Here is a 66,643-nt window from a genome sequence, read left to right on the forward strand (position 1 = left end):
CAGCTATAGTAGTAGGAAATGTGGCTCATTCCATTAACCATCCACTTCCCCCAGAAAAATCAAGCTGCTCCCAAAACTTAAATAAAAAAGTGATCTGAGTAGTAGGCCTAAGGAATATTGGACACTATGATATGCCATCCAGGTCCATCTTCAGGACTGAAGGGCTTCTTGCCTCTAGCTACATTGAGTATTGCTGCCAAACAACCCTTAGTTACCAGCCCTTTTCAGGAATTTTCCCTCAGATGATAGAGCTTACTCACCCAAGGGAACACCTTCCTATCTGGGGACAGCAAGTTTATGATGATTGACAAGCTAGCATATAAAGGCCTGGTCTCCCCACCCCAATTCTGGACAATTCAAAAGGCCATCCCAGCCTCAGAACTTTGGGGAGTCAGCTAAGGTCTTTGTGGAGATGACTTTCCACCCTACCTTCTCCCTGTGACCAAGACTACTTCCTTCCCTTCCTCCATAGGTGTTGAACATGAGAGCACCCTAAATACCTTACATGCTAATCTTCACCTCTCAGTCTGCTGCCCAGGGAACCCAGCTTGAAAAAGACTCTCATCAAGCTCAAAGTGCTATGAGCACTGCATACTCCCCCTCCAGCTGCTTTTCTCGGATATCCCTTAGCAGATGTCCTTGCCCTCTTACCTGACCTTCCTTACGCAGGCTCTAGGTCCTACACTGGACATCATCTCCCAATTTGGGGATCTGATGAAATTAGGAAGCACCCATATATGGACTTAGCAACATATGTAAAAATCATTTCTCAGGCATTACACCTGAGGATAGGTATTCCCCAGAAAGTTAAATGGGCCCACCATGAGTTAATTAGGCTTTGATGCCCATGCCTTGGCCCCTTTTCCCCAAGTACTTGAAAAGTAAGTTGTCTGAGTCTGTTGCAAACCCTGGATGCCAACTGTCAAGCCAAGAGGTAGCAGTAATTGCCTATAACCCAAAGCTCTGTTCATCTGTTATTCATTTTTAATTTTTTTTAATTTTTATTTATTTATGATAGTCACAGAGAGAGAGAGAGAGAGAGAGAGGCAGAGGGAGAAGCAGGCTCCATGCACCGGGAGCCTGATGTGGGATTCGATCCCGGGTCTCCAGGATCGCGCCCTGGGCCAAAGGCAAGCGCCAAACCACTGCGCCACCCAGGGATCCCTCATCTGTTATTCAGAATGGAAAGTGTTAACAACATTCATCCTTATACTCATCCACATTTGCAATCTTTTCCTAGCAGGCAACTTCCCCTCATTCACAACCTAGAATAATTCATGAAAGCATCTGTTTTTGTCATCAAGGATAGGGTTCTATATGAAACCACCAGGCCAAAAACATTTCAGGTCAAACTCTTCCAGAACCACAGCAAAATCCTTTGGATAAAAGAGACATCCCAGTCCTTAAACAAGAGATTAGTGTGAGCCTAGGGTTGCTGTTGGCCATCTTCACTACCTTTGGGGAGAGACTGCCTGAGCTCATGAGCAGAACAACACGCACACACACAAAGATGATGTCTTGACATCATCATCTGAGCACCTGGATCCAGCCAAGTCATCTTTTCAGTTATGGGAAACAATAAATTCTACTTAAGATAGTTCTGTGTTAAGAGCTCTGTATCCTACAGCTTTAAGTATTCGGACAATACCTTTGCATTCTGGGACCTCAGGGGCTGGGTCCATCCACCTTATCACTCCCTTCCAGTGGGTTATCGCCACTGCTCAAAACACTAACTTGTTCCCCAAAGCCTGTCTCTTTCTTTCCTGCTTTCACACTCATTATTCTCTCATGACAGCCTACTCATTCTTTAAGTCTCTTCCCCTTCATGAAGCCTTCCTAGACCATTATAGTCTCAAGGGGCATCAAGTACCCTTCTCAGGTCTCTGCCTTAAAGATCTCCTCTTTCCTGACAGCTGGACTGGAAGGCCCTCAAGGCAAGGATTGTATATGTTAATAAATTTGCATCCTTCAAAAGCACATTGTGTTCATTGTATTTGGTGAGTGAACACTGCATAAAAAAAAATATGACCCCCTGGCCCTAATAAATTTATAATGTAAAAAACAAGACAAAGCCTGTCTACATAATAGTGGGTTCAAGTGAACATATGCACAAATTTCTCTCACCACTCTACTAGAGCACAACGCAGCAAACTGGTGGGAAAGAATCAATCAGGGACAGCCTTCCCCTTTTTTAAAACAAAACCACTCACCACCCCAAGGTTATTTCAGAAGGAAACTCCCTGCCAATAATGATGGCACTAGAAATCCAGGTGGGAGAACCCCAAGAGGATGGTAAAACCAACATGAAGGGCTGAGCTAGTGTCTAGTCAGACCTAACCATGAAGGGAAGGTCTTTTACAGGGATAGCTGCCATTTTTGCTACAGAGACAAAAAGAACAGGAAGCTTCCAAACAGGGCTGCCCGTAGGCCCTGTGCCTTCAGCCCCATTCTCAGAGCCATGCAACCCCTTAAAAAAGATGGAACCACAGATGTCTCTAAAGGTTTTTCATTACCAAACCTAGACATATGGTTTGGATGAGGGGCTTTTTTTTTTTTTTTTAAGATTTTTTATTATTTTTTCATGAGAGACAGAGAGAGAGAGAGAGAGAGAGAGAGAGAGAAAGAGAGGCAGAGACACAGGCAGAGGGAGAAGCAGGCTCCATGCAGGGAGCCCGATGTGGGACTCGATCCCAGGTCTCCAGGATCATGCCCTGGGCCAAAGGCAGGCGCTAAACTGCTTAGCCACCCAGGATCCCAGGTGAGGGGCTTCTATCTCTCGAACCCATCTTACGAAGCCCCTCACCATCCGCTGTGTGTTTTCCCACTTAGCTGAGTGGGCAGAACAGGCCAACATAAATCCTTCAGCTTTGAGACCACTGAAATCTCTCACAAGGAACCTGCCTCCTCCTCCTGGCCACAGCAGCAAAGCCAAACATTTTCCCCAAAGTGAGGAACTGCTATCTTAATTCTCCAAGTATGTTCCTAACAAAGTGCCTTTACTTTAGGTACACCATTCAAAGAGGAGACATTCACTCCCTTCCCATCGCCCATTAAAATGCCACTCCCATAAAAAAAAAAAAAAATGCAGGGGAGAAGATTGTAGGGTTTTTGAAACCAAGGACCAAAATGTTTATTAGTTCTTTGTCTCCCCCACGGAACCTTGAGACCTGTGAATTTAGTGGTTGATGGAGTGGACATCTGTGGGTAAGAGGTCAGCTGAAGATTGTCTAGTTATTTTAAGAAAATAACTTGCTCTTCCCCAAGATGCAACCACCTCTTCCTCCGTTCCCCAGCATTCTCTCCATGCTGCTCTTCACACCCTGCATCTTCTCATCCTGATGTCATGAGACATCAGGCCTGGTGGGGCCAAAAGGGACTGCTCTCTTCTTCCCCTTCTGCCAGCTTCCAGGCCTCCACACCACTTCCCGTTTCCCATACCCGCAGACTCTTCCACTTAGCGTGAGGCTGAGCCTTCTTCACACTGTCAGCAGTCTTTAATCCTGGGTCCCTTTCTCTTCTCAAAACCCCATCCGGGATTCCCCACTAATAGTGCCTTAAAAGGGCCCCTTTCACCTTTCTAACCTCTTCTCTCACGACAATCTGGCCTCCAGTTGTGCTGCTGTAGCTATTCCTTCAGGGTGAGTTCTCCACACCCTACCTCCAAACTCTCACAATAAGCCTGGCTCAATGCTTCCTCCTCCGTGAAGCCTTTCATAATCACTCAGGTCACAGCCAGCCTCCCCTCTGGGCACCGCACTTTCCCCGACTGTTCATTAGACCACTTACTTCACTGCCTTTTTGTGAACAAGTCCATCTCCTGAACTAAGAATATAAAATCCTTGGAGACAGGGCCGCTGGTCATCACGTTTCTTCTCGTGGTGCCTAATGGTACCTTATGTACAACTCAAGGCGCCATTCGTAAATGTCTGAAATGAAATGAAAGAACACATTCCTAGCTCTCAAGAAAGATGTATTCTCTTCCAAAGAAAAAAAGAACACCTGAATGGGCTGCTCTTCAAAGGGAGCCCTAAGCTCTTTTATTGTGCTATCTGGGGCCCAGTGTGTCGGCTGAGTGAAGGGAAAGTAGGTGACCATGTGAGGCATGGATGCTCAAGAGCTCTTCTATAACTTACAGTGTCCACTCACATTCCTCTCCCTGTGAGTAAGTAATCATTCTCTGGGGTTTCAAAGAAAGTATAGCTCCTTCTACAGGTCCTAGCTCTGAAGAAGTCTATTTCTTCTCATACAATGGCTGGAGTTCAGAAGCAGCTTTCTCTCCACAACTAACCAGCAGCTGCAGAGAAGAGCTCAGGGTTTGAAGTCAGGGACTTGGGCTGGAGGCATCTACTGCTCCTAGCCTTGGGACCCTGGTGTGGAAGTTGTCAGGATTGGGAGGGTCTTAGAGGTGAAAATGCCTTGGGTGGAATAAGCACATGCAAAGTCCCTCCCCCCCTTTTAAAATTACACACTTCATCAATTTCTCCTGCTTCTCTAAAAGGAAGGGAATAAACCAAATCAGGGAGATTGTGACAGAAAAATGACAGGGAGCCGTTGGCATTTACATTCTTATTTGTAATTTGTTTTGCTTTTTAATTTTTTTTCTAGAAAAAAGAAAAACACAACCAGGGGAATTTATGTGACAAACTATCAGTGTCAGGATGGCAGGGGAAAGAGGAAGGCCAGAGGTATGGGGAGCTAATAAAAAGTGGGTTCTGAATCACGAGGAACAGTCCACAGGGTCATGTCTGAGATGACTGGTCACTTTGGCATGCGTGTTTGGTGCCCAGTCTCTTGGTCTGCCTACTTAGATACCCATGGTCAGAGAGAGCTGGCCATACCCTGGAGATCTGCCAAAGGCAAATTTGGATTTTACAGAAAGACATAAGACTTAATTTAGCTCCTTGGCTTTGTGCTCAGGTATCATACTTCAGTCTTTCTTGCCTAATAGAAGAGTCTGGAATAGTGTGAGAGTCACCCTGGGACACACTTTGGCATCACAGTGAACTCCAAGCAGCCGCTCACTCAGGCACAGACATGGTCTTCACCTCCCACACAGGCCATCTGTCCAGACATCCCAGGCAGACTAGCTGAAGAAGGATGAGGGACAAGACAGTCCCTTTCTAGCCACAATTCCAGAGTGGTCTCCATTCTCCAGTCTTGCTCTGTCTATTGCCTGTGAAAGGAAACTGGGATCCAATCTGCTTTTTAGTTCAGCACTGGACACTGATTCCAAAGAAGCTTGGCCATCTCGATCCACACTGAAGGTCTCTCAAGTTTCTCCCACTTTGTGCCCCAGATCTTGGGGCAGAGCATTCAGCCAGGCCCAGAGCCATGTGTGGCAAATGGGATAGCCAGTGATGGCTGGGCAAGAAAGAGCCAGTAGCACATGGCAACACCAGAGTACATTCAAGAAGAGAAGAGGAGCATGCGGCAAGCTGCTGCCCCAAGTCACAGTCTAGGGGACACACTGAGCCTGAAGGACATGGCCAGGTCTGCTAGTCTGACAGGGTGGTTCTAACACCTCACGCAATGGGACCCCACTGGTTACTGTTCCTATGTGGAGAGTGGTGAGTTTCCTGCCTGCTGTGGCCCCTGTTCCTGCACGGAGGCCAGGTTATATCTCAGTGCCACAGTCCTGAGGAGCACCACGCTGGCCAGCCAGCCAGGCCACAGACCTCAGCCCCTCAGGGCTGACAGGGCTCTGGGTTCCACAGGAAGGGCTCAGGGAGCGGGGTCACTGTGGGGAAGGGAGCAAGGGAAGAGGCTGCATTCTGCAGGGATACGTTCAGGGAGGAGCTGCTTGGGGGGAGGTATGACCCAAAACGCTGCTGAGCCAAAAGGAATGGGTTAAGTGTCTGAAAAAAACTGACAACAGTCTTGTCACTAGTTTAAAAAGAGTATTGTTGCTGTTGGTTGGTTTTGCTTTTTCCTTTTAAAACCACTCACATTTTAAAAGGTGAAGGGGCTAGGGAGACTTGCCCCACCCCCTCAACGCTGATCCCTTATGGGCACCATGGGGCCTCAGGCCCATGCCAGCTGCTGCTCTCCTGGCCTGGGCTGCAGCCACCCAAGCGAGGGCAGGGCGGGGAGAGCACTGGCTCTGCTTTCCCACAGCAGTTCCTTCTTCTGGTAAAACCAGAACACACGTGATGGGAAGTCCAAAGACTAAAGTGCAGAGAATTCCATGGAGCGGGCAGCCCATTGCTGTGGCGCTCCAAGAAGGAATGGGGGGTGGGGATCAGGCCGGGGCTACAGCGGGGGGACAAACGCTGGCTGTTATGAAGTGAGCCTACAGGGCACGGTCCCCTTTCCCTTTGGATCTGCTGATGCTTCTTCTGTCTGGGAGTGCCCGCTGTCAGCAGCTCCCCAGGGAAAGTCCAAGTTTCAAAGCTATGGCCCATGAAGGGAGAAAACTTCTATGACCATCCCTGGTTGGTAACGACTAGTGACCGCAAAGGGACAGGAAGGTGACAAGAGGGAAAACAGTGCATTATATAAAATCAGTGAATCCCAGGTTTCGAGAGTAGGGATACATGAACAACCCTACACGCAGAGTCTTTCCTGGGAAGGTTTGGTGAAATGGTCAGGATCCTACCAGTGAGGCCTGCTGGGGAGAGGAGCTCCTCTGGGTGTGAGAGGCGCTGCAGAGTGGGGAGGGGCTGCTGCAGAAGAGTACCCTTGGCTGGTATTAGGGTGTGTAGGCCGGGGGCGGCTGGAATTGGTTGATGACCTCATACTCTGCTGGATAGGGCTCATTCTCCTCCATCTCTGAGAGCAGCTCCAGGGCCTGCTCCTCTTCCTCCGTGGGGTAGTGGCGCAGAAGGTTGGCTGCTGTGGCCAGGATGGAAGCTCCACCAGCTCCTGCCACCAGGTAGAAACTGACAGCAAAGGTGACATAGACCTGGGAACCGTGGTACTTCTTATGTTGCTGCTGCTGGGCCAGGATGAGTTCAGAAGCCCAGTAAGAAAAGCCGATGACGGTGGCACACTGCAGGACTGGGGGACAGAGAGATAGCACAGAAGGGGAGTAAGTAGGCACCCTGCAGCCAGGATGCTTAAAGAACCAACTGTAGTCTATCTCCCCAAACCCCATTCTCAGAGAACTTGCCTGGCCCCAGACTCTGTGATAGGGAGCTCTCCTGGCCGTGAGATTCTTGGGCCAGGGCCAGGGCCAGATGCCTGAGTCCTTCTGAGCCAGTCAGAGTCTTTCTGTCTCAAGAATTTGGAATTGAGATACCAGGCTGCTAGAAGTCACTGGGTACTTTGAAATGGATAGACCAGGTCACACAGTGTGGAGGCTGGAGTCAGTACCACCACAAGTCAAATCATCATACCAGTCCAGTCATGAGGGAGGGGAGAAGCTGCATCTAAGCACAGAAAGGTGGTGTGCGGGGAAGCAGGAAGGAGAATCCGATGAGACCATGCGTTCCAGGGGAGACATAGTGAACACCCTGGCTCCTTCCCTGCTCATTCTGGGCCCCCTGAGCCCAGCTGAGCTTCAACTCCAGTTCTTAGAGAGCACCAAGATTTCTTATGGAATACTAACAACATTCCCTGTCTACAGCTGGGCTGAGTGGGTTTGTGGTCCTGGCAGGCATACATGCAAACAAAAGAAGCAAGCTGCTCTCGCAGTCCATTGGGCTAGAGCTGAAATGAGCATCTAGAATGTGTCTGCTCACAGCAACCCCTTCATCCCCATCTGCAACTCCAGACAGGATGCCTTGGCCCTGTGGCCATTTCTTCCCCACAGTGAGCAGGCCCAAGCGTACCTGTGAGGATGTGGGCGAAGGCATAGCGACGGGTAATCTTCAGAGCGGGATGCTTGGGCCCAAAGACATCTAGGAGGAACGCAGAGAGGCTGCACAGGATGCCCAGGAAGCAGAAGGCGGCGATGACCCGCAGAAGCAGTACTGTCTGGGGATTCATGCAGAAGTCTGTAGGGGAAGAACCAAATCTTCAGGACCCCAAGCGACACCCTGGTACAGGAAGTCCTCCTGCTGAGAAGAGTTTGTCCCTCTCCACCACAGTACCGGGGAGCAGGAGGAGTATTAGAGGGAGCAGTCTCAGCTCCTGCTCCCAGCCAGCCTACAGAGGAGGTGAACTGCAGAAAGGCTCCCATGTGTTTGAAGTCTTTCTTCCCTTTCCAATAAAATCATTCTAAGGACTCCATTTCCTTGGACTTGCCACACTCTGCTGACCACTTGTAAAGACCCTGACAATGAGCCTGACGTGTTAACACATTCTGCTAAAGCGTGCTTTAGGCTGGCAGGAAATGCCCACTGACTTTTGAGCCAAGACAGCCACAGAGAATTAAAACTGCTAAATAAATTAGGAAAGATGGTAGACTAGACCTTCACATTGATGTTTGCTCCCTCCCTGCAAACTACTAAAACAAAAGAAAAAAAAAATAAGGCATGGATCTGCACAAAGAGGAAAGGGGCAAAACAAAATTCTGGACACTGGAAATTAAAAGGAGTGAGACTTCCTCGGAATGGACTTAGCAGACTAGATAAGCCCAAGTGTAAGCCAGAAGGAGAAAAAAACCTAAGAAGCAACTAGTTTATACCACAAAAGCCTGACAGACTTGGAAACTGACAGCCCCCAATACCTCCTAGAATGAGGGTGAAGCCATCGAGGAGTACCTGCTCTACCAAAATGAGGAAGTAAATCAAGAAAAAGGAAGATGCTCAAACAGGAGACCCGACATTCAGAGTCCCCAGGGTCGTGGATAAGGGAGGACCCCCGATGACAACTGTACATCAGACATATAGAGCCAACTTCTAAGACTTTAACACTTTCTTCTTTAAAACAACAACAACAAAAAAAATCATCTAGACAACACTGTGAGTCTCGTTTTATATCTATGTAAACCTTTTTTTTTTTTTTTTTTTTTTTTATGATAGTCACAGAGAGAGAGAGAGAGAGAGAGAGAGAGAGAGGCAGAGACACAGGCAGAGGGAGAAGCAGGCTCCATGCACCGGGAGCCTGACATGGGATTCGATCCCGGGTCTCCAGGATCGCGCCCTGGGCCAAAGGCAGGCGCCAAACCGCTGCGCCACCCAGGGATCCCTATATCTATGTAAACTACCAGAGCTCCCAGAGATACACAGACAGAATAAAGGCTGATCCAAAAAGAAACCATTTTAAGCTTTGATAAAAAGAAATGGGCCTTAACTTTCTCTCCTTCGTCTATTCAAGCCATGAGCAAGTTCTTCTTTCATTTAGGTCATGGGTTGCCAACTGATTTAGGAAAATTTGGAAAGGGCTGGGAGTTCTTAGACTATAGGCTCCTTTCCAGAGTCCTGATCTCAGGCTGAGAGGCTGTAGGGTCATGGCCATCACTCTAGGGTGCATGGAAATCACAGGGGTGCTGACTGAGAGCATGTGCTCCGGCCCCAGAGATTCTGAGCTCTCGGCCTGGAGCAGGGCCTCGGAATCTGGATTTTAGCAAGCAGGCCAGGTGAATTCCCATGCAGGTGGGCCAAGCCTTCTATTCCAAGAAACACTGATTCTGGGCTTGGAGCAAGGTAGACCGTTAGAAAGTCCAAGAACCTGGAGAGGGGACCTGAACCCCACAAAGCAGACTCAAACCAACCGACACTGACATCTCTGGGTCCTGGGCAGAGAGTCTGGCCTCCCATACTGAAGAACCAGACCAGATATCAAGAGACTCTGGGCCTGTATGACAGCATGCATTCTCTGCCTCAGGCTTAGAATTCACCAAGCAGATGTTGGCTGAGGCCACACAGGACTCCTATGCCTCGATCTGGCTGCAGGTCATCCATTAAGCTGCCCCAGAACTCTCTGTCACTCCCTTGTCAGCTAACCATCTGTTTTGGGCCCAGTCACCCAGTCTGGGAAACCATCTGCTGCCGAGAAGCTTCCTGCCAGCAACCAGGGCCAGCCTTCACTTAACCCAGCCCTGCATTGCCTAAGTCAGCGTTGTGGCCTGAAAGTCTAGAAACCCACGGGCCTTACTAAAAGAAAAGCTCCTAGAGGTAGGCACTGTTTCCTCCCTGTATCTGAATACTGTTAAAAGCTCTCTGAGATAGTTCATCTCGGGCTCCACATGGGCACGTAGCAGGACGAAAGTGTTCTTCTAGTGCTTCCAAGAATAACCTAAGAGCAGCAGGGTGTAATGGCTTACATCACACTCTGTGCTACAGTAGACACTGTTCTGATTCCAGCAGTACTACTTAGTACTCAGGCCAGGCACTGAGTGGTGCTTTAACTGTGGTTCTTAAAAATCAACTATATTTTAACAATTACTTTTTTTCCAAAGACTTATTATGGGGGGGGGGGGGGGCGGGGGAGCACGCACGAACGCACAAGTGTGGTGGGGAGGGACAGAGGGAGATAGAATCCCAAGGAGACTCTGCACTGAGCATGGAGCCCAACGTGGGGCCGATCTCAGGACGCTGAGATCACAAACTGAGCCAAAACCAAGAGTAGGAAGTTAACCAACTGTACCACCCAGGTGCCCCAACAATTAGTTTTAACTGAAAAAAAGAATACACCAGGGCTTCAGACACTTTCTTCAGCTGCATAGGGAGTACAGGATGTTCATTTTATTACCATCCTCAAAAATGTACGTTTATTATATACACTCCTATGTGTCTTATGTTTTTTTTTTTAAGATTTTAATTATTTATTCATGAGAGACAGAGACAGAGAGAGAGAGGCAGAGACACAGGCAGAAGGAGAAGCAGGCTCCATGCAGGGAGCCAGATGTGGGACTCGATCGCAGGACTCCAGGATCACGCCCTGGGCCGAAGGCAGGCGCTAAACCGCTAAGCCACCCAGAGATCCTCTCTTATGTTTCATAATACAATTATTTCAATATTAAGGAAAACTTGCACATGATAAAAAACTTCAGAGAAGACATGTCACCCTTTCCAAATGTCCAACTGCCGCTCCCAAGAGAAAAACATTGTTGGTGGTTTCTGCTGTACCCCTCCAGGAATAGCCTGTACATACAGATGGGTCAAATGTTATTTTAGTTGGGGTGTCTAGCTGGCTTAGTCAGTGGGGCATGTGACTCTTGATCTCAGGGTTGTGAGTTCAAGCCGCATGTTGGGCATGGAGCCTACTTTAAAAAAAAAAAGAAGTTATTTTAGTTAAGCCTCACTCCACTCTGGGGGATTCATCACATAGCTCAGATCAGGACTCAGAGGCTCCAGGAGGTTAAGTGACTTCCTCCAGGTCACACAGCACAGTGAAGCCTCCTAACCTGCATCAGGCTCCCTTGTATCATGATGCTCAGAATCACCAAGCACCAGAGTTAGTGGTTTCATTTTTCCCTGATGGAGATAATCAATCAAGTTCTAAAGAGCTGTATTTGAATGAAGGGTCAAAAGTTAATATGAATGCTGTCAGAGCCATCCTCGGAGCCAGCAGCTGCTGAGCTCACTATGGGAACAGCTGGAAGGATGAAACCTCTTCTAGGCAAGAAAGCTTTGGATCATTAAGCCATGAAAGGTACTCACACTGGGAATTACTGGACAAAACCTGCTTGGTGTGCTCTAGGCTTCTGCAGCCATTAGAGTTTGGCTCTTAGAAGCACTGGGGACACCAGAAACGCACCAGCCTCGGCACCAAATTCTAGGTGGACCATAGACTATGTGTTACCTTGAGCAAGTCACTTAACTGCCCTCCTCTCTCATCTAGCAAATGAAAGTTCAAACACCTGCTCCCTGTACATAGGGGTATGCTGATAGTCAACTCACACCATGCCAGGAAAGAGCCCATATTAACTGCCACTAACATGCTCCCTCAGCACTGGGCTCTTACAGCTGGGCCACAGCTGTGTCATCTCTGGTGTCCCTTTCCTCCTTCTGCCAGTACTTCGTCTGCACACATCAGCCAGTGCGGGCCAGGGAGAGAGCTCATTAAAGCCAGGCTGAGAATCTGCCCCGCCAGAGTGATGATGTAGTACAGAGAAGATTTTGACCCAAAATTCAACTGGGTTTTGTTTCAACATGACTGCCTTTCTCCGCTCCAAAGCTGTGAGTAAACCCTCAGGCTTAGTGGAAAAGCCAATATAAACTTCTCTTGGAGTGATGCTTATAATAGATACACCAGGAGTCGGCCTCACATCCTGGGCAGCCTCTCATCAAAGGGTCTCAGAGCACACAGAGGAGCCAGGCAGAGTTATCCCAGACATGCTCAGAACCCAGCTCAGGCTATTCTAGGGTCAAGAACTCAATGTCTGTTTCTCTCTCCCCCTGCCAGCCATCAGTATGGCAGGGAAAGCACTGAATATCCACTCCCTTGAGGGCTGCTAAAGGGAAACGAAATGCCCAAATGTTATATATATATATAAAATTTTATTTGTGGAGAAAAATGGCACATGGGGCAGAGTCCTAATTTTAAGTTCAAACAAGTGGTACAGTGTACTATACTCTGGTAAGACAGAGAACACATCCTATTCTCCAGTTGTGCTGTTTATTTTGGTAATGATCGCTGACTGTCCCCTCTAGTCACCAGAGAAGAAGGCAGCTGCTGTGTAATAGAATCCCAAGGAATTGACTTTGCCCAAGGTTACTGGTGAGTCACTGGGCTGGATTTGTTTTGAAGGCCCTGGCTTTTCCTGTCTACCTGCCCACTGTCCTCACAGACTCCTAACCCAAACAGGCTGCAGGCAGGAAGGGTAAAATGGCTTCTGGACAGTTCCCTTCTTTTTCTCTCATCTCCCCTCGCTTCACCCCTCCCTGGAGTCCCTGTGAGTTAGAGACCCTTTCTCTATGGCCTGAATCCTTCTCAGTGCTTATTCATCCCACCTGCGTAGCTCACTGGGACTTTCTGGCTTCCAGACCGCCTTCTGACATCAGACTCCAACAGGGTCCTCTAATGCCTGGAGGGGAAATCATCACAGCTACCATGGTCCTAGCAGAGCTGACTCTGGGGACAGGCCTGACAAGGCAGGCATCAGAAGTGCCAGCTGCATTAGTCACCACTCAGCAGGCACACTGGCCCTTCCTGGAAGGGCCTTGCACTTCCAATGGCTTATTGTCAACTGTGATTCATTGACTTCAAAACCCAAACTTCCTCATTCTCCAAAGATGCTTCCTGAAGTTGTCAGAGCTGCCCTTTGCTGGCCGCAGATCAGAGAGAGGGATTGGGGTTCAGAAGGAACGCTTATGTGGTGGCCCCCCCTGCTTAGGGCCACCAGCAGTCTGAATGTATCTCTGAACCTGGGCCCAGGGTGAGGGGCTGTGCGAGAAGCAGGCACCTCCTGGGGAGGGCAAGAATTCAGGACCAAATCTTTTGAGCCAGCCAGCATTTGCATTCTGGGGCTCTGCAGATGACAGCAGGAGGGGGAGTGGCTTTGCCTCAGGATCACCAACTTGAGCTGGAATATTGAGGCAATGAGGGATAAGCAGCAGTTTTGGCTGGGCTTGTGAGAAAATCTCCACTAGAATGGGGAAATAATAAGCCTTGGACAACTCTGACAGAAGGAAAAAGAAACCTAGAGTGCACTAAGGTGTGATGGCAAAGAGTGGGGTCCCCACCGTGCACACCAGCTGTGTGCCTCCGAGCCCATGTTACCTGACCACCCTGAGCCTGAGACCTTTGTGAAGTGGAGGTGAGGACATACCTGCCAGATAAAGATACTTAGGAGAAACCAAAGCCAGACGTGGAGTGTGCTTAGCACAATGCCTGGCACTCAGGCCAGGGGCTGAGAAAACAGAAGGCACTGCTCCAAAGCCTGCCAGCCCTGCCCACCCCCCTTAACCCGCAGAGACCCAGTAGGGCCTGTTTTTCCCTCTGGTGGCATCTACTGGCATCAGATCTGTGCCCTGAAGCCCTGCTCCCTCCTGAGATAGAGAATATCCCAGGCTTCCACGTTAGGACATGGGTTAGGCCTTAAAGATCAACATAATTGCACAGGATAGCCCATATCTAAAGGCCCACTGGGTAGCAAAAAGCCAACAGGTACAAAGTAAAGGAAGAGAAGCAACCAGGGACCTCCTAATTCCTTGCCTTCTTCTGTGATACTTTGTGAGGTACAACTGTCACCTCTCCTATTTTTTTTTAAAGATTTATTTATTTATTCATTTATGATAGACATAGAGAGAGAGATAGAGCGTCAGAGACACAGGAGGAGGGAGAAGCAGGCTCCATGCCGGGAGCCCGATGCGGGACTCGATCCTGGGACAAAGGCAGGCGCTAAACCGCTGAGCCACCCAGGGATCCCGGTCACCTCTCTTATTAATGGACATCCTAAGCGTGTTCCTAGCTTGCAATAGCCAAAAAGATGGCTACAGAAAATCAGGTTGAAACTATCTATTGGTTGGGGTTCCTGGGTGGCTTAGTCGGTTGAACGTCTGACTCTCGGTTTCAGCTCAGGTCATGATCTCAGGGTGTGGGCCTGAGCCCTGTGTTAGGCTCCATGCTCAGTGTGGAGCCCACCTGTGCCTTTCCTTTGCCCCTCACTGCCCCCATAAATAAAATCTTAAACACACACACACACATACACACACAACTATCCATGGGTTAAAATCCCTAAACACGTAAGTACATGTAATGTAAAGGGTAAAGTAACATGCTTTATAAAAGACAAAATCTGGCTTTAAAAACTTCTTAAAAAGGGTAAATATATAAATAAAAGAGAACCTACATCAAGATTTTTTTTTTCAAATGCCTTTGACAAGGATGCACTCCAAAGTGGAAAACTCATGAGATCATTCTCTATGACACTGAAGTAAAACAAAGGTTAAAGAGCATGTGAGAAGCATCATTTTATACTGGAGTCAACAGATATAAGTAGCCTCAGCTATGCCCCTAACTGTGTGGCCCTGGAGAAATCGCTTCACTTCTCTGAGCCACAGCCTCCTGGACCTCTGAAATAAGAACATGGGATCAGAGTGCCTCTCGCTCCATCACACAAATTTTGTGAGCCTCCCCAGGAATGATTTGAAAGGGAGAAGCACTGTGAACTCTCTCCCAGTTTGTAGGTGACACCAAGTTTTTGAAACACTGAAACAGCAGAGGCTCGATGGCAAAAACCTGCATGCAAGAAGTGGTGGAAAGGCAGCAGCTATGCTTCAAAGAAGCAATGTATTAAGGGAAAAACCATCCAGAGTCCACGCAAGCTTGATGGCCTTTCTGCCACCAGCTACATGCCAGACAAAAAGCTGCACATCACAAGGCCTCCAGCATTATGTATATAACTTGGGTCTCAATGAACCAAACCAGCCAAGGCCATCATGGTGAAATCTGGAAATAAACCAGGCACTCCCATCCTATTGTCTACAAAATTATCCTCAAGCCTTAAAAACTCGAGATGCAAAACAGCAAGATAACTCACAGAGAAAGGTAACATTAGGCTACAAGGTTAGGGTTTATCAGACTAGACCTGCAAAAGTGGTATATAATCCAAAGCACAGAAGGGAATTTGACCTTTTCACCAAATCCCTGTGACTGAATCCTTAAAGAGGCAATGTGAAGATATCTAATGCTTCTGATACGTGGGGCAGTAAACATCTGGAATGCATCATAGCCAGGGGGTGGTTCAGGAAGGAAATATGAAGACCTTCATAAATGATTCAAAAGACCTTGGGGGTGATGAATCCTGCTGTTACTAAAGGCTTTTTTGGGGTCCTCTATTTCTTTGGTAGAAGCAAGGCAAGTGCAGTCCTGCCCTCACACCATACAGCCTTTACTTTCATTACAGGACATGGGGCTGGGCAAGATGACCTATGGGACGCCACCGGACAGCCTCCTACTCCCACTCCCACCCCTAGATCGGCTGCCTCTGTGCCTAGTAAAGAACAGTCCCTTTCTCCTTTCCTCTGCTTACCTGCCTAGGAAGCACTATGATGAACAAAGCAACCTTAGCTCCATCAAGCCCACTTGGAAAGGTTCCAAGAACCAAATTCCAATTGTTTTACTGAGAGTGGCAACGGAACTGACTTCTGGTTATTGAAAATGCCAGACTTCCCTTTTCTCTAGCAACAACCCAATTATAGCAGAACTCCAAAATATCTTTTTTTAAAATATTTATTTATTCATGAGAGACACAGAGAGAGAGAGGCAGAGACAAAGGCAGAGGGAGAAGCAGGCTCCATGCAGGGAGCCGAATGTGGGACTCGATTCCAGGACTCCAGGATCATGCCCTGGGCTGAAGGCAGGCGCTAAACTGCCGAGCCACCCAGGGATCTCCCAAAATATCTTTTAAAATCTAGCCACATTAAAAGTTCTCTTCCTCCCTCCATCAGGCTGCCCAAAGAAACCTTCCTATATCCCATACGCTCCTTAGAAGGGGGACAGCTAATTGTGATGCCTAGCACCCTTATCTGTTCCCCACATACAGCGCCCTTCCTCCAGCAGTATCCTAAAATAGCAGCAGTCCATATTAGCATGGCGTGAGAAGTAGGTGCCTGGCTGAATAACATCAGAATTAATGAGGGGCCAGACCCCAAAGAGAGCCACCTGGTGGGCGTGAACACCAGGCAGGAATGGGGTTGTTTCCTTCAAGCCAAGAGCCTGCCGCCGGCTATCTCTGCTCCAGCCCGCACCACATTCTGCTATCAGCCAAGGAGGCCCTATCGCTCAGAAAGAAGAGGGCCGGCGCGCAGCGCCCTCACCTTTCAGCAGGTCCGGGTGCACGTAGCCCAGCACGTCGGAGACCCCCAGCTCCTGGCGGGAACAGGTGCCACCGTGGATGTGCAGCCAGGCAGGCTCGGCGAGGGCAGTGCACAGCGCCGTGATGGACAGGGCACCCGGCAGAGCCGAGGCCAGGCTACGCTCCGGCTGCTTGGGCAGAGCGCTGCCTCCCGGGCTCCTCCGCCGGCGCCCGCCGGGCAGCCCTGCGCCTCCGGGGGCGTACATGCCCGGGGCCGCCCGCCGTCGCTCCGCGGTCGCTGCTGGTCGCCGCGGACCTCCGCAGGGCGCGCTGAGCCTGCCTGTCCCGGGGAGGAGAGCAAGGCGCTGGGTTCACAGAAGGGGAGGCCGACACAACGCTGTCAGGGCCCACACGGGAGGATAGAGGGTGGGACCTGGGGCCCAGCACAGACAGGAGGGCTGCAGGGAGTCGGGGGGGGGGGGGCGGGGATGGGGTCCCTGGAATGGGGCTGCGGAGGTTCGGAATAGGGACCCGGAGAGGGCTGCGAGCCGGCCAGGATGGGGGCAGAACGGAGTGGGGGGGCTGGTACCGGCTACTGATGCGAGAGAGACCCAGCTCCGCGATCTCGGCCAAAGAGTGCCCAGGGGTCGGGGGCAGGCTGGGCCGCGGGGATCGGGGATCCGGGATCTGGGAACAGTGCTCTGGGGTGCGACCTCTGGCCAGAAAGGACCTTCCCCCACACCGACCCCTGTTCCTCACCGGTCAGTAGGCCTCAGGGACGGTATGGCGCCGCTCCGTTCCGTCACGGGTTCCGCAGCTGCCTGGGGCAGAGCGATCCCAGGCCCTAAACCCGCAACGCCCGGGCCGACCCGGGCCCGATCCACTTCCGGCTTCCTTCACCTCGGCCTCCGCCTCCTCCGGCTCCCCGCCCCGTCCCCCGCGCGCGTCACAGCCTGGGCGCGCCGCCGATTCCCCGCGCAGGGCCTCACGGGACTGGTAGTTCGAGGCTGTCCCACGGTACTGGCTGCCGGCGGGGTGGAGGGTGGGTTGGCAAATTGACTACAACTCCCAGAGGGCAGCACGGTCGCAGCCGCGGGCACTTCAGTTCCCAGGAAGACCCGGGCCCTCGGGCGGAAATCGGCGGAGACTGAAGGCCGTCCGAGGCCTGAGTGGGCGTCGCGGAGGTTTGCACTGCCGGGCTCGCCGTCTGCGCGGTCGCCTCTGTCCACCTCCTCCACATCCTGCTGGGGGCCGCCATGAAGGACTCGCTGGTGCTGCTAGGCCGCGTCCCGGCGCACCCGGACTCCCGGTGCTGGTTCTTGGCCTGGAACCCCACGGGAACCCTGCTGGCGTCGTGCGGTGGTGACCGTAGAGTCCGCATCTGGGGCACCGAAGGTCAGGCCCAGTCTGGCTGCACCACCCTGCTGCCGGGGCTTCAGCGTGCGCGTGCTGTGGGTGCTGGGCTCGGGGAGTACGCGGCCTTTGGGACAAGCCCACCCTGAATGAGGTTACAGGCCAAGGGGCTAAGTGAGAAGCTGCCTTGAGTTAGACGTTATTCACTCTAGGAGAGACTTTGTGGGTAAAGGAGTTGGCGAGTAGAGGAAGCAAAAACGTCAGTAGGCCAGAACTGTTGAGGAAGTTATGATAGTTGCTGAGGCCGGAAAAGGAGAGAAGGGTGGTGGGAATGTAATCTGCAGAGTAATTTGTGACCCAATGTGAAGTTTAAATTTTATCCTGAGGGCATTTGGGAGCCACTGACAGTTTTAAATAAGGTAGGTGGCTCCTCCGGTTGTCTTAGAAGGATGCCTGCAGGGGAGGTGGAGGAAGTAGTAGTTACAGCTTTCCGCTTTTAAATGCACCGACCAGATAATCCCCCCATTGCCCATCGGATTGATAGTGCTTCTCTACCTTCTTGTGCACCCAGCTCCAGAGCTTGGCCTGTCCTTTGCTCTTAGGTGACAGCTGGATCTGCAAATCTGTCCTTTCCGAAGGCCACCAGCGCACCGTGCGGAAGGTGGCCTGGTCTCCGTGTGGCAATTACCTGGCCTCTGCCAGTTTCGATGCTACCACTTGCATTTGGAAAAAGAACCAGGATGACTTTGAGGTAACCAGGGTGGATGGGAGCAGGATTGTTGCCTTTTTGCTCCCCAGGTCTGGTTCAGGAACCTGAGCCTATCTGGGCTAGCTGGGCTGTACCCATGCAAAGAACACCAGAGATCTTAGTTGCTTGATTCTTGTTCCTCTTCTCTTTTCACAGTGTGTAACTACTCTAGAGGGCCATGAAAATGAGGTCAAGTCAGTGGCCTGGGCCCCTTCTGGCAACCTTCTTGCCACCTGCAGCCGAGATAAGAGTGTGTGGGTCTGGGAAGGTGAGTCTAAATCCATCTCGATGGAGTTGGGAGCCAGTAAACAGCCATCCCCCTCTGTGTCCCTGACGAGGTCAGCTCGTGGGCTCCTTTCTTTTTCTTTCCCGTAGTTGATGAAGAAGATGAGTATGAATGCGTCAGCGTCCTCAACTCTCACACACAGGATGTCAAGCATGTGGTTTGGCACCCAAGCCAGGAGGTAAGAGTGGGGTGAAGTTATCTTAGTGGGAAGGAATTTTGGTGTGGAGAGTTGTACCCAGCCTTTCTCTGCTTTTCAGCCTCAACCTGGCTTCTATGGGGATCTCTGTCTGTGATGAAAAAACGTTATTAATCCCTCTATAGAGACAGATCTCTGGGACTGTCCTAGCTGGGAGAGGCACTGGTACTATAGGCACTTCCTGAGCCCTATAGACAAGTGCTGAGTTCCCTTCCTTCCCCCAGCTGTTAGCCTCTGCCAGCTATGACGACACAGTAAAGCTCTACCGAGAGGAAGAGGATGATTGGGTATGTTGTGCCACCCTTGAAGGCCATGAATCCACTGTGTGGAGCTTGGCCTTTGACCCCAGTGGCCAGCGCTTGGCATCTTGCAGTGATGACCGTACTGTGCGTATCTGGCGCCAGTATCTACCAGACAATGAGCAAGGTGAGTGGCCAGTCTGAGACCTAAAGGAGACTCCTCTCTCATGAGGTTTACAGTGTACTAAGGGTCTAAGACCTAGAGATAAATCACAGCAAACTGGAGTAGTAAGAGAGATGTGCCACGAGAGGGCTCCCAAGCGAGTTCTGGCGGAATCAAGGATGGCTGTGTGGAAAAGGAGCCATTCCATCTGAACTTGAAAGTGTGTATAGGATTTTAACACGAGAAGATAATTCTGGGTTGAAACAGACCAGCATGAGCAAAGGCATTGAAGGTGCAAAAGCCTAGATTTATGCCAGGAATCATGATCCCTTTAGTTGGAGCATAGGGTATAAAGGATTTGGGCAGTAATAAGGTGGGTCAGGTGGCTGGGTGGGCTGGTTGGTGGCCTTAAAAGGCAGGCTAACTAGTCAGACATAGTCTGCTGCAAAGTTTTTAAGGAACAGGACCTTTCCTTCTTAGAATTCTGCTGTAAAAATCCATCTGACCACAGTATGTAAGGCAGATCAGTAAGGATGAGGACTCATGACTGAAGATGGGGGTGAGGGAGGGCAGATTAGCAGCTCCTCCCCTGAGGTCCCCCGGACACAGACCTGTCTTCGGCTCAGAGAAGTCTGTTGTACAGGGGTGGCATGCAGCGGCTCTGACCCCAGCTGGAAATGTATCTGCACTTTGTCGGGCTTCCACTCCAGGACCATTTACGACGTTGCTTGGTAAGACCTCCATCCCCACACCCACCTGTTTGGAGAGATTTTAGAGAAGACAAAACCCTGTGCTCCTACCACCTTTAGGAATACATGGAAACAGAGAGCAGCCCCCTTCATTTCTTCAGATTAGGCAGACTGTGTACCATGCTGGCCTGGGGCTGGCCAGCCTAAGGGTCTCAGGAGCAGGGAACAGACTTACAGAACCGGGTCTGTACCTACTTTAAGATCACAGGCTGTGACGGCAGCATCAGCCTTGTGTTGGAGGGAGGGGGGTGTCACACAGTCTCGTACATCCAAGGTTATTGTAGAAATTGGGTTCATGGTTAGGATTTTTATGGGTTGGTAACCCTGACTCTACCCTTATGGAGTGTAGAGAAGCCATACCATTCATAAAGGAGTGGTCAGAGGGCAATTCTGGCCCTAGGAATCTATCCATAGGAAATAATCCAAACCATAAAAATAGTTGATATGCACCTAAGCTTTATACTAGCAAATGTTTGGGAATGACAAGTGACCTTAAGTATGGCAAAATTCAACAACCTGTTACTGTTTAAAGAAATGGTTAAGAATAACTTATAAGAGAAGCTGCTTACGCTACGTAAGAAAAGTGCAGTTCAGAATCATAGAGTTTTTTGGGTTGACTGGGGAAACTAGGTGGCAGCACTTGAAGAATTAGGGGATGGTGTTTGTGGCTGTGTTAGGGAAGCTCTTCACTAATAGACCTGTGGCTGAGGCCTGAAGGTTGGGAAGAGCTGCCCAAGGACTGTAGAACCAATCTCTTCTGCCTGATTTGCCAGATTGGAGAGGGAGGAGCCACCTGCATACTCACCAATGCACATGTTCCTCCCAGGTGTCAGCTGACAGGGGCCCTGGCTACAGCTTGTGGGGATGATGCCATCCGTGTGTTTGAGGAGGATCCCAGCTCAGATCCACAGCAGCCCACCTTCTCCCTGACAGCCCACTTGCCTCAGGCCCATTCCCAGGATGTCAACTGTGTGGCCTGGAACCCCAAGGAGCAGGGGCTCCTGGCCTCCTGCAGTGATGACGGGGAGGTGGCCTTCTGGAAGTATCAGCGACCAGAAGGCATCTGAGCCACTTGACTTTGGACAGAATTATGATTCCCCAGAAAATGTCATAAGACTTTCCCAGCCCCAAGAGGACCTGGAGGAGCATCCTTGACCTTTGTTTAACCTGGCTCTTTTCCATTCAGACTTGGGTAGAAGTGCAGAGCCACAGAACCACTCACTCTTCCCCTCCTTTGACATGGGGCCCATGGTAAAGAGCTATGGAACATCAGTGTGTTGTGGTTACACCACAGATTTTGCTTTCTTGAGAGCACAGTGTTAAAAAATTTTGCAGGGGTGGTGGTGAATATAGTATTTATAGTCACCATATCTTTATGTACGGGGGATACATCTTAAGCTTTTCAGAAATTGAAAGCTTTATAGAAATAGGTCATCTGAGTCCCAAATCCTATTTTATAAAGATATTCCCAACTTAAAAGAATTCCATGGTGAGTCCTTTTCTGAAATAGGTCCTGCCTTCCTGATTTCTGGGTAAATCCTTAAATTTAAGACATTCAGTCAGTATTGAAGGAAATTTTTTTAATGTAGGCTGGTTTAGAATGTTTCTCCTTTCCCTTAGGAACTCTCATGTATCTTCTGTGCCATTATGCTGTAGTGGCAACTGGAAATGCTGAAAGATAAATGGGAAGGATAGGAACCCTAAGAGGGAGTTACTATTGGCTATAGGCCATACATTCTCAGTGGGGCTGAAAATTGGTTCTCAGGTCGGGGAGCAAAAAAAATCTTAGAGACCGTAATTTGCGGCTCTCTGATGGACCACCAATATTAACATCCGTGGTCTGGGCGAATAGAAAAAAGATGTCTAGTAAGACTCATTAGGGGCATGATAATTTAAAAGGTAGAGAATCACTCCTTAATCAGTCTTTCAGTCTCTCAAGTTGTCTTCTGAAAGTCCCTTCCAAATGGGTTTTGACTTGAAGACTATCCCCAGAGCAACAGTCGTCACCTGATTTTATATACCACAGAAATCATGACCTTAGGTTTTGAAAAGACTGCTGAGGCCATGTCCAGTGCAGTGGCTCTCAGAGTGCAGTCTTGAGAGCCTGTCAGGGGAGAGCAGTCAGCTGTGGCAGGAATCAAAGCAGTGACACCCCATACTAGTGCTCATAGTCTTCGCTGCTTGGCCCTCACAGTAAAAACAGTGGCAACTTTGGTTAGGGTTGTCTTGCATAGAACAATTAAAAATTGTGTTAAATCTTGACCCCTGAGAAGACAGCTCACCTGCCGACAGTTGGAAGCAGGATAAGGCCCTCTGCCATACACTGAATTTAGGCTGTCTTGACGAAAAGCAGATGTGTAGTAGAACTGCATGCTGAACTGTCTTGATGGCCCCTTTTTTACGTGAAAAAACTGGCAAATTCTGTTACTTAGGCTTGGCTAATTGGCAGATGGTTTTTTCAGGAATAGATGGAGTGAGCCTTTTGCTTCAAGGGAAACTGGTGGTGTTACCAATAAAAAAAATGCCCTCAAGCAAAAATTAGAATTTTTGAAAACTTGTATTGCCACCATGAGCTTGACATCTTCCTAACACTTAGACTCTTCTGATGAGATTGGTGGTATTAACAGATGTGATCTGTATGATGTATTATTTAGAAGATCTGCCTAAATCAGTGAAGCAACATTTGGAAAATGACTAATGCATATTACAAGATCATTCGTGGTGAAGAGATTCAGTCAAAAGTGTAAGACCAAATAAATAAAATCTTAAGAAATAAAGTGGGGGGCTCCTGGGTGGCTCGGTTGGTTGTGTCAGGCTCCTTATTCAGCAAGGAGTCTGCTTCTCCCTTTCTTGTCCCGCCCCCCTGATCATGCACTCTATTTCTCAAATAAAATCTTCAAAAAAGAATAAGGCAGGGTGTTTTTTTAAAGATTTATTAGCACAAGTGGGAGGGGGGAGAGGGAGAGACTTTCAAACAGACTCCACACCAAGTAGAGCCCAAAATGGGGCTCTATCTCACAACCTTGAGGTCATGCCCTGAACTTCTGAAATCAAGTCAGATGTTTAAGTGCCTGCACCACCCAGGTACCCTAAGACCAGTGTTTTAACACAAGAGTACAGCAAGCTTATTTGATAGTTTCAGATTCCACACTGCCTTAATAAAACTTACCACTTGTAGTGTAATATGAAATAGCTAATCATCTGAAAAGGCTTTAAAAACCCTTTTCTGACTTCGTATCTGTATAAATAGTTTTACTTCATTTCACTTCAACATATAATGTGCAAAATTACAGCTATGAGAATGTCGTCATCGTCTTTTTTTGTTTTTTTAAATATTTTATTTATTTATTCCTGAGAGGCAGATACACAGGCAGAGGGAGAAGCAGGGTCCATGCAGGGAGCCTGACATGGGACTCGATCCCGGGACCCCAGGATCACACCCTGGGTGGAAGGCAGGTGCTTAAACCGCTGAGCCACCCAGGTTGCCCGAGAATGTCTTCCATTAGAGCAGACATGGTCTAATGAGATTTGTAAAATGCGGTCAGTTTTCCCCCTGGATTTGTTTTAGAAGGTACTTTTCATGTTATTTTTAAATGCATTCTTTTAATTTTAATCCTTAATAGAGTAAACATCGATAGACATAACCGAGATGGGCAGCCCAGGTGGCTCAGCAGTTTAGTGCCACCTTCAGCCCAGGGCCTGATCCTGGAGACCTGGGAACAAGTCCCACATAGGGCTCCCTGCGTGGAGCCTGCTTCTCCCTCTGTCTGTGTCTCTGCCTCTCTCTCTGTGTTTCTCATGAATAAATAAGTAAAATTTTTTTTTTTTTTTAGTAAAATCTTTAAAAAAAAAAAAAAAAAGACATAACCAAGATGATAAAATATCTTTGCGGTTAGTTTTTTGTGGCATAAAAGGGGTCCTAAGATCCTAGTACTGGAAAACTGCTGACCTATAGAAACTACGCTTGAAAATTATCTTCCAGTTTTCTGCCCGGTTATTCCTAAACAACAGAAGGCAAGAATCTGAAGAGGAAATTTTGTAGGTCTAGATCAGAGAATTGGTTTACTAACACTGAGCCATACCCAGCTGGTGCATTTTAATCCCCTTACTGGAGGGGACACTGCAGATCTTGGGAGTCTCAAGTTGAGCGTTAGTTCCTACAGCAGTGCTGAGATCTGGGTAACAGCAGGGGTGGGAGAAAAGGGCAAGCATCTGACAGCTGTCTAACCTTGCTCCTTCCTACACGCTGACTGGAAAGGCTGCAGGTGAGAACCCAACCAAAGAGCAGCCCAGCCTCTAGAAGTATTCAGATAATCAAGTTCAATGGCTAAAAAAAAACAAATGTTTTCAGTCAAGGGCCTTAGGTAGAGGAAAGAAACTTTAATTTGGGAACATTACAAAGACGAATGGTTTTTCCGGGTTATTTTATTAGAAGATCTAACAAAAGGAACTACACAGAACAAGCCTAAAAATGCTGTACATAGTCGATGATTGACAGCTACAGGGGACCAGCGAGCAAAGGATCCAACATCTGGATGGCAAGGTAGTAAGAGGGCAGAGGAGCAGGAGGGGCTGGGACAGCACTGCACTGACTGGCTGGACCTCATGCCAAAGGACCTGGTCTCCACAAAACGGTACATGCTCCTAATTCAGAGGCGACTCTCCTCTTTGTAAGAGTATGTGCTCTGGACTCAGTCTGAGTCACTGTCTGTCTCTGCTTCCTTCACATCCACGCTGAATTTGTATTCCTGGTCACAGCCCATGTAAGCATCACTCATGAAATACAGAGTGTAGTTGTGGGCACCAGTGGCTGGGGCTACAAAGTCAAGCTTCACCTAGAGAAAGCAGGCAGAAATCAGGGTGAGCATGGACACGTAGGAGAATCTCATCCTGACCCAGTATCAGAAGAAATGCTAGGGCCTGCACTCACTCACCTTGGCCTTCTGCTGCAGGGTCAGCCTCTTGATAGAGATGAGGCTATTGGACTTGGCATCGCCAATCACTACCCACCAGCCCTCTTCACGTTTCTGCAATGAACAAAAGGCATGAATTTCAGCATGTAAAACTTGACGGACCTGAGACCATGGAAATGGTTATAAAAGTAGGAAAACAAAAAACCATACAGAAAGCCATAGGAAATTTCCTCTTGGGGGTAGCTGGGTGGCTTAGTCCGTTAAACAGCCACCTCTTGATTTCAGCTCAGGTCATGATCCCAGGGCCCCGGGATTGAGACCTGTGTCCACTGGGCCCCTCACCCAGCAAGGAGTCTGCTTGAGATTCTCTCCCTCTGCCCCTTCTCCCATTTGTACACAAGCTCTAAAATAAGTAACTCTTGGGCAGCCCCGGTGGCTCAGCGGTTTAGCGCTGCCTTCAGCCCAGGGCATGATCCTGCAGACCCAGGATCGAGTCCCACGTCAGGCTCCCTGCATGGAGCCTGCTTCTCCCTCTGCCTGTGTCTCTGCCTCTCTCTCTCTCTGTGTCTCTATGAATAAATAAAATAAAATAAATATATATTTTTAAAAAAAACCTCTTCCCAAAAATGAAATAAAATTTCCTCCTGAAAGACAATTCAGTAGATTTTGAAACTGTCAAAAAGCTATGTCAAATGAACTCAGTTTTTAAGTTAATGAACTTATTGTTGATCTAGGCTCATTTCCTTATTTATTTTGTTTTTTAAAAAATGAAAGACATGAGAGACACCGAGAGAGGCAGGCTCCCTCCGGTACCGTGGGATCAAGTCCTGAGCCAAAGGCAGCGGCTCAACCACTGAGCCACCCAGGTGTCCCTCCTTATTTATTTCGAAACACCTTCTCCTATTTGTGCTTGCCAACGAGTCCAAGATACCACTATTAGAGATCTAGTCTAGGGTCTGGCAGCTGAGTCCCTCAGAGACTGTTTTAAGCAAAAAGCACATGTGCCAGGTAAGTAAAACATGTTAACATGGATATGAGCCTGCCAACAAAGAGGATCCAAAGCAGGCCGTGCCTCTATCAAAAGCCTTTGCACTGGCCACCCCGGTCAGAAAGTCGAGGTGTTCCAGTTTAATGAACTCTTTCCCCAGAATTTTTTAAACCACTAGTTTGTGAAATTAAACATTACAATGTTTCTGGTTTCTGCTTTCAGTCCTCAATTATTCTCATATAAAGATCAGATTTTCTTTCTGGTCATAAAGTACTAAGTAACTGGAAATGGAGTTAAGTGGTAGTGAGAAAGGAGAAGATCCACCACATAGAAAAGCCCAACTATCTTGGAAGAGAATTTGTCTTTAAAGACAAATTCATGGGATGCTTAGGTGGCTCAGCAGTTGAGCATCTGCCTTTAAATCAGGGCATGATCCCGGAGTTCCGGATTCGATTCCGGCATCAGGCTCTCTGCGTGGAGCCTGCTGCTCCCTCTGCCTATGTCTCTGCCTCTCTCTGTTTCTCATGAATAAATAAAATCTAAAAAAAAAAACAAAAAACAAAAAACCAAATTCATGAGGCACCTGGGTGGCTCAGTTAAGTCCTTACCTTCTGCTCAGGTCATGATCCTGGGGTCCTGGGATCAAGCCCCACATTGGGCTTCCTACTCAGCAGGGTGGCACCCTCTCCCTCCCCACACCACTGGTGCTCTCTCAAATAAATTATAAAAATCTTAAAAAAAAAGACAAATTCATCTTAACATTCATAGGGGTTGACAATACTGTGTAATTGGTGTTTTCCACAATGACCACTCACCTAAATTATTTTTTTATTTTATTTTTTTCCTAAATTTTTTTATTTTTTTATTTTTTTAAAAAACTTCCTGGCTTTCTTTTTTTGTTTTGTTTTTTTAAGATTTATTTATTTATTCATTCAGAGAGCGAAGAGAGAGGCAGAGACACAGGCAGAGGGAGAAGCAGGCTCCATGCAGAAAGCCTGATGTGGGACTCAATCCTGGGTCTCCAGGATCACACCCCGGGCTGCAGATGGCGCTAAACCACTGTGCCACCGGAGCTGCCCCCTAAATTGTTTTAAAGCAAAAAAAAAAAAAAAAAAAAAACCACCAATAGCCCCAAGATTAAACTCTCAGCCTTGTGTCTTGTCATTACTCTAAATTTCCCTCCCCAAGTGACAATGTAACCTTGAACTCTGGATCTAGTGGATGGATAAGTCTTCCAAAAGAAACTTCATCCTGGTACTTAAACATGGAGTTCATTTGAGATGCCTTTTGTGGTTTTTTGTTTTGTTTTGTTTGTTTGTTTATTTTTGAGATGCCTTTTGACAATTTAGTTTCAATTAGCTAGCTAGGGATCCCCAGGTGGCTCAGTGGTTTAGTGCCAGCATTCAACCCAGGCCCTGATCCTGGAGACCCAGGATTGAGTCCCACATCAGGCTCCCTGCATGGAGCCTGCTTCTCCCTCTGCCTGTGTCTCTGCCTCTCTCTGTGTGTCTCTCATGAATAAATAAATAAAATCCTTAAATAAAATAAAAATTAAAAACTAAATCAATAAATAAAATAAATTAGCTAGCTCTGTCAAACTATCTTCTAGAAGGAAATTTCAGGAAGTTTTCCATCCGGTTTTTCTTTCTGTCCAGCTCCTAGGACCTACCTGTGGAAAGAGAGGTGCGATCACAGGGCCTGTGACCTCCTCTTCCCGCTCCAGCTGTACCAGCACCACAACCGGCCCACCACTGTAGGGGACAAGAGGGGGGAGCACATCAGCACCGAGGTAGTGCAGTGGGATGGCCCTGTCACTGTGTGCCCGGCAGGGACCCTGGGGCAGGGCGCCCGGCCAGCCCTGGCTCACCTGCGGATGCTATCCTTATCCACCACTTCGTAAGAAAGCTCAATATTAGGGTAGCGGTTGCAGAAGCGGGCCACATCAGCGATCTGGCTGTCAGACAGCTGAAGCAGTGCATTTCGCTCTTCATCTTCCATCTCCATGATGTCAAAAACACTCTCCACTCCCTGCAGGGGTATTCAGAGGTCAGGGAAGGAGAACACAGAGTAACAGCAAATGGAATTTGGCTCGACAGCTGCTAATCTTACTTCCTATACCATCAGAGCATCCATACACAGCTTCAGAAAGAACACAGCTCACAACTGTACAACTGTCAGGCTCTCTGCATCTCAATATGTAACACCCTCAGAGAAATTAGACTCCCCCCTGCTCTGACTCACCCTTCCCCAAACACAACCCCCCCGCCCCCCAAATCCCAGGACACCTGGCTCAGCCATCCAACCATGCAGGTCCAGACCCAACTCACCTTGTCTGTGCAACGTTTAATATGCTCTGAAGTGAAGTGTGGCAGCTGTTTCAGGTAGGAGTCCTTGGACCACATGGCTTGGGTTACCATCTGGGCCAGTTCCATAGCTGCCAAAGCAGGGCTAAGCCACCCATTGCTGGAGAGGACATCCACACAGGCCTGAATGAGCCTGATTGCCTGAACCAGGATAGGAGTGCAAGAGAAGGAAAGGTTGGAACTGCTACTTCACAGGCCACCACCAGCCCCTCCACTCCATACCCACACCTGCACCCACACCATACCTTGCTAAGAATTTCCTCTGTATCTGACTGCAGCTCAGCACTCAGCTGCATGCGGGACAGGTGAGCTTGCAGAAGCAGGTTGGTCTTGACGTGTGGGTCATTGAACTTAGGGTTATTCAGCTTGTGGGGGACCTTCTGAGCCAACTGGAGAGTGGAAGAAAAATAAAGAGCTGATAATGGACAAGTGACCCTCCCCAAGAACAGCTCTCAGGCCCAAAGTACCACCCGCTGCCGGAAGCTCACAACCCTTAAAAACAGAGAAGTGTGAGTGATGTGTTGGGGTCTTCCTGTGGTGGCAGAAACACCGCATGCTCCGGGCACACAGGCCAAGTTTCAACTCTAAAGATGTGGTCCCAAATCCACGATGTCCTCCTCACCTGTCGCAGGAGGTTATCTTCATGGTGCCGGATGGGAATGTTCTCATACTCTGCCGCATTGGAGATGATCTCGATAAGCCCTCGCACCTTGGTCTTGGCATTCAGGGACATGCTGAAGAGCTCTGACAGCCAAAGATAAGGAGAAAGGGGAGGAGTCAGAAGCAGGCAGAAAAGGAGCAGGGAGGAGAGTTAACTGCCTGGGCTACCCTACCCCTGTACTACCCCACGATACATCCCTCTAATGAACACACAGGATGCTAGAAGCCCTGTGCCCTCTCACCCACTGGGCTGCAGGCCCCTGCATGAGACTCCTTTAGCTTGGGCTCCCCAGACACCAGCCCCTGCCAGCCCCTCACCAATGGTGGTGTAGTTGATGTAATAGTAAGCAGCAATCATGCCCAGGTTCAGGGGTGCCACATCCATCTCGTCTTCAATGCTGATGCACTTGGACTGCTCCAAGTCACTCAGGGTCTGCTCCACAAGTTCTGACAAGTGGTCAGACAGGTGACGATGGGAGATGCCTGTGAAGGTGAGAGAGAAGTAGGGAGTCACCAGGAGATGGCCGGCAAGGGCCATGAGAACCACAGAAGGATACTGTGCACTCCACAGTCCACTGACCCTGCAGGTTGTAGTAATTGGGGTTCTGTGTCATGCGGCGGTACAGAAAGGTCCAGGTCAGGTAGTCCACGGCATCCTGCTTATTCTCTATGGTCTTGGTAACAATCTCGGCATTGAAGTGGTCATGCATACAGTGGTCCAGGTGGGACTCTACTGGCAAAGGCTCATATAAAAACTTCTTGAAGAAATCCTGTAGATTGGAAAAGGAGAGATGGCAATAAAGAGTCAATGACAACACGGTCACAAAAAAGGGCTAAGGGCAAATCAACAGGGAATGGCCCTGTGTTACAGACCCAGCTAATACAACAATGGAAGAACTCACTGTACTGACTAGGTGTGTATGCCTGGTCCCACTGGCCTCATTGGCCATTCTACAATGGGAACATGGATAGAGCAAGTCAAACAGGCCTAACAGTATATGAAGAACCAACCAGAAAGTAAAGACCTCAACATGTGGAGTCAGCAGCAGCAAAAACAAAGGGTACAAAATTCCATGTGCCGAGAGGCTTATCATAAAAGCAATGTGGAAAATAAAAGAAACAGAAGCTAAGAGAAGAATGTAAACAAGGAAAGACACCTAAGAAAGAATCTACTCTGAGACCAGCAATGACCTTTTTAGAGCCCTGGCACATGATGACACAGCGCCCCTCGTCATCCTGCAGTGGGCGGTTGGCATGGCCCACCATCTGAAGCACATCGTAGATGGGGTAATCCACGTACCTGGGGACAGAGGAGAAGAAAGGTGGCAAAGAGGCATCCACATGGAGACCGCACTCAGGCAGCTCAGACTCCCTCAATGCCAAAGAATAAAACGCAAATGTGGGAGACAGTGGACAATTACAGCTATCCCTCGAGCACTTCCTGTGCTCAGTTACTAGTTTCACTTGTTTCTCTCTATATCATTGTGATTTTCAAGTGTAAGAGTTGAGACTGTAAGAGTTGAGAATGCAAATCAGGGTCCTTGAACCAAAGCTACAAACCCAGTGAATGCCAAAAGCAAGTAACTCCCTAAGAAAGGATCAAATATGTAGATCAAGCTTTCCAAACAGCTGTGTCTCAGGAGTTAGACACTCACCTGACTTAAATCCAAACCTAGAATGAATTTCAGATGTTAAAAATAAGCCCATAGCGAATATTCCAGGAAAAAAAAAAATCTACATTTTGAGAAAAAATTAAGAATTAAATCATTCGGGATCCCTGGGTGGCGCAGCGGTTTGGCGCCTGCCTTTGGCCCAGGGCGCGATCCTGGAGACCCGGGATCGAATCCCACGTCAGGCTCCCGGTGCATGGAGCCTGCTTCTCCCTCTGCCTGTGTCTCTGCCTCTCTCTCTCTCTGTGACTATCATAAATAAATAAAAATTAAAAAAAATAATAATAAAAAAAAAGAATTAAATCATTAAAGCTTTTTGAGGAAAACCGAACCTTCTACTTCTTGTTACCACACAGATGTGTGACTTGGATCATGTCACTTTCCCCATCTGTAAGATAAACAACTACCTAATCTCCACCTCAAACTTCCTGGTTCTCCAACTTGCTGCAATGTGACAGGATGACCACAGAAGCAAAAGTGAGCCTACAGGGTATCCCTGGTGGCTCAGAGGTTTAGTGCCTGCCTTCGGCCCAGGATGTGATCCTGGAGTCCTGGGATTGAGTCCCACATCGGACTCCCCACATGGAGCCTGCTTCTCCCTTTGCCTGTGTCTCTGCCCCTCTCTCTCTGTGTGTCTCTCATGAATAAATAAAAAAAATCTTTAAAAAAATAAAAAAAAGTGAACCTAGGGCCTAAGACTAAACACTGTCTCAGACATGTATGTGGCTGTGGGGGAATCTCAGCTGGCTCTTCATCTCCCTAACACCTTTCCTTCAGAATTTCTGTATCTGCAGATGTTATGTTCATTTTATGTTTTTGTTTTTTTTTTTAAGATTTTATTTATTAATGAAAGACACAAGCAGAGGGAGAAGTAGGCTCCATACAGGGAGCCCGATGTGTGACTCGATCCCAGGTCTCCAGGACCAGGCCCTGGGCTGAAGGTGGCGCTAAACCGCTGAGCCACCCGGGCTGCCCTGTTATGTTCATTTTAGGAGAAGGTTCCCATTAATGCAGAGCACAGTGAGACTCACGCATGGATCTTGCCATTGTAGTACTGGGTGTCCATGATGATCACCAGGTGGGCGGCCACATTCATTCCCCAGCAGAGACTTCGAGAAGCTACGACCACCTGAATAGCCCCTGAGAGGCAGAGGGGAGAAGATGACTGAGTGCAGGCCAGCTCCCTGGGAGGATCTGTCTCCTTTGCAGGTAGGGCCTTATCCTGTGCTTCGTTTGAGAAGTCAGAGCAAAGTTTGCTGGGAATGAGCCCTAATCATGACAAGGGCTAACGCAATACTGTAAGAGGTGGCTCCATGCTGCTGCTGCCCTGCTTGGGAGACTATCTTGTAGGAAATGAGATAATCCTAGAATAGAATCCCAAGCTCAGGGAAAGCTAGGCTTAGCTATCTGCTTGACAGACTGGCCTTGCTGACTGGAACGTGGTAACACCAACTCAGTCATAGGCTGGCTCAGTACGTACAGCAAGACTGAGCTGTGAGCATGCCTCAAACCACAGATTCAAGCATCAAAGAGTGCCAGCATCTCCACTGCAGTGCCACCAAATAGCGTCAGAGTGCTAATACTCTGCGTGAAATGCCATAGGTCAACAAGGGACAGTGGTACACAGACCACCCAAATGAGACTCAGCTCGAGCGTTTATTACACCTCTAAGATCTAACAAACTTGGTGAGAGTGGTATCTGTGGAAAGCCAGGTCTACCAGTCAGAGGTCCTGGTCTAGAAAACCAGATTCTGAAGTAATACCACCTTTACAATGCCTGTTTTCTCATCTAGCAAGTAGGCATGATATTCTACCCATATTCCAAGGTTATCGGGAGGATCAAATGAGGTAATAGATAAACTCATCAGAAAAGAATTTTGAGGATGATGAGTCTGCTGGAGGAAAGTATCACCTACGTCCTAAAATTTCATATCTATCGCCTGTGATACCCTTACATCTGACCTCCTTCTGGCCACAAGAATTTTCTTCACCTGAGCTGAAGAGCTGTTCCACCAGGCGTCGCTCCATGGGGCTGAGGCCCTCGTGCAGGTAGCCCACCCCATTTAACAGTGTTTCCTTGAGAGTGCTGTCACTTAGTTTCTCCAGGTACGGGATTAGATCCTTCTCGGTGCAGTGCAAGAACCTAGGCAGCACAGACACTGAATCGGCTCAGAGCGCTTCCCAACCCTGGCAAGACCTTCCAACCGTTGCAGCTGGCCAGCCCCTAGCCCGATGGGGCTAATCCCCACCCTCACGAACAGGAGGCTCTTCATGGTGAGCCAACCTCAGTGACCCAACCCTCCCTGCCCCTCCCCGCCCCACCTCTGCCGCTGGATGTCAGCTGCACACGTAGTGAGGATGTCAATCGCAGTGAGGCGGGTCTGCTTTCGGGACGGAACAAAAACAATGACAGGCTTCTTGGGAGAATGTTTGGTGATAGCATGGTACACGGGCTTGGCCATGGAGAGCAGGCGAGTCTGTGTGTGGCTAATGTTGAAGCCCTGGAGACCGAGGAAAACAAAGGGACAGGCATCAGACCTGGTCCTCTGCAACAAGGCCACATAGGAGCGGGGAGGACGGGTCCTACCTGGATATGCAGCTCCAAGGGCACGGGACGCACGTTCGGGTGGAAGTTGAAGGTAGAGGTGGCACTGCACCCCAGCCAGTGGGCCACATCCTTAGCATTCGAGAGCGAGGAGCTAAGGGCCACGATGCGAATGGGTCGCTCAATCTGGGAGGAGATGTAGCGCATCCGGGAGCAGATCACTTCTAAGACAGGCTGGAACACAGGGAGGGAGTCACTATAGGCACAGAGCACCCCCATCCCAAGCCTGCACCCAGAGTAAGCCTTCCTGTACAGCCGACCACCTCGAAACGGTCGCCTCACTCTTCCTTCTAATTAGGAGCTCTCCTATCTCTGGGTCCATCTCCTCCATAGCAGCCAATCTCCACTAAGCGATACTACTTTTCAAGAGGACTACCAAAAAAGTCTCACATTGTACCTTTGGAATAAAGTGACAAGCAGAATTTTCTAAGCAGCGGCACCTGGTCTCTGGCCTCAGACCCCAGGCTAAGTCCCAATGCCAAGGCCTCTCAGACAGTCACAGCTCTGAGCCTGTGCCATACCCCATTCTCGCCCCCGATAAGGTGGACTTCATCCACCACGAAGAGGTTGATGTTCTGGACATTCTTGCGCTGCTTCCACCGCCGGGAGAGGATGTCCCACTTCTCAGGGGTGCTGATGATGATATTGCCCTTGCCCAGAAGCTTCAGGTCTGTGCTAGTCTCCCCCGTCAGGAGCACCACCTTCTTGTTGAGCCTGTCCTGGAACTTCTCATACCAGTCCATGTAAACCTAGCATGCAGAGAGAGGAAGGGCAGAGAAACATGAGGCCAGGGTAGGTCTCGTTTCATTTCTAACAAGACAAGCTAAAAAGCCTAACAGAGAGCCTTGATGATCTGTCAATCTCAAACTACTTTATAATCCCACATTAACCCTTAAAAGATGACACACTGAGGACATGAACAAAAGAAAGCAAAGAGTCTTGCCCCAACTGACCTCAAGCATTTCAAGGATTTAGAAAATCTTGATCCAGGCTCAGATGAAAATAGCTTTCAGAAAAATTCACGTGTGACACAACACCGTGCCACCTACCTGCTCTGCCAGCGCCTCCATGGGGGTGATATAGACACAGCGTCCCTCCGAGTTCTGCAGCAGCATCCGCAGGATGGCAAATTCTGCGCAGATGGTCTTTCCGCTGCCCGTGGGCGCCCCCACAAACACGTTGTCGTCACTGTTGTAGACAGTGTTGAACACTGGAAGCCGGGACAGCAGCAGGAGCAGAGGAGAGAAGAGACTCAGACCACTCCTCAGAGAAACTCAGCCAGCCAGTCAGCCATCAAGTGCCACCAGCCAATCGAACGGCATTAGGCCTCTCAAAGCAGTCGGCCTATCACACCTCTCCCCTCATTTTTTCCCCCCTCACACACAAGCAACAGAGCAAGAGCCTGGACCAAGAGTTCAGGGAGCATGGAGACGACGGCAGGATGGCAGATGGAAGGAGGCCAAGTATCCCATGCTTCTATGCAGTTCTTCTCAGGGACCAGGATGTAGAACAAAAAAAGAACTGGCTACCTTTCTCTGCTCCTCCAACCCTCTCTTATGCTCCCTGGAAATGGTCTAATAAAGAAAGAAGGTAAAGCCTAAATCCTGCTATTCAGACTAGTTGAAGTCCAAGTTCTGTTTATTATCTGGTTCAGTCAAGGTGCCTCTCCCTGCCTAGTTGCCAAGATACTAATAGTAGTATCACAAATGGCAAATCCCTCGGAATGGTGAAAAAGATAAAAAAGAAAACACCCAGATGTGCTCAGCCAAAAGAACTTAGAAATCACTGCATACCCTGTGAACCTGGCTGTTATTTAAAACCATGCGGGGCAGGGGGTAGGGAGCCGGGGTGGCTCAGTTGGTTAAGCATCTGCCTTCGGCACAGGTCATGATCCCGGGGCTCCTGGGATTGAGCCCCAAGTCAGGCTCCCTATTCACTGGGGAATCTGCTTCTCTCTTCCGCTGTCCTTCCTCCCTGCTTGTGCTCCCTGGCTCTCTGTCAAATAAATCAAATCTTTGAAGAAAAAAATAACCAATGAGGGAGAAAGGGGCCTCAGTCAATGCTGCACACACTGGTTCAATACTTGAGCAACAGGGGCACGAATCCAGCCTCCTGAATCTGAGCTCCTGAGAAACAGCAATGCACCAGATAAGATCTTGTTCTACTGGCCCTCCCCCGTGACACGTCGCAAAAAAGCAAAGGAAATCTAATGGTAACCAAGGACTGAGAAAGGATGAAGTCCTGTTGTGCTCCAACAGTAGGTACTGATGAGCTCCATCTACCTGAATGCTCTACTTCCATTCCTGCCACAGAACACCTCTGTCTCTAGGGAACCTTAAAAGGCCCCCAAAGGAAACAACCACCTGGGGACGGAAACACCTACCTTGGGTCTGGATGGGGTTGAAGAAAGGAAACTTATCCTGGTAAAGGCTCTCAAAGGCACTGTTTCTCAGGGCAGACACGGGCAAGGGCTGCAGGTCCAGAAGCTCAGTTGGAGGTGGGTACTTCTCTGGTAGGATCAGGTGCCGGAAGGAGACCGGCAGCTGGGTCTCACAAGCTGCAGAACAGAAATGAGTGGGGGCATGAGCAGTCCTCCCCTTTACCTAATGGCCCCTCAGAGCTCCTCCCTGCACACTGGAAACACCAAGGCAACAGCAGTTATCACTCTAACCCCACAAAATCCAGCCCAGCACAAAGTGCAAGACACCCTTAGAATTCCCCCAGAAGATCTCCCTTTATGGAACTACAGAGAGACACACTCACAGAGCCAGCGGTCAGACACCACTCGGATGAAGTACTGAGGAGGCAGTGGTTCAAATACAGGCACGAAGAACGTGATGAGGTGCTCATCCTGGGCATACTTGGCCTTGAGTAGAAAATACTCATGGTGGAGTATCACCTCACTATCCACATCCTCCACCAGAATCCAAAATGCTTCTGATGACCCATGAACCTGTCAACAGCAACACAAGGAACAGGAACATGAGCCAGCGTGGACTCACAACTCCAACCCAGTTCTCCTCAGGAGCACTCTGCAAGTAGTCCCTCTGCCAAGCAAAGTCTCACCTTTTCATCCCACTGGAAGTCTGGCGTGATGGTCAGCTCCACTTTCAGGGTGGAGCGTGTGATTGGCTGTAGATGCACCGACAACTCCAACTTGGGGAAGAGGTGGACATATTTGTGGATAGTCTTTCCCATCTTCGGCATGCGGATAAGCTCCCCTAGAAGGAAAGCAGAGCACTGGGGCTGCAGCCCAGCCTGCCAGGCACAGCTGCAGACCAGACCCTGAGGACAGGTGGCACAATCCCTCCACTCCCAGTACAGCCCAGAGGATTCAGAGCCCCAAGACTAAAAGCTAGCCTCGTTACTTCAGTGGGATGTGAGCAGTGAACACAGGACAAGAGGAAGGCCTCAGAACTGGCAAGAAGTCTCAAAAAGATGTCTGAATGGTAAGGATAAGGAGGACAGCTTCCCACACACCTATTTCATTATGATTCAAGTCATATAGACGTTCAAAGGGGAAGTTTTTCTTCTCAATCTTCTTCACTACTTCCTCAGGGAGTTTCCGGAACTGGCGCAGAGGACACATGGACTGCCACCTAGCCAGGAAGGAAACAAATGACAGCCCTTGCCATGGCTTCCAATAGGTTAGCCAGGACCACACAAACACAGTAGTTTAATGGAAGGCATCCAGAACTGCACCCGCAATGGGACTTGAAAGCCACCACTCCCCACTCCTGGGCTCTACCCAAAGGGCCCTCCCTCTTCTCAACATTCACCCAAGTGAAAGTTCCCTCTTCATGAGTGAGGGCCAGAGATAAGAGCACTACAAGGCTTCCCCACCGCACCCTCAGTCTGGAGACCTTAATTAATGGTGACCAGCTTTCCAGCTCCCTATGCCCTTACATGCGTTTATCAATCATCTTGCAGAGGTTCAGCGTCTTATCTGTCAGCTGTGCCCAACCTCGGTTCAGGACAATTTCAAAGATAGCACGCATCAACCGGCCAGCCGACTGAAGGAAGATAAAACATTCCCTCTGTTAAGTCCCCACTATTCCCAGACCTAATGAAGCCACCCAACAAGTGGCTTAATCACCTCAAACTCTCATGCAATTAGTCACACCACTCAAAAACCAAGTCCGTTTGTACTTACTTTTCATCTTTTGAATAGCAGATGCTTGCTGAACACAGAATAGTTAGAGAAGTATGGCTCAAGCTCACCGTACATCTTAACCTAATATTCATTGCATGATTTTTTAAAGCTTCAGCTTGCTTAGCACATAGTGGTCTAGCAAAAGCAAGGATGCCAGTGACTTGCCCTTAGAGGTAAAGACAAAGCACAGCTAATAGAGCCCTTTGCTCCTTTACATTAAGAGCCCAGCAGCCATAGTGAGAAGTCATTCTCTGTAGGAAAGCAGATACCATGTCTTGTGGCTTTCCCCAGCATTGTCTTACAGCCTTCTCAAGAGAGGCACCTCTCTGCATGCTCATGATCAGTGGAACAGACTGGCTATACCAGACACACATCAACCATTGAGCCAACAAGGGCAAAAACTTGGCTTTCCTTCCCCCTCATTAGAGTCAGGCCTACTTTCTCCAAAATACACAAAAGCACAGGGCAGGGAGCTGTTCAGGTCTCCTCTGGCAGCACCACTCTGCTCTCACCTGTGTAACATACACCATGTCTGCCATCAGTGCAAAGCCCTCCAATTTCAGCTGCGAGATGAAGGCCTGGAGCAACACATTGATCTGGAAAAAAGCAAGGTTGGGCAGACGGTGGCCAATCACTGAATAGTCCAATCCAAAAAAGTGAATCATATTTGCTCTGGGATCCATGCCAGATCTTGATTTACAACCATTAAAAAATCATTACTCCACATAAACTGAACATATGAGAAGAATGCAAAAATGGGGAGAACTGAGCAGGTCACCAAACATATACTTGAATTCAAGGTTCACCTTTTAGAAAATTGTAAAACCACTCACTCCTTCTCCCAAGCAGAGGAGTGGGCTCACCTTTGCACTGGGTTCCTCAATGCTCTCCTTCACAGGAATGGGCACTCTCTCCAGCAATTTTTGCAGCTCCAGCTTCTCCTCCTGCCAAAAGAACGAAACAGGTCAAGGAAAAGCCAGGTGACCAAAGAGAGAATCCATCTGATGACTCAATGGTGAGTACCAATCACCTGTCCCAACATGCTACATGGACTCACCTCTCTCACAGTGATGTTCTTAAACTCTGAGGACAAGGAGAAGACTCTGAAAAGCTCAATTTCACTCAGAGTGGGCTTCAGCAGCTGGTTGTAGGTCTGTACTGTGTCATTGGTAATATAGTAGTGGCTGGCTATACGGCCCAGTTCTGTCACCTACAATGGAGAAACGCTCAATGCAATGGTATCATTAACAAGTGGCAATCTGTCACTGTGCACAACGGGTGCCCACCAGATCAATGTCAACACAAGAACCCAGCCCACACACTGAAGAAAGATGGCACAATACCCTGGCCACCAGTGAACTGATGCCCACACAGAAAAGACAACTGAATTTTCCACCTCGACACAAGTGCATAAAGCAGGCATCAGCAAGACCTAGTTTGCCATTTTAGAAGTTCCTAAATTCAAAGACCACAGTCCAATCCCATCTGTTTTTCTCCTGTTCCAAGCAATGGGCAATTGACAGGCAATATCCAAATCAAGAATGCAATTTGAAAAATCATCTTCTGGGGCTGCCACTTTTACTGAGACCTCTACCTTAATCCCTCAGCCCACTCACCTGGAAGTTACCTGTCTTCTTGTCATACTTGACCAGATTGTTCTTATCCAGCATCAAGGCAGCAGTATGAACCAGATCCAGTCGGCGTTGGTCCAAGAGGGGATCCCCCTTGAGGTCATCGTGAGAGATGCCATAAAGGGTTGGGGATCGGAGCATTCTGATATACAAGTAGGCATAGCCGAGCCAGTTCACTGCATCCTACAAGAAGTGAGAGCTCGTGGATCTTAGTATGGAGAAATGATGTCCAAATGAAGAGCTCCCATAGATCACTTAAAAATTAGTTCCTGACTATGAAAACGTGTATTACATTGTCTTCTGAAGGTTTTCAACATCTCCTTATTAAAAAGACAGTCCTAAGATCTTAGTTAATAAGGGGAATTGTCTGCCATAGACTTAACAGACTTCTGAGAGACAGCTCACATCGAAGATATGGGGTGCAGGATTGGAGGACCCTAGATGCTGGTGGCCCATAGCCCGACGGAGACCATCCACCCCCTGATACCTTGGCTCCTCTAGAGAAAGCGAGAAGTGCCAAAAGCAGAGCCCTTCCCTACCTTGGCATTCTGGACGTTCCCCAGCACGATTTCTGCATTAAGCATGTCAGGCAACTTTGAAACCATCTGGCTTTCAATAGGAAGTTGCTGATTGAGGAGGGACAGGTAGTACTGTAGCTCCCCATGAGATGTGATGAGTATGCCTTCACCTTTGGTGTCATACTGGGGTCTTCCAGCACGTCCCAGCATCTAGGTCAGAGATGGGAAACGAAGAGGGCCATGGCCACAGAGTTTATGGATTTGTTCCCAGGCCTCTACTTCATAGAACCCCACCTTCCATGTGCCACCTTTTGTGGCCTCCTTGCATTTTATATACAGGATACTTTTCTCTACTGAAAATAAACTCAAAGGCTCTATACCTGCAGAATGTCCAGCGCCCCTAGCTCTGTCCAGCGCCCCTTCTCTGGACTGTACACCTGGGTGCCTTTGATGATGACTGTATGGGCAGGGAGATTCACACCCCAAGCCAGTGTTGCTGTGGAAACTAAAACCTACAGAAACAAGAAAAGTAATAAAGAAAACAGACATATGTTACCACTAGAGGGTTAGTATCCTCAAGTCCTCTAGGAAACAGGGCCTCAGAGCTTCTAGCAGGACCGAGGTAGGCCCCATACTTGTCAAGGTAACACTAGAATAAAGGGAGAAAGAGTCAGGACACCTGGGTGGCTCAGTGGTTGAGCATCTGCCTTTGGCTCAGGTCATGATCCTGGGGTCCTGGGATCAAGTCCCACATCCAGCTCCCGACAGGGAGCCTGCTTCTCCCACTGCCTAAGTCTCTGCCTCTCTCTGTGTATTTCTCATGAATAAATCAATAAAATCTTAAAAAAAAAAAAAAAAAAAAGAGGGAAAGAGTCCTTGGGTTCCCCTCATCTACCCAACAATGAACATTTCAAGGTTCTAGAGATACTTGCAAGGCAAAAGTGTAAACCTAAACGTTAAGATTACTAGACAAATAATAATACACCCTATCCTGAGACAGAAAACAAGGTCCCAATCTTACAAGGCCTGCTTGGAGATACCTGCAGTCACTAACATGCCTCCTTTGTTATGCTTAGACACTTTTCTCAAATCACTCACCTTCCTTCACGCAGTAGGTAAAGACCTGGAAGACGTGGCACAACATTGTATCCACTGTACTACCACAATCTTATGACCTGGTTTCCCTGAGCCACAAACAAAGTACTGGGCACAAACATCTGGCATTTGACAGGCAGGTCTTCTAAAGCCTACATTTTACTCCCCCTCACCTGAATGTGTTTATCAGCAAAAAGATCCTCTACAAGTGTCCGGTCAACTCTGGTCATGCCTGCATGATGAATAGCAAAGCCATACGGCAGAAGATCCTTCAGCTCCAGGTTCTGTGGAACAGAAAAAGAACAGATGATTAGGTGAGCTTCACTGTAGGAACTCTATGGAGACTAAGTAGATCTCTTCACATGAGACCCTGCCCCTTACTGAATCCACATAACCACACCTAGCCATTCAGTCTTAACCTGTCTGAAACAGTACCATCATGATGCAGTCGAGAACTGTATGGACTACCTTGGATTAAACCAGTTACCAGGTAGTTAACAGAGAACTGGGCCAGTTGCTCCTCACCTTGCACTGCTCAGCTTCTGTCCGAAGAACTTCTGTGGAGGCTGAGCCCTCTCTCAGGAACAGACCCAGAGTGTCCTTCTCCAGGCACATGTCACGGATGGCCCTGGCCGTCTTCCCAGTCTCCTTCCGGGAGTGGACAAAAACCAGCACCTAAGGAAAAACCAGTTTGCCGCGGTCAAGAGACACAGCTACCACAGTCACTTCTATGGCTCTGAGGTACCAATAACAGGAAGCAGCGGCTACACTACTGGATGGTGAGAAACCGAGGTCTAGAAGAAGAGCAATGGCAGGAATGTATATTGATTCAGAAGCTGGCAAGACCTTATGTAAGCAAAACTACAAAGCACAGTGGCAGAGTCCCATAGCTGGGAAAATAAGCTCTAAGTACTCTACCTTTGAAACCAAGTTTAAATATAATAAGGATGCAAATTCAGGAATCTCCATTGCGAATTTGTGTTTAGGCACCTGACACAATTCTAAGCCACCTGAGGAATATGCCTGTAAATTAACAGCTGAAATGTTGTATTAAATGATGGGCACTGGCCTTTATAAAAGGACTGAGAAAGTAAGTATCCATTTGGTAGGAAAGTCATTCAAGTATTTAGTGCCAAGAAAAGATTTGTCTCTTTATTTAAATGCAAATGCTTTTTATCAGACAAAAATCTATACACCTTTCACTTTTCCTTAGTTTTTGTCTTGGTGAACTTAACAGTGTTAGATTAAAAAATTGTTACCATATTTTCTAGTAAAATGCCCTCTTTCACTAGTTTTTAATTTTCATCTGTATTTTCACGGGTTACATTTCTAGTGTCAACCACCCAAATCTTTTATAGGAGGACCCCTGATAATGTAGAGAGACAGACTGATTATCCACACCTGGGGATTTCATTTTTGGGAGTTTTTAAATTACAAACTCAATTTCCTTTAGTGGTTATGAGACTATTCAGGTTATCTATTTCATCTAGACTGAGTTTTAGTAGATGGTGCTTTTTGAGGAACTGGCCCATTTCTTCTCCTAGGTTGGCAAACTTACGTGTGAAGTTTTTCATAGTATTCCTTTATTATCCTTCCCCTGGATACAGATTCTACTGTAATATCCCATTTCATTCCTAATACTGGTGATCTGTGTTGTATCTTCTCTTTTTTATTTTTGTCGATATTGCCTGATTATAACTCAAAAAGTCAAGAACAGCTGGGTGGCTCAGCGGTTGAGCGTCTGCCTTCAGCTCAGGGCGTGATCCCAGGATCCGGGATCGAGACCCACATCAGTCTCCCTGCATGGAGCCTGCTTCTCCCTCTGCCTGTGTCTCTGTCTCTCATGAATAAATAAATAAAATCTTTAAAAACAAAACACTACAAAAAGTCAAGAACAGAGTTCAACAAGAAACCGTAGACAGACCTGATTTTTTCCAGCATGTTCCATAATCTTCTCATAGACTATTTCATTCATGATCTGGAAACGCTTGATAGCTTTTTTCTCTGTGATACCCACATAAGTCTGTTCCAGGGGCACTGGGCGGAAGCTAGAAGTTCAACAGTTAAAAATATTAGGCTTCTAGCATAGAATACTGAGGAAATAAACAGTCATATTTGCTGCCCAGGAATGACATTCCTTTCTAGATTCACATCACATCAAAACTCAAAGACCGGGACACCTGTGTGGCTCAGTGGTTTAGCACCTGCCTTCGGCCCAAGGCATGATCCTGGAGTCCCAGGATCAAGTCCCATATCGGGCTCCCTGCATGGAGCCTGCTTCTCCCTCTGCCTGTGTCTCTGCCTCTCTCTCTCTCTCTGTCTCTCTCATGAGTAAATAAAATCTTTTTTTTTAAAGAAATCTTTAATAAATCTTATTTATTCATGAAAGACATAGGCTGAGAGAGGCAGAGACATAAGCAGAGGGAGAAGCAGGCTCCTCGCAGGGAGCCCAATACGGGACTTGGAAAAGAAAGAAAAAGGAAGGGAGGGAGAGGGAGAGGGAGAGGGAGAGGGAGAGGGAAGGGAAAGGGAAAGGGAAAGGGAAAGGGAAAGGGAAAGGGAAAGGGAAGGGGAAGGGGAAGGGGAAGGAAAGGAGAGGAAAGAAAAGAAACCAAAGACCCTTCTAATACCCAATCCAACAAAGCTCCCTGAAAGGGGGATAGGGCAGCAGTAAGGTCACCCTGGTTAAATTTCTCCCATCTTCTCTCATACCTATTGTCGAAGTAAAAGAGGCCCTTGGCAGGATCCACACGCAGGAAGGTAGCCACGTCTTCATAGTTGGGGAGGGTAGCACTTAGACCAATGAGTCGGACATCCTCCTGAGTCATCTCAATGTTTCGGATGGCCCTGGCCACCAAAGCTTCTAAGACAGGACCTCTGTCATCGTGGAGGAGATGGATTTCATCCTAAGGAATGAAGGGGCCACAAATTATCTCCAGGACTAGAAAAATGTGGTCCTCTTTCCTGAAAATAGTCCCATTTTGTGGTATATACCTCATATACCAAATAAAGAAGAAAAGAGCAGGCAAGAGAAACCCAAAGGGTGGGACAACATTCACTGTGAAATACCCTGGAAAATATTCTCCTGTGACCACTGAGAGCTGCATTGCTAATTTAGTGAAACATATGCTTAATGGCAAGAAAATCTAATACTTCAGGTAAATGAGTTCATCACTTCACTCAAAGACAAATTTCTTGGGTAGCTCAGTGGCTGAGCATCTGCCTTTGGCTTGGGTCGTGATTCCAGGGTCCTGGGATCAAGTCCCTTATCAGGCTCCCCACAGGGAGCCTCGCTCTACCTGCATCTTTGCCTCTATGTCTCTCATGAATAAATAAAATCTTACAAAAAAAAAAAAAGACATTTCTTTACTAAAAATGAAGCTTCTGGGATCCCTGGGTGGCGCAGCCATTTGGCGCCTGACTTTGGCCCAGGGCACGATCCTGGAAACCCGGGATCGAATACCACGTCCGGCTCCCGGTGCATGGAGCCTGCTTCTTCCTCTGCCTGTGTCTCTGCCTCTCTCTCTCTGTGACTATCATAAATAAATAAAAATAAATCTTTAAAAATAAATAAATAAATAAATAAAATAAAATAAATAAAAAAAATAAAAATGAAGCTTCTAAGCAGATCATATTTATATCAAAGAAGGTTTCACCTCTGGGCAGTTATCCTTACTACTTTGTACTTGCAAAAGATATCATGAATCAAATGATGAGCTCGCATATCCTAAGGTAATGCTTCTTAAATTTCAGTATGCAGCATGGGATCTTACTAAAAAGCAGATTGTGGGGTACCTGAGTAGCTTAGTTAAGCACCAAATTCTTGATTCCAGCTGAGGTCATGAGCTCAGGGTCCAGAGATCAAGCCCAACGTGGGGCTCTGCACTCAGTGTGGAGTCTGAGATTCTCTCTCTCTCCCTCTGCCCCTCCCCTGGCTCACACTCTTTCTCAATAAATCAATTAATTAATATCTTAAAATAAATCAATAAAAAGATTATATTTCAGTAGGTGTGGGATGGGGCCAGGGACTCTGCACTTATAAAAGACTTTGAATAGTGAGGCTCCAAAGCAAGGGTTGGCAAACTTCATAAAGGGCCAATCAGGGACACCTGGGTGGCTCAGTGGTTCAGCCTTTCGCTCAGGTTGTGATCCCGAGGTCCTGGGATCAAGTCCTGCATCAGGCTCCCTGCAGGGAGCCTGCTTCTCCCTCTTCCTATGTCTCTGCCCCCTCTGTGTCTCTCTTGAGTAAATAAACCTTAAAAAAAGGGGGGGGGGGGGCAGACAATCAGTATTTTAGGATTGTGAGCCATACAGTCTCTGCTACAAATAGAACTGACCCCTGTACAATGCAGGAGTTAGGGGTGTCCTACGTAGTCGAGGATCTGCTTATAACTTCAATTCTCCCAAAACTTAACTACAAATAGCCTACTCTTTACCAGAAGTCTTACAATAACATAAACAGTTGGCAAACACACATTCCATATACATATTATATACTTGTATTCTTACAATAAAGTAAACTAAAATAATGTTATTAGAAGTATAAAAGCATAAATATGGGCAGCCCCGGTGGCTCAGAGGTTTAATGCCGCCTTCAGCCTAGGGCAAATCCTGGAGACCTGGGATCGAGTCCCATGTCAGGCTCCCTGCATGGAGCCTGCTTCTCCCTCTGCCTGTGTCTCTGCCTCCCTCTCTGTGTCTCTCATGATTGAAAAAATAAAATCTTAAAAAAAAAAAAAGTATGAATAACACGTTTACAGTATGGCACTATATTTATTTTTTAAAAATCCATATATAAGTGGACCCATGGAGTTCAAGCCTGTGTTGTTCAACAGTCCACTGTACTTACTTCTGTAACTGCAGCACAAAAGCAACTGTAACCAATACATAAATAAATGGGTATGGCTATAGTCCAAAACCAGTAGCTGCAGATTGCCAACTCCTGCTCTAGGATACTAAAAATCTACATACAAGACCTTCGTCCTGTTCTCTAGACAACTTAAAGAAACTACACTCAGACTCAAAGTCATTTTTGCCTGGGTGCTTCTGCATGTATGGAACACAATATCCTGATTCCTTAACTCACTCTGTCTGAGAATGGATTATTTATTTATAAAGCCCTTTAATAATTAAAAAAAAAAAAAAAAAAAAGCCCTTTAATGTCCTGGGAAGACACAATTAGTTATGTCTGTTTACATTTGTTTTAAAATATTTCAGATATTTAAAAAAAAAAGCTATGAAGAGCAAGAAATGTGGAAAACACCATGCACCTCCTCAGAACTATTTCAATTAGATGCAGATTCTCATTTAATCATTACAGCAATGCTGAAAACGGCTGTCATTATACAGGCTAGTGACTGGAGGAGAGCACTGAAAAAATGGTCACCAATAAAAGCCAGCAAACCAGGGGCATGTGGATGACTCAGGTCATGATCTCAGAGAATGTGGTGAGATCAGGCCCCATGGCAGGCTCCACACTCAGTGAAGAGTGTATGGATTCTCTCCATCTGCCCCCTGCCTCCCCCCAACTCACCCCCAACACCCCCCTCCTCCCGTCACTTGCTCTCTAATAAATAAATCTTTAAAAAAACAAACAAAAATTCCAGCAAACCCTTCTCAACCAGGCCTGGCCTCTATGTCCCCAAGTACTCCCTGCTCACCAGAATGATAAGCCGTACAAGCTGGGTGTATGTGCGCTCCCCACCCTTGCGGGTAATGATGTCCCACTTCTCGGGGGTGCAAACGATGATCTGAGTGGCGCTGATCTCCTCCTTGCACAGCTGGTGGTCACCAGTCAATTCTGCAACAGTGATGCCATAGGTGGCCAGGCGCTAGGTGAAGGAGAGGCAGATCAATCAAAAACACTGCAAAGGGGCCTTGCTATCGCACTTTGGGAAGTCTCAGAGTAGGATACTGGAAGGAGGTATCAACCCAACAGAGAAATATCAAACAAATTAGATTGATCATACAAGCGCATATATCTAAAACAAATCAAGTTCAGACTAAGGCAAATGAAGCAGACAGAGGATGTCTGGGACTTCTGCACACAAGGGGGAATGGAAACCTGTAGATAACAGGACCTGGAATAATACCACCAGATCTATTATCAACCACACCTTGTGAGTGTTTCATAAATTCTTCATAACATCAATGATTACAACTACAGAATACTGCTATGGAAAGAATTTAAAAAAGATGCTAGGGGATCCCTGGGTGGCGCAGCGGTTTGGCGCCTGCCTTTGGCCCAGGGCGCGATCCTGGAGACCCGGGATCGAATCCCACATCGGGCTCCCGGTGCATGGAGCCTGCTTCTCCCTCTGCCTGTGTCTCTGCCTCTCTCTCTCTCTCTTACTGTGTGCCTATCATAAGTAAAAAAAAAAAAAAAAAAAAAAAAAAAGATGCTAAATCCTTGTAAAAGTCCAAGACAGGTGCAAGACATTCTTGCCCCAGTAACACTCTGAACTCGGGTCAAGTTCCACCTTGAAGTGGAAGAAAACCACTGGATGAGGCATCCCAGGAATGATCTAACCCCCACTCCCAGTATCTCTCTACCCCTTACCTTTCCAAAACTGCCCACCATCTCCTGCACTAGAGACCGCATGGGAGCAATGTAGATAATCTTGAAGTCATCCACGTTGATGGTGCCATCCATGTTAATGTGCTTCCCTATCTCTCGGAGCATGCACATCAGGGCCACGTTGGTCTTTCCTGCACCCTAAGACAGAAGTTGAGGATGAGAAGGTCTGCTTACCTGCCCTCACTACCACAGGCTTATCACCAAAACAGACACTAGAGCATGTCCTGGGAAATTTATCCTACCATTTAACATCTCTTCCATCAAAGAAAGAACTCCGGTCGGGGGGCAGGGGGTAGCATATGGGTGAAGATGAACAATCTTGCCACCAAAAACATACACCACTTTCCACAAGAACAAAGCAGCCAGGGCAGTGCTTACAGTAGGGGCGCACAGCAGCAGATTCTCATCTGTCTCCAGAGCAGCACGGTAGAGTTTACTCTGGATCCGATTTAATGTTTTGAAGCCCTCAAATCCAGCCTGGGCATACTTCGGGAGCTTCTCCACTGGAAGCAGTTGCTAAAAGAGAGAAACAAGGATGCCTGGGTGGCTCAGCGGTTGAGCGACTGCCTTCAGCTCGGGGCATGATCCTGGAGTTCCAGGATCGAGTCCCACATTGGGCTCCCTGCATGGAGCCTGCTTCTCTCTCTGCCTCTCTCCTTCTGTGTCTCTCATGAATAAATAAATAAAATCTTTAAAAATGAATGAATGAATGAACGAGAGAGAGAAAAACGCCATTCACATTCTGCTGGCAGCATCCTTGAGCAAGCTGTTTTTGTGGGACAGCCAGGACTGCACTTCCTGGCACCCTCCTTGTGTCACTCTCCACTGTCCCCTGGGCTCACAAAGTGGGAAAACTCTGAAACAGCTTCCACATCAGGGAAAAACTATGAAGCAAGATCACATTTTGGCCAATGGGTTGAAATCCAAACTGGAAGAGAAGTGAAAACAAAGAAAATGGAGAAAAGCAATTCACTCACTTCTTCAGAACCAAAGGGCTTGGGCTTCAGAGCAGGCACATGCACCTCTTCATAGCCCTTGCGCTGGCGCCGGAAGGACCCATCAGGGAGCTGACAACGTTTATTGGCCATGAAGTGGCTCCCCTGGGTAAAAACCAGGTCCTCCAAGTCCAGAACCTGCCGTGGAGCCAGTGCCTAGGAGTATGAAAAACAAAAACCCAAAGTGAGCAAGGTGAACAAATGAGCTTTTTCCATCTAGTACCACCTTGGAAATGACCCCAAGACCTACCTCTCCACCCTGGTCCAGATCCATGGTTTCCAAGTCTGTGTCCATCCGGGACTGACGCACTCGCTCTCTCCGGGACCTTTCCTCCTGTAACAGAGAAAGGCCCAAAGAATAACAATCCATCGCCATTGCAGGTTCTGGTCCCTTTTGGTCTCTGCTTAACTAAGCTTGACTCATGGGTGCTGACCAGTAAGTCCCAAACTAGAAAGACTGTCCTTTATGTTCAGACATCTGCCATCGGGACCACCAGAATGATGGAAGCAAGCAGTTTTAAAGGGGCAACGGGGACACCTGAATGGCTCAGCAGTTAAGCGCCTGCCTTTGGATCAGGGCGTGATCCCGGATTCCCAGGTTCGAGCCCCACAATAGGCTCCTTGCATGGAGCCTGCTTCTCCCTCTGCCTGTGTCTCTGCCTCTCTCTGTGTGTCTCTCATTAATAAATAAATTTTTTTTTAATTTTTTTTTTTATTATTTATTTATGATAGTCACAGAGAGAGAGAGAGAGGCAGAGACACAGGCAGAGGAAGAAGCAGGCTCCATGCACCGGGAGCCCGACGTGGGATTCAATCCCGGGTCTCCAGGATCGCGCCCTGGGCCAAAGGCAGGCGCCAAAACGCTGCACCACCCAGGGATCCCTTTTTTTTTAATTAAAATAAAAAAAATAAAGGGGCAATGCAGGGGCACCTGGCTGGCTCAGTCAGTTAGGCATCTGACTTTGGGTCAAGTCATGGTCTCAGGTTCCTGAGACAGGGGCCTGCATCAAGCTCCCCGCTCAGCAGGGAGTCTCTTGTCCTTCTCCCTCTGCCCCTCCCCCCACATGTATACATATTCTCTCAAATGAATAAAATCTTAAAAAAAAAAAAGCTTTCCTCTTAAAAAAGAAAAAAGAGGACAATGCATAGCACAGGGATTTCAAAAGTAGATGTTCAACAATTCAGCACCAAGGGCTAACCCTAAGGGTAGAAGTGTAGGTTCTATGTTCAGCCAACATATGTGTTCTATCCCTGCATTTTCAGTACATACCATTACTTATTGTGTCAAGGGCCCATGTGATGGGCCCATGGTGCTGGTGAAGACAGCAACAGGCTAGCAGTCTTGACCACATCACTCTGAGTGTGTTAACTCTAATCTGTACTAGGGACAAACCTCAAAGAATTCAGAGAAATACTTTACTTCTTCAAACCTTCACTTCTATGAATTCAGCTTTATGCTACAATTTTCTTAAGAAAGGGCAAGAGTGTGCATGATTGGGAGAGGGACAAGGAAGAGAGAGAATCCCAAGCAGACTCCATACTCAGTTTAGAGCCTGACATGGAGTTCAATCTCACGAATCTGGGGATCATGACCTGAGCTGAAATCAAGAGTCGGACACTCAACCGAGCCACCCAAGTGCCTCAACGCTATACTCTTACAACTGGTGTCTCTTTTCCAAAGCAAATATTCTAGTTCGGGAATCAGACAGATAAACTAACCCAGCCCTTACCCGGATCAGATCCTCCTTCTCAGTCTCATGGAGCTGGTAGAGGAACTTGGAGAGCTCTGGATCAGCTTCCATCTTTCCCATGATCCTTTCCTTTTCTGCCTCACTCTGTGCACTGGCCAGTAAGGTGCAATATAAAACTAACAACAGCAAAAGAAGGGGAAGATGAAAAGGAGGGGGTTTGTGTAGAAAGCAAGCTCACTAAAACAGGCACTGAAGCTATAAAAATGAGTCCCCATCATACAAGCAAGCACATATACCACGAATGAGCTCCCAAAGGGACTATATACTCACTCATCATCCTGTGCTGTCGCAACACTTTAATAAAATCGAAAGTGTTGAAACCAAGGAGCAGAACCAGCTGGTTTTCACATTCCCGATCATCACTGGCTGTCTACAGAGAGAAGGTAATGCCATGATTAAGGATGCAGCCATCTGCTTCATACGCTGTCCCCACTGCTAAGATACATATGATGAACACAAAACATCTTGGCCATACCTTCAGAATCTCCAACACTTCATCTGCCTTCTTCTGTGACACAATGGCATCATCATAGAAGCGACTGAGCTGCCGCTGTAGCCAAAATGCATCAATATCCCGAGGGTGCAAATCCTTCTTCTTGGAACTCATCAGTTCCCCTGAGGCCACAAGCTACAGAAGTAACCAGGTACTTAGCTTACGCCACATCTCCATTGGCCCCAACTGCTTACTCATCACCCTGCAACAGAGTTCCCCTTGCCACCGGAGTCTACCAGTCTTTGAGGACTTTCCAGAATTTAAAAAACCCTTATAATAAATTCAGGAGCATACCAAACTAACATTTCAACACATGCCTTTGGGAAGGAAAATGAGTGATTGAAATCTTAAGAAAATCAAGACGCTGAATGTCTAATGACTCCTATTAAAGGCCAGCTCAGTAATATGCAACAGGACCTATGCAGGAGAAAACAAATGCTACACCCAGAAATCCCCTAGCCTTGCAGCAATGGGCGAGAACAAGCTGTACTTACATTAGCCGAAAGAGTGCAGCGCACAACAGCCTCATCCCCTTCCATGTCATCATCAGATGCCTCTTCTCGAACTTCCCCATACACATCTTCATCACCTTCCTACAGAAACAACCCAACCCCAGCTCATGATTTGGAGGTGATCCTAACATCAACACAGAACCTCTCCCCTGAGTCCCTTAAAATTAGTTCCATGGTTAGAGCAATGGCTCTGGTACTGGTGGTGGGGAGACCAACAGCTTACTGGACCAACAGCTTATTGGTACTGGTGGTAGGGAGACCAACAGATCCAGAGTACATGTAATAAATGACCTCATTACTCTAAGTCCACTTGGCAAGTATTCATTAGATGCTTTTACTCTCTCTTCTGCTTCTCCTCTTAGGCTGCCACAATGACAACCAACTGGATCACAGTCTCTTTCATATGTGTACAATCGATAAATGATAAAACAGAGCTATCAGCTAGCAGGAGAGAAGAGCAATACAGAAACCCTGTTTGGGAAAACACATGGTGATCCAGAGATGTAGACACCACTTAGCTTGCTTTCCACTGTCTCTACTCACACATTCACTCACACTGTATCAAGACTTAGCACAGGGTCATTATTACAAACAGGTATTTAATTAGAAAGCATTGGATAAATGAATGAATACTATAAGCAAAGCACTCTTCTATAGTTTGGTGCCTTTTTTTTTTTTTATATTTTATTTTTAAGTAATCTGCACCCAACGTGGGGCTCAAACTTACAACTTCAAGATCAAGAGTCAAATGCTCTATCGACTGAGCCAGCCAGGCCACCCCTAATTAATAGGATTTTATGATTTAAAGTAGCAACAAACCTGGAGCATCTGGCGGGCTCAGTGGGTAGAGCATGCAACTCTTGATCTCACAGTTGTGAGTTCAACCCCTTGGTGGGTGCAGAGATTATGTAAAAAGAAACTCTTAAAAAAAAAAATCCTATTGGGGCACCCAGCTGGTGCAGTCAATCACCAAAGACCCAACTCTCGGGGTCTTGGGATTGAGCCCCGTGTCAGGTTCCTTGCTCAGTGTGGGGTCTGCTTGAGATTCTCTCCCCCTCTCCCTCTATAAAATAAATAAATCTTTAAAAAAAATCCTATTAACTCCACTGCAGAAAGCGGCTTAGTAGTTATCAACTTCAGGCATCTTATTTAGTAGATGAGAGAAACAAGCAAAATGACCTGCCTGAAACACAGGACTAAAACTCAGATCTCAGTGCTCCCAGTTGGGGGGGGGGGGGGGACAGAGGGGAGGGAGGAGTCTCCCCTGACTGTCTTTTGCTACCCCTGCTTTCTGTCTTAGTATATGAGATTTCGAGGCCAGCACTTTACCTGAGCCAAACTCACCCACTGAGAACTCTAAGGCAACTCTGAAAAATTTTCACATCCTATTTAGTTATATTCAAGAATTCTGGTGAGGTGCTAAACCTCAGTGGCTGCTGCAACTATTACTTAGACAACCATGTACAAAATATGCCCATTCTCTTGGGCAAATGTGCATGTTTTGAAACTGGCGATAGGGGATCCCTGGGTGGCTCGATGGTTTAGTGCCTGCCTTCAGCCCAGGGCATGACCCTGGAGTCCTGGGATCGAGTCCCACATCGGGCTCCCTGCGTGGAGCCTGCTTCTCCCTCTGCCTGTGTCTCTGCCTCTCTCTCTCTCTGTGTGTGTGTGTGTCTCTCATGAATAAATAAATAAAATCTTAAAAAAAAAAAAAAAGAAAGAAAGAAAGAAACTGGCAACAGGAGAGAGTACTAAAAAGTGGAAAATTCTTACAATAAGATTAAAATGAAGTAAAACAAAACAAAATAAATAAATAAAATAAAATGCAGTAAAACATGGTGGCATACACCATCAATGAAGGTAGATCCTGTACTTTTTGTCTTTTTGGTGATCCACTTGGATTGTTTTAAATTATTATATGTTTCCATTTACAAGTATAAATTTGCTTTATAAATCCCTAAAGAGGGACGCCTGGGTGGCTCAGCAGTTGAGCATCTGCCTTTGACTTAGGGCGTGATCCTGGAGTCCCGGGATCGGTCCCGCATCGGGGTCCCTGCATGGGGCCTGCTTCTCCCTCTGCCTGTATCTCTGCCTCTCTCTCTCTCTCATGAATAAATAAAATCTTAAAAAAAAAAACAGGTAAAGATATCAGACTGAATGCAAAAGCATTCAGTTGTATAGCACCCACAAAACATCATTTAAAAAAATAAATAAATAAATCCCTAAAGATAACCATAGCAAATTTTTAGCAAAATAACATTTATCGCTAAGGTTGACACCCGTACAACACCATAAAATTTATCTGGCCTAAGCTAGACAGCTTCTTTACATCACAGTGGTCCCCTCACCTTAAAGATTTCAAAAAACAAAAACAGACTGGGTCTGTTTGCTTTATCACCCACCTCCTCATCAGACTCAAACTGAACATTCACACCGTATGTCTCATCAATGTTGTCATCTGCAGCAATAGGGATTAGAAAAAGACAAAAGTAAATTAGTGAAATAAGGCACTATGGAGGTAATTCCTTCCCAACTGCCTGACATAGAGCATAGCTCTATGGTCTGAGGACCCACAGGCGAAGACAACGCAAGAGTCATCTGCACTGCCATTGCTGAAGCCTTCTCCAAAATGCCAACCCTGGACACGGCCCTGTGCTCCTTGCTCAACCACCTGATTATCCCCCCAACCCTGCCCCACACAGGTTCTGCCCAAGTTTTCCCCTGGGTTCTATACAAATGGTCTTAAGAATAAGAAATAGCTGCTGTCATCCAAGGACTCTGATGCACTGATCACAACTCCTCAAACACCAAACAGGTTATGGGAACTCATGGACACATTGAGAAGTCTTAACGACTGAGGCTTGAAGATCAAGTTTAGAGATCAAAAGCAACCATTTAACATGATACGGACATAAATACGTCAGTTACCCATATTCTGGATTTCCTTATCTCCGCCGTAGTCTGTGATCTTTTTGCCCAAGTTCACTAGCACATGGTATCTGGTATCATCTGTCTGACCCAACAGCAGGTCAATCTCCTTTCTTCTTTCCTTGTCTCGAAGTTTTTCATTCTTGAGGACAGCTAGAACTTCATCAGCTGCCCCACAAAGAATATCACGGGGCTGGTGGCCAAAAAAAAAGTTTAGAACAAGCCACAGAACATCACTGGCCAGATTTATGTAACAATACAATGTAAAGAGCCACACTTCTTTAAAACCTGACCACCCGGTTCTGATCATTTTCATTACTATTAACTAAAAAATGTCACAACTGTAAGAAGACCCATGTGTTTTTAAAGATTAGACAGGTGGTCCTAGGAAGTAGGACCTGGCTTCTACAACAGTCTGGTGCCTTTCTCCAGGCAAGAGAGACACTCCTCAGCGATCCTCTAGCCCACCAAACTTTAGGTAATTCTTCGTCCTCACCAGAGCCTGATACTCATAAAGGCCCTTAATCTAATCACATATGTGTAATGGGCAAGATTATGATTCCAGATACAGAACACACAGGCTCATATGGTGGCCCATGCCAAACACTACCTCTGTGATTTGGGAAAATTACTTATCTATTCTTTGCCTCATATCTCTCATCTGTAAAATGGAAAAGGAACAAAACAATACCTAGTCATAGAGCTAATGTAAGGAGTGAAAGGGAAAGCATGTAAAACACTACTCCACATCACCTGAGTGTTCAGTAAATACAGCCACTTCTACAAACTGCTATGGCCCACACAGGAAAATTCATGGACAAGATTCTTCTGGTACCTCCCAGTTGTGACTCTCTCCTGTCCCCAAAACACAGCTTCACCCTCTGGCTTCCTCACCTGGTCCCCAAGGGCAGCCTGGATGAAGCTGAGCAGCACCTCATAGGTCTCTCGGGTCTCTTTAGTCTTGGGCTTATAGATGATGCCCACCATCTCATCGATGCCCTCAGACAGCAGAGTATAACCCTTCATCTTATTAATGTCATGTCGGTCCTCATCACGCTTTCTTCGCCTAAAGGACACATGATGTTTAAGAGGCAAAACCTACTCCCTCAAAAGGCAAAACTAAATCAAGCCTACCCTCCTCTCCTCGCTTCATGGTACATAGATAATATTTAAAAACGTGAATCTGTACCTCAATAATTCCCATATGGCCATCTTTATGGGAACACAGTAACAGGAAGGGAATCCTTCGTGATTCTCTCACTAGATGCTCTAAATGTTGCAATGAGAGAGCCTCCTCACTCATTTGTAAAAGGACAACGCTTTTTACTTAGCATGACAACACTATATAAACAAATTTTGAGTTGCCATTCTCACACATATTTTCTTTTTCTAGCCAGAGAAACTAAGACTCCAAAAGAATCTACAGCCATTGATTCCCAACAAATAACAAACTTGGAAAGGAAGCCCTACTCTGCAAAGTGGAGAACCAATGATATATTAACTCATTTCAAATATAACTAATCAAGGGGTGCCTGGCTGGCTCAGTTGATACAGCATGTGACTCTTGATCTTGGGGTTGCAGGTTCAAGCCCCATGTTGGGTGCAGAGATTACTTAAAAATGAAATTTAAAAAAAAACATATATATATATATATATAATCAAAACTGGGTCTATGAATTTTTTTAAGATTTTATTTATTTATTCATGAGACACAAAGAGAGAGGCAGAGACATAGGCAGAGGGAGAAGCAGGCTTCCAGTGGGGAGTCTGATGAGGGACTTGATCCCAGGACCCTGGGATCACGACCTAAACCAAAGGCAGACACTCAACCACTGACCCACCAGGTGCCCTGGGTCTACAAATTTTGGGGACTTCATTGTGGGAGAAGAGAAAGAGACAGAAATGTCAGGGATTTCAAAATATAAAGATGAAGTAAAGTTCAATGATCTTCTAAATTTTAAAATATAGCCCCCAAAAGGAAACAAAACAAAACAAAACCCTCTTTCATACTACAGATGCTTGAATGTTACTCCATACCAACCAAAGTACAAAGTGGACAAAAGCAGAGTAATAATTAAGTAGGAGTGGGAAGTTTGTAATGGAAGAAAAAGAGTTACTGAGACAGGGAATAGCAAGGGTTTTGAAAATCCTGTGGAGAAAATTAAAATCTCTCTGAAACATATACATTAGAAAAAGATCTAAAAATTCTTTTCTCCAGGTGTCTGGGTGGCTCAGTTGGTTAAGCATCCAACTCTTGATTTTGTCTCAGGTCATGATTTCAGAGTCCTGAGATCAAGCCCTAAGCTGGCTTTGTGCTCAGCATGGAGTCTGCTTGTCCCTCTCCCTCTGCTCCTCCCCCTGCTCTCGCTGTCCAAATAAATAAATAGGATCTTTATGAAAGTTGTTTTCTGGGCACCTGGGTGGCTCAGTCAATTGGGCGTCTGCCTTCTGCTCAAGTCATGATCTCAGTGTCCTGGGATGGAGCCCCCCATCCGACTCCCTGCTCAGCGGAGTCTGCTTCTCCCTCTCCCTCTGTCCCTCTTTCCACTCATGTGGTATCTCTCTCTCTCAAATAAATGAATAAAATCTTTAAAAAACAGGGGGGGGGGAGTGTTTTCTCACTTCAGTACACTTTTTGAGGCCAAAGAACCTTTTAAATTTCATGTTCTGTTTTTCCCATCCCTAACACTAATGTCTCATCTTGCACCAGACATTTCAGCAAAAACGCTGCTCAAATGCTCAAGGAAAGATAGATTTTGGATCTCAAGAAAAATCATTTTCTCCTTTGTACTCACTTGGCTCTTCTTTCTTCCTGCATCTGTGGTTTGGTCCGTTGAGCCTTATCTCCCATCCGGGTGCCCTCCAACTTCCCAACCAGGGACAGCACCTCTCCCGTGGGTTCATCCCGGCGGGTCCGGTCAATGAGAGAGCGGTCAGCTTGGAGGACAAGATTCGAGTTCTGAAAAGATCACAACGTTATCAAACCTCTGACAGGAGTAGGGCCACTTCCTGCATCACAGGAATGCCACCTGATAATATCAAACTTAGCAAGAACTGGAGCGACTAAGTGCTGATAAACGCAATTGGAATAAGAGGATTTTCTTAAGATGAAAGAGTGCACACAACTGCACAGGCAGGAAGAGCGATCAGCTGAACCATGAACCATCCTTGCTGGTTAACCAACACCCGGGAAAAGTGTTGGCACGCTGGGGGTGACACAGAAGGGGGCGGGTATGGCGCCGAGGGACAGAACGAACACTCCTAGCAGAGCGTAGCCCATCCCGCCCGCCTCGACCCTAGTGGGGTTATTCATGTCGTCCTGTACTCCCACCTTCGCCTGGATCTGGTTTCCTCTCCGCTTTAGTGGTTCACCTGCAGGCCTTCAGTCTAAACCTCCCTTCCTCCGCCTCCCGCTCCCCAGCAGGCTCCCCAGCCTGTGTTCTCCCCCGGGTCCACACGCACCGCCTTGTACTCGTACTGCAGGCTACGGGCGGTCACATCCGCCATGGCCGCGGCCGCTCGGAGATCTCAGAGCTCCGCTCCCCGCACAGCACGCTACCAAGAGCCCTCGCACTCCGCTCACTCCCGGTCGCGACAACGCAGGTTGGGCGCACCGGAGAGGGAAAGAGACGAGCTCGCTTCCGCTTCCGGGTCGCGCGCCGGAAGTGGGGGGCGCCTCTTCGGCGACGAAAAAGCGTCGCTTACCTTCGGCCTTCTGGGCGGAGTGGGCGGGGCCGACGCGCCCGGGGCCGCGAGTCGCGTGGCCGCGGACTCGGGTTCCGGCCACCGCCCCCCGCGACTTCTGGGCCTCAGGCGCTAGGCTTCCTACCTCGTAGTGCGGCCTTCGGCCTCCAGGACCCTTCACATCGTAGCGATACGTAGGCCTGCTTGGCCCCTTATCCTAACCCAAGCGCTTTTCTACCCGCTTCTTCGGACTCTGGCCACCGTCCTGTGAGCTGTGCTGGCGACGGGTGCTAATTAGCTCCTTTTCTGGTTGAGGGAACTGAAGCACCCAGCTAGCGGTTTGAGTGTGTGTGGGGGGGTGAATTACTAGTATCTTACTTTGGGTTTCAGTTCTGCGTATAACATAATTGAAGGAAAACTGTCTCCTCCAGAACCCGTGCGTGTCAACAAGACCCTCGTTCTGGGCCGCCCGGGGCCCCCTCTTTGCACCCAAATGCTTGTCCCATTCCTTCGCAGAGCCCCTGGCAGCTGCCCTCTTGGCAGGACCGGCTCCCGCAAGGTTTCTTCCTCAGCGGCAAAGCCCCTGCCTTCGCACCCCTAGTTGACCAGTTCTCGCCTGTGGAATAGCAACGAAGAGCTGGATGGTTACCTCAGAGCCTGTCCGCTTTTGGAAGAGGAATGAAAGGGAAGACGCAGGGGTGTTTTGTTGGTTGTCAACTGGCTCCTCATTTACAAGTTGCGATAGTTCAGGAAAAATCTGGACTTCTGTGGAGAAATCAGAATGCTGGCCGCATGAGAGAGACCCACATTCATTCCTACGTGGCTCACTTGCCCAGTGCTAATCGGCACCTTGACGCCCTTAGAGGATACATGTGTTCCTCCCACTGCTCCTGTCTTCTCATCCCCGGCCACTGTGAGCCTGTAGTTTGCAGCCCCCACCTGTTTTTGCCTAACTGGGCCTTCCAAGTGGCAGTCGAGTCCTTACAGCAGCTCTGCTCCTCAGTGACTTTGTGACTTTTGAGGTAGCTAGCTAGCTGATCTCTCTGGGTGAATGTCATCTTATCATCCTTAAAACTGAGATAATAAAACTTACCCCCTATGTGTGTTGTGATTAAATGAGGTAGTGTGGATATTTTTTTAAAGATTTTATTTAGGGGCACCTGGGTGGCTCAGTGGTTGAGCATCTGCCATTGGGTCAGGTTGTGATCCTGGAGTTCCGGGATCGAGTCCCGCATCGGGATCCCTGCATGGAGCCCGTTTCTCTCTCTGCCTATGTCTCTGCCTCTCTGTTTCTCAAGATTTTATGTATTTATTAGAGAGAGAGAGGGCACATGCACAAGCAGGGGGAGCAGCAGAGGGAGAAGCAGGCCCCCAGCTGAGCAGGGAGCCTGATGTGGGGCTCAATCCCAGGACCCTGGGATCATGACCTGAGCTGAAGGCAGATGCTTAACCAACTGAGCCACCCAGGTGCTCCAGGTACTGTGTTTATTTTTTTTAATATTTTATTTATTTATTCATGAGAGACAGAGAGGCAGAGACATAGGCAGAGGGAGAAACAGGCTCCATACAAGGATCCCGATGTGGGACTCGATCCCGGGACTTTGGGATCACGCCCTGAGCCAAAGGCAGGTGCTCAACCACTGAGCCACCCAGGCACCCCACTCCAGGTAGTGTGTTTATTTATTTTTTTTTTTTCAGGTAGTGTGTCAAAAGCCCCAGTGAATTGCCTGACTCAGGGTAGGGGCTCACTGAAGGTGATTTAAATCTGAATTCTCAAGATTTATTTTGTAGCTATCCTGTGGCTCATGCACTTGACACAAAATAATCTGAAAAATATCTCAAGGATTCTGCTCTGCTTTTCTACAGGAGTAGGACTTATGTTCACAGTCAAGCCTGGACTGTGGGCAAATGTGTGAAGCAGAGAAGGAATGGGGAGGGACTATTTATGGGAGCAAGTTTTCTTGAGGTGATGGAAATGTTTTTGAATTAGATGATGGGGATAGGTGCACAACTGTGGATGCAGATTAAAAACCATTGAATCATACATTTTTTATTTATTTATTTTTAAAGATTTTATTTATTTATTCATGAGAGATACACAGAGAGAGAGGCAGAGACACAGGCAGAGGGATAAGCAGGCTCCATTCAGGGAGCCCGATGTGGGACTCGATCCCAGGACTTGATCCTGGGACTCCAGGATCACACCCTGGGCTGAAGGCAGGCTCCAAACCACTGAGCCACCTGGGAATCCCCATGCATACATTTTTTTAAAGCTTTTATTTATCTGAGAGAGACTGAGTGGGCAAGACAGCAGGAGGTGGGGGAGGGAGAGGGAGAAGCAGAGTCCCCACTGAGCTGGAAGACCCATTCAACTTGGGGCTGGATCCCGGGATTCCGGGATCATGACCCGAGCTGAAGGCAGATGCTCAACCGATGAACCACCCAGGCACCCCAACTCATGCATTTTATTTTTTTTCAAGATTTTATTTATTTATTCAGAGAAAGAGAGAGGCAGAGTCACAGGCAGAGGGAGAAGCAGGCTCCATGCAAGGTAGCCCGACGTGGGACTCTATCCCTGGTCTCCAGGATCACACCCTCGGCTGCAGGCGGCTCTAAACTGCTGTGCCACCGGGGCTGCCCAACTCATGCATTTTAAATGGAAGGATTGCCTGGTACATAAATTGTATCTCAGTGGTGTTTTTGTTTGTTTGTTTGTTTAATTTTAACAATTTTCCCCAGGAAGCTGAAGGACCTGGGAGTATCCTGACAAACATAGACCCTTGGTGGGGGATGTTTGTTACCAAGTTGGTTCAGCTTTAACTTTCTTCCAGTCTATGTATGCCCCATTGTCCTGCCTCTCTCCAGAAATTCAGAATTCACTATTCCCTAGTGCCAGGCCAGAACACAGGGCTACCCAGGCTCCTAGGCCCTGCCTCTCTGTACCTTAAGACCTGTCATTTCATTTAATAACCTCTCAAATATTACATATGCAGTAAACTTTGTAAGCACTTTTAGGGACTCAGAGAAAAACAAGATGCAGTTAGAACTCTTGAGAAGTTATAGTCTTGCAGGAGAAGTGAGATGTACTGCAATTAAAAAGCTGAGTTGGGGGATCCCTGGGTGGCGCAGTGGTTTGGCGCCTGCCTTTGGCCCGGGGCACGATCCTGGAGACCCGGGATCGAATTCCACATCGGGCTCCCTGCATGGAGCCTGCTTCTCCCTCTGCCTGTGTCGCTGCCTCTCTGTCTCTCTCTGTGTGACTATCATGAATAAATAAATAAAATCTTAAAAAAAAAAAAAAAAAGCTGAGTTGGGGTGCCTGGGTGGCTCAGTCAGTTAAGCTTCCAACTCTTGGTTTCGGCTTAGGTCATGATCTCAGGGACCTGAGATCGAGCCCCAAGTTGGACTCTGTGCTCCATGCAGAGTCAGCTTGAGTTTCTCTCCCTCTCCCTTTACCCCTCACCCTGCTTCCAGGGAGAGCTCTCAGGGAGCAGACTCCTCTCTTGTTTCCCTCTGCCCCTCCCCACCATACTTGCTCACTTTGCTCTCTCTCAAATAAATAAACCTTAAAAAAATTTTTTTTAGTAAACCCTGGGTTAACAAAAAACGAAAATTCCACACGTTCTCATATCTCCTCACCTTTCTTCCTTAACTGCAGCACTCCACCACTGTCTCTGGCAGACAGTCTCTCCTTTCTGTCCTATCCGCTCCTCCTGCAGTGTATTCAATAAACTTCTAGCTCTTGGGGCAGCCCCAGTGGCTTAGCGGTTTAGCGCCACCTTCAGTCGAGGACATGATCCTGGGGACCTGGAATCGAGTCCCGCATCAGGCTCCTTGCATGGAGCCTGCTTCTCCCTCTGCTTGTGTCTCTGCCTCTCTCTCTCTCTCTCTCTGTGTGTGTGTCTCATGAATAAATAAAATATTTTAAAAATAATAAAAATTTTAAAAAATAAACTTCTAGCTCCTTAAAAAAAGGAGGGGGGGGGGGCCCGGAATGCAATCAGTGCTGCCACAAGGGGGCGTTGTGGGAGATCAGAAAAGTCCCTTCTGATTCAGGAAAATGAGGGAGTTTACAGTTGTAAAGGACGGCTAGGATTTCAGTAGAGGCAAGGAGTGGGAGATATTTCAAGGGAATACAGAAAAAGTAAAGTATGAAGGTGAGAAGACAAAGACATGTCCTAGGAACTGTTAGAAACTCAGTTCAGTTGAGTGAAGAGCAAATGTAAGGAATGGAACATGTAATATAGATATAATTTAGAATCTCTTGAAAACAAATGCCATTGTAAAAAGTTTTACCTTTTTCTAGGAGACAGTATAAACCCATACAGACTTCTGGTTGGAGGGGGGCTGGTTGTGTTTTGCAGCTTTATAGCAGGTGTTTGGTTAGAAGGACTAACATCTAGATTAAGCAAAAGCTTACTATTTATCACATAGGAAGCATTGCAAAGTACCACTTTAGTACCTGGTCTCATTTAATCCCCATAAAGCCCTCTCAAATATATTTATTTCCCCCATTTTGCCGATGAAGAAATTGAGGCCCAGAGAAGGTAACTGACTTGCCTGGCCTTGCCTGCCTCAAAGCCAGGCTGTCTCATTCCAGATCCTTTGTAAGGGGCTTCCTTACAGAGCTGGGCACGAGGAAGGTGATTCTCATAGTGCTGGGTAAGGTGTAGGAGGGAGAGTGAGGTGTAGGAAGGACCAAACACGGAGGAGGGCTGGGAGGCTATTAAAGGAGGCCGGCAAGAGGTTAGGTGTCCCTGACAGGATTACCACACACAGGGGTAACAGAATGTTAGAAATGTGAGTAAAATTCAAAGGGACTTGGTGATTGTCTTTGGTGTGTCCAGGAACGCATTAGGTTGCTTGAACTCTCAGGGTTGGAGAAGAGGAGTGCTGGGTCATCAAAAAGCCCCTGGTAACTTGCATACTAGGTGGTGAAATGCCTCCTGCTCTAGGATTGAATATTAACATTACAGGGTTCGACTGAAGCTAAATTGAACGATTCCACGGGCTCCTGGGTGGCTCAGGTCATGATCTCGGGGTCGTGGAATCGAGCTCTGCATTGGGCTTCCTGTAAAGCAGGGAGTCTGCTCCTCCCTCTCCCACTCTCCCTGCTTGTGCTCTTTCTCTCTCTCTCCCAGTCAAATAAATTTAAATAAAATTTAAGTAAATAAAATGTAAATAAATAGACTCCAGTAAACACAATATTCTACATGGAGAAGGGATTCAGTACATGTTAGTTCCCTCTTCATTTGCTTAGAACATCAGTTCACCAAGTCATGCACACTTTTGAACTACTCCATGCATTCACTTCCTCATTTAGCAAAATTTTGTTGCCTTGTCTGTGCCATTTACATCACACTGGGTTCCAGGGCTGCACCAGCAAACAAGACCTATGCACATAAAGGTAAGATTTAACCATGTAGTAACAACATTGATTTTCTAACTCCTCATCTGGTATATGATTCTAAACAGGCTTTGCTCCCTTTCAGGTCTTCACCCCAGGAGGCAATGCCCTTGTATTAACCAAGAGGCAGTCTGATGCAGTGATTAAAAGCATGGACTCTGGTGTCAGGCTGCTGGGGTTTGGACTCCCACTTCCCCCTTCCCAGCTGCACAATCTTAGGTCGGTTCTTAATGCCTCAGGTGCATCAGCTGCTAACCGGAGATAGTTTTACTTTAGGGGGCTGGGCACCTACAGCTCCACCAGGAAATAGTAAGGAAACTGAAAGGACTGTCCAGAAGAGCTGCATTTCTCAAAGGCATTTATGAAGTACTTTGTGTCTGGAGGCAGTTTGTAACTCAAACACAGGAAAACTGTCTCACTGTCATATCCTTGCTTTCTATTATCAATGGTCTTACCTGGTGGCCCTTCCACCCAGTAGACTTGGTGCTTTTTTTTTTTTTTTTTTAAGATTTGAGGGATGCCTGGGTGGCTCAGTGGTTGAGTGTCTGCCTTTGGCTCAGGTTGTGTTCCTGGGGTGCTGAGATCAAGTCCTGCATCAGGCTTCCTACAAGGAGCCTGCTTCTCCCTCTGCCTATGTCTCTCTCTCTCTCTGTGTCTCTCATGAATAAATAACCTCTTAAAAAAAAAGATTTGAGAGAGTGAGAGAGATGGAACAAGCATGAGCGGCGGGGGTGGGGTGGGGTGGGGTGGAGGATAAGCAAACTGTTGAGCAGCAAGCCCAATGCGGGGCTCCATTTCAGAACCCTGGGGTCATGACCTGAACTGAAGGCTAATGCTTAATCCACTGAGCTACCCAGGCACCCCAGCAAACTTGGTTCTGAATGGCCGTTGGCTCTTCTACAAACTCTAGCCCTCACATGGAAGATGACAGTTTGCCAGGACTAGACGTATCCAGTAGCACAGCTGTAGGTTGGGTGGCTGTGCCAGAATGTTGTGTGTCGGGGCCACATGGTTAGGCTACATATGTGACCTCAGCAGGTGACTTATTTGCGAGGTCTCCTGAGAAGTCATTTTGGAATGCAGGTAGCCATATACTTGTTGAGAGATGATGTCCTAACTATATGTAAGATAGATTCCCTGTAAAGGCTGTCCATGTCAAGACGTGGCTCATGCTGGTTCTGTGATGGATCCATTCCTAACAAGGCAACAGATGTAGGACACATCTACACATTTCCGCCACAGATGTAGGACAGCCTGTTGTAACAAGCTGAGTCTCCCACTTGTACCGGGCAGCTTCTGTTAGGCTTTCTCCTCTCTACTATCCCTTCCCTCCAATTTCCACTTCATAGTACAGGTTTCAAAAAGGAAAAACCAGGGGCTGCTGGCTGGCTCAGTTGATGGGAGCATGCAACTCTTGATCTCAGGGTTGTGAGTTTGAGTCCCTCCCCATGCAGAGATTACTTAAATAAGCTTTAAAATAAATGAAAGAGGGATCCCTGGGTAGCGCAGCGGTTTGGCACCTGCCTTTGGCCCAGGGCGCTATCCTGGAGACCCGGGATCGAATCACACGTCGGGCTCCCGGTGCATGGAGCCTGCTTCTCCCACTGCCTATGTCTCTGCCTCTCTCTCTCTCTCTCTCTGTGTGACTATCATAAATAAATAAAAATTTAAAAAAATAAATGAAAGAAAAAAGAAAAAGAATGAACCAAAAGGCCATACCTGTACTTCTTCTTCCTGCACCCTTGTACACCTTCCTCTCTGGACTCTGATTTTCTTTCCTTTTGACAGCACCAAGTTTCTGCCCACTAATCTCCTCAAGCCCCAGACTGCCAACTGGGATGAAATCCAAATCCTAAGCCCCAATCATTTTTTCCTGAGGCACTATAGCCTTAACTGTGCATCCAGCCAACTTTTTAAAAAGCCAACCAGCATGGACACAGTATTTGTCATGCACTTGTGATGGCCCAGTGAGAGAAAGATTGCCAAATTAAGTCCTTCTCAGGAGCAGATGCCAGCAGCTAAGAGCAGCCTGAATGAAGTCTCAGGATACTAATTCCTGCCAGAGATCAATGTGCCAAGGAAATAGGAAAAGAAAGCATACACCCGTGTGCCTATCACACTAGTGATAGTTCTAGTACCCCAGAAGCCCCCTGGGAGTCCCCGCCAATTGCTTTTCTCCCCCTCTTCCCACCAGAGATAACCATGTTCCTGACATTTTTTAAAAATTTTATTTACTTATTCATGAGAGACACAGAAAGAGGGAGAGGCAGAGACACAGGCAGAGGGAGAAGCAGGCTCCACACAGGGAGACCAACATGGGACTCGATCCCGAGTCTCCAGGATCAGGCCCTGGGCTGAAGACTGCGCTAAACCAATGAGCCACCCAGGCTGCCATGTCCCTGATTTTTAGATTACCCTGGCTCTTGCTTTTCTCCATAGTCTTACTACTTATGTATGATTTTTTTTTAAGATTTTATTTATTTATTTATTCACGAGAGACAGAGAGAGAGAGGCAGAGACACAGACAGCGGGAGAAGCAGGCTCCATGCAGGGAGCCCACTGTGGGACTCGATCCCAGGACTCCTGGATCACACCCTGAGCCAAAGGCAAACGCTCAACCATTGAGCCACCCAGGTGTCCTGTATGTATGATCTTTAAATAGAATCTTGCTCAGTTTTGAGAACATGAGTAGCAAGCATGATACCCTGTCGTGCAGAGAAGGTGGTATGGTCCCAATAGATGGAGGCACCAGAAGAAACAGAGACAAAGCAGAATGCCTGCATCGGAGGCTAGCCTCAGCTCCCCTGAGTATCTCTGGAGCCATACCAGGCTGTGGGTGGACAAAGCCACAGAGAAGGCCTAGAAGCACAGGGTTAGGGCAGTTGGACATCTAGCAGGGTCATGGTATGGACCAGTGCAGCTTCCTGGAAAGGGGTACATGTGAGGGGTGTTCATTTTCATTTGTTAAAATATTGCATGGCCCAAACTCTTGTCTTGTCATGGCCCAAACTCGTTTGGTAGTTTGGCTAAGTATAAAATTTTAGATTTGGAAACCATTGCTTCTAGTGCTGTGCTGACAGAAGTCTGACACCGTTTCCTGATCCTGTGTGTGTCCTCTTTCTGTCCTGAAGCTTGTAGAATCCTCTGTCCTGAGTCTTCTGAAACTATGACAAGATACCTTGGTGTGGGTTCATTTTCATCCATGTGCTAGATAGTCTCAGTCTGAAAACTCATGTCCTCCAGCTATGGGATACAGGCTTTTTATTCCTTCTTCAGCAAGATCTCCTCCTCTCCATTTTCTGTTTTTTTTTTTTCTGGGCCCCCTGATTGTCATATGTAGGACCTACTTGGCAACCCTTATAATTTCTCTCCACTCTTTTCTAACCCTTGGCACTTTCA

General features: G+C 47.6%; 3 protein-coding genes across 5 annotated transcripts; 1 reads left to right on the forward strand and 2 right to left on the reverse strand.

Moving 5' to 3' along the window:
• Positions 1-4,557: 4,557 nt before the first annotated feature.
• TMEM127 (transmembrane protein 127) lies at positions 4,558-17,510 on the reverse strand. Of its 3 annotated transcripts, none has more exons than XM_025994319.2 (4): positions 17,327-17,494; positions 16,590-16,907; positions 7,770-7,934; positions 4,558-6,996 (listed from the first exon to the last, which is right to left on the reverse strand). In XM_025994319.2, the coding sequence occupies exons 2-4, from the start codon at positions 16,831-16,833 to the stop codon at positions 6,689-6,691; spliced, it is 717 nt and encodes a 238-aa protein (XP_025850104.1). In that variant the 5' UTR covers positions 16,834-16,907; positions 17,327-17,494; the 3' UTR covers positions 4,558-6,688. The 3 variants fall into 3 exon arrangements, with proteins under 3 accessions (XP_025850104.1, XP_072623284.1, XP_072623285.1); XM_072767183.1 differs by having other exon boundaries at positions 16,590-16,932; positions 17,327-17,463; XM_072767184.1 differs by lacking the exon at positions 16,590-16,907 and having other exon boundaries at positions 17,327-17,510.
• Positions 17,511-17,542: 32 nt separating this feature from the next.
• On the forward strand, positions 17,543-23,078 carry CIAO1 (cytosolic iron-sulfur assembly component 1). The gene is made up of 7 exons (XM_025994318.2): positions 17,543-17,962; positions 18,523-18,671; positions 18,825-18,936; positions 19,044-19,132; positions 19,375-19,576; positions 20,196-20,283; positions 21,128-23,078. Exons 1-7 carry the CDS (start codon positions 17,824-17,826, stop codon positions 21,366-21,368), a joined length of 1,020 nt encoding a protein of 339 aa, XP_025850103.1. The 5' UTR covers positions 17,543-17,823; the 3' UTR covers positions 21,369-23,078.
• Positions 23,079-24,661: 1,583 nt separating this feature from the next.
• SNRNP200 (small nuclear ribonucleoprotein U5 subunit 200) lies at positions 24,662-57,957 on the reverse strand. Its single transcript, XM_025994316.2, has 45 exons — positions 57,616-57,957; positions 56,949-57,112; positions 55,048-55,219; positions 54,154-54,346; positions 53,628-53,683; positions 51,208-51,306; positions 50,696-50,848; positions 50,491-50,590; positions 50,200-50,336; positions 48,720-48,803; positions 48,452-48,625; positions 47,853-47,990; positions 47,457-47,612; positions 46,558-46,728; positions 43,610-43,803; positions 42,822-42,945; positions 41,423-41,572; positions 41,071-41,181; positions 40,183-40,314; positions 39,824-40,012; positions 39,270-39,467; positions 38,711-38,863; positions 38,517-38,597; positions 38,166-38,249; positions 37,407-37,513; positions 36,981-37,099; positions 36,567-36,721; positions 36,264-36,453; positions 35,884-36,057; positions 34,550-34,710; positions 34,022-34,249; positions 33,483-33,674; positions 33,218-33,396; positions 32,887-33,038; positions 31,927-32,035; positions 30,417-30,525; positions 29,806-29,995; positions 29,544-29,708; positions 29,188-29,309; positions 28,811-28,954; positions 28,530-28,706; positions 28,070-28,230; positions 27,872-27,953; positions 25,236-25,328; positions 24,662-25,136 (listed from the first exon to the last, which is right to left on the reverse strand). The coding sequence occupies exons 1-45, from the start codon at positions 57,658-57,660 to the stop codon at positions 24,993-24,995; spliced, it is 6,411 nt and encodes a 2,136-aa protein (XP_025850101.1). The 5' UTR covers positions 57,661-57,957; the 3' UTR covers positions 24,662-24,992.
• Between the last annotated feature and the right edge of the window lie 8,686 nt (positions 57,958-66,643).

The sequence above is a fragment of the Vulpes vulpes genome, chromosome 8 (assembly GCF_048418805.1).
Source record: "Vulpes vulpes isolate BD-2025 chromosome 8, VulVul3, whole genome shotgun sequence".
NCBI classification, from domain to species: Eukaryota; Metazoa; Chordata; class Mammalia; order Carnivora; family Canidae; genus Vulpes; species Vulpes vulpes.

Coding starts and splice junctions, on each gene's coding strand:
- TMEM127 (XM_025994319.2), bottom strand. CDS start 16,833: ATGTACGCCCCCGGAGGCGCAGGGCTGCCCGGCGGGCGCCGGCGGAGG. Junction 7,935..16,589: donor GCACCCGGACCTGCTGAAAG/GTGAGGGCGCTG, acceptor CTTCCCCTACAG/ACTTCTGCATGAATCCCCAG. Junction 6,997..7,769: donor CTTCGCCCACATCCTCACAG/GTACGCTTGGGC, acceptor TCTGTCCCCCAG/TCCTGCAGTGTGCCACCGTC.
- CIAO1 (XM_025994318.2), top strand. CDS start 17,824: ATGAAGGACTCGCTGGTGCTGCTAGGCCGCGTCCCGGCGCACCCGGAC. Junction 18,937..19,043: donor GAGTGTGTGGGTCTGGGAAG/GTGAGTCTAAAT, acceptor TCTTTCCCGTAG/TTGATGAAGAAGATGAGTAT. Junction 20,284..21,127: donor ACCATTTACGACGTTGCTTG/GTAAGACCTCCA, acceptor TGTTCCTCCCAG/GTGTCAGCTGACAGGGGCCC.
- SNRNP200 (XM_025994316.2), bottom strand. CDS start 57,660: ATGGCGGATGTGACCGCCCGTAGCCTGCAGTACGAGTACAAGGCG. Junction 38,864..39,269: donor AGAAGACAGGTAACTTCCAG/GTGAGTGGGCTG, acceptor TCTCCATTGTAG/GTGACAGAACTGGGCCGTAT. Junction 29,709..29,805: donor CAATTACTACAACCTGCAGG/GTCAGTGGACTG, acceptor TCACCTTCACAG/GCATCTCCCATCGTCACCTG.